General features: G+C 34.9%; 6 protein-coding genes and 1 pseudogene across 10 annotated transcripts; 3 read left to right on the top strand and 4 right to left on the bottom strand.

The window, feature by feature from the left end:
• Positions 1-6070: 6070 nt before the first annotated feature.
• LOC113689495 (uncharacterized) lies at positions 6071-11290 on the bottom strand. Its single transcript, XM_027207266.1, has 4 exons — positions 11207-11290; positions 10920-11097; positions 10664-10757; positions 6071-9227 (listed from the first exon to the last, which is right to left on the bottom strand). Exons 1-4 carry the CDS (start codon positions 11288-11290, stop codon positions 6071-6073), a joined length of 3513 nt encoding a protein of 1170 aa, XP_027063067.1.
• A 4067-nt stretch (positions 11291-15357) lies between these two features.
• LOC113688800 (F-box/kelch-repeat protein At3g23880-like) lies at positions 15358-18369 on the top strand. Of its 3 annotated transcripts, none has more exons than XM_072050953.1 (3): positions 15358-16719; positions 17226-17351; positions 18037-18369. In XM_072050953.1, the coding sequence occupies exons 1-3, from the start codon at positions 15443-15445 to the stop codon at positions 18086-18088; spliced, it is 1455 nt and encodes a 484-aa protein (XP_071907054.1). In that variant the 5' UTR covers positions 15358-15442; the 3' UTR covers positions 18089-18369. The 3 variants fall into 3 exon arrangements, 2 of the variants coding, with proteins under 2 accessions (XP_071907054.1, XP_027062398.2); XR_011815151.1 differs by having other exon boundaries at positions 15360-16719; positions 17245-17351; XM_027206597.2 differs by lacking the exon at positions 17226-17351 and having other exon boundaries at positions 15364-16719.
• Positions 18370-20708: 2339 nt separating this feature from the next.
• On the bottom strand, positions 20709-21484 carry LOC113688914 (uncharacterized; annotated as a pseudogene). The gene has a single exon (XR_003448144.2). The product of XR_003448144.2 is annotated as an uncharacterized protein (transcript).
• An 8120-nt stretch (positions 21485-29604) lies between these two features.
• On the bottom strand, positions 29605-41292 carry LOC113690556 (protein LAZ1). Of its 2 annotated transcripts, XM_027208519.2 has the most exons (8): positions 40889-41292; positions 40710-40766; positions 37614-37722; positions 37130-37314; positions 36948-37036; positions 35947-36208; positions 34517-34765; positions 29605-33580 (listed from the first exon to the last, which is right to left on the bottom strand). In XM_027208519.2, exons 1-8 carry the CDS (start codon positions 41045-41047, stop codon positions 33233-33235), a joined length of 1458 nt encoding a protein of 485 aa, XP_027064320.1. In that variant the 5' UTR covers positions 41048-41292; the 3' UTR covers positions 29605-33232. The 2 variants fall into 2 exon arrangements, with proteins under 2 accessions (XP_027064320.1, XP_071907052.1); XM_072050951.1 differs by lacking the exon at positions 29605-33580 and having other exon boundaries at positions 34607-34770.
• On the bottom strand, positions 29845-31215 carry LOC113690557 (F-box protein At3g07870-like). Its single transcript, XM_027208520.2, has one exon. It carries the CDS (start codon positions 31213-31215, stop codon positions 29845-29847), a length of 1371 nt encoding a protein of 456 aa, XP_027064321.1.
• A 6509-nt stretch (positions 41293-47801) lies between the features above and the next one.
• Positions 47802-49809, top strand: LOC113688852 (F-box/LRR-repeat protein 25). Its single transcript, XM_027206662.2, has 2 exons — positions 47802-49016; positions 49526-49809. Exons 1-2 carry the CDS (start codon positions 47961-47963, stop codon positions 49529-49531), a joined length of 1062 nt encoding a protein of 353 aa, XP_027062463.1. The 5' UTR covers positions 47802-47960; the 3' UTR covers positions 49532-49809.
• Positions 49810-69849: 20040 nt separating this feature from the next.
• LOC113689494 (berberine bridge enzyme-like 8) lies at positions 69850-71469 on the top strand. Its single transcript, XM_027207265.2, has one exon. The coding sequence runs from the start codon at positions 69850-69852 to the stop codon at positions 71467-71469; it is 1620 nt and encodes a 539-aa protein (XP_027063066.1).
• The last annotated feature ends 620 nt before the right edge of the window (positions 71470-72089 follow it).

Below are 72089 nucleotides of genomic sequence, written 5' to 3'. Positions count from 1 at the left end.
GTTTTTATCAATTTCTACTTGGATTTTGTGCATTTTTGACAGTTTTGACATATTTTCGTATTTTTGCTATAACTTGAGCTACAGTAATCGGATTGAGTTGATTCTTGAACCAATTTAAAGATAAGAGATAGATCTACAATTTTGGTGAAGACATGTGAATCTAGTTTGAAGGTTTTCCAAGTCAAAAAGCCGAATTACAGTGGCTACTTTTCTATAGTCAAAGCTGGAACAGGGCAATGGGCAGGCAAGGGTATTTCGGTTATTTCTCAGCCCACACAAATCCAAATGAGGTGATTCTTAATGCATTGGAAAGCTAACTCAAAGGGTTACAATTTTTATGTTTTGGTTAAGAGCTAAATCAGCTTTTATCATCAAGAAACGTTCAGTTGAAGTTGAGTCAAAATCAGAGCAGAGCTGGAAATTGAACAAGAAGTGACCAAATGGTCACTGTAGCAATCCGGCCGGAATTTGGCCGGATTTTTGGCCGGATTGTGGTCAGAGAAGGCTGTTCTTTATGCGAAAAGCTTATTTTCAACTCCACCAACTCACATGTGATGCTAGACATGTGAGAAACATTTTCAACTGTAAAAGGGAGTTGAAAATCTCATTTCTTGACCAACCTTTCATCATTAAATAGCCAAATTCATTGCAAAATTGGGGGAGATAGAGAGGGATAGAGAGAGATACGGGAGAAAGCTTGGTCTGCAAAAATGTAGCTCTGCCATTCTTCTTAGTGTAGGATAGTTTAGCTAGTAGTTCATCCATTCTTGTTTATTAGCTAGGCAAAGATGAAAATGGAGGATGAAGAAGGCAAGGAGATAAACTCATGTGACAAGGGTTACATTCCTTCCAAACTCTTTATCTTTTGTACTTGATTCCAAGTTTAGTTAATATACAAGTTCTGGATTTTGTGTTCAATATGTGTCTCTAAAGTTTATGTCTTGGGTTTGGTTGAACTTTCTATAATTGTTAGTGTTTATTATTTGGTTATTTGGTTGCTATGATTTGAGCAAGTTATTTAGCATTTGGCTCTTTAAATCATGATTAATCTGGTACAATTGATTGTGATTATCTAAGGTGTTGTTTCTGCAATGAAAATTGAGATTTAACACTAGTTCAAGAAGTATTAAACATAGGGAGTACACTCACGAAAGTAGAGGTGCACTTATGTGGTTTTTAGTGATTCATTTCATGTAATTTCACTGAATAAATGAACTTGTAACTAATTTCATAACCATGAAAATAGGTATGGATTAGTTATGAGTATAGTTGATTCACTACGAAAGTAGGTTTCACATGTTTAAGGAAATTACACCATAACTAGCCTAGATAGTAGTATTCAATGATCCAAAAATAGCAATTGCATGAGTAGTTAGGGATACCACAACCTAAGGAGTTTTTATTTGTCATTTTGTATAATTTCAGTAGGTTAAATTTGTTATAATTCATTGATAGTCTAAATAATAGAAAAGTTTTAGTAATACCGGTAATTGTTCACTCTTCCCTGTGAGATCGACCCGATATATACCCTAAACTATTAGTTGACCTGTATACTTGCAGTGAACGGGTGTAATTCAGTTTTTTTTTTAACTTGTACATATGTAAAATACCCGTCAAGGAAATTAATAATAATAATGAATAATTATAAATTATAAGTAAATATAGTAAGATAGTAGTCAAGATAATAAACATGATTATGAATAATTATTTTATTTTAAATTAAGAAACTTTACAAAAAGGAGAACTTTTCGAATTAAGAAACTTTTTAAAAATAGAAACTTTCCAATTTAGGAAACTTTTCAAAAATAAAAATCGTTCAATTTAGGAAAAGGCTGCTAGGGTTCATATAATGGTTTAGACATGAATCTTCGACTCGTTTAGAGTTTGTATATTTATGCATCTATAGGAAATAACAACTAATTAGGAAGTTTATGCATTTGATAGGTACGATACAAGGATCTAAGGTAGTTCCACTCGAGCAACCAAACAGAGGTAGGTGGTACTTACCCTTCTGAGATTTCAAATGTGCAAAGTGAAATTCTTGTTTTCAATCCTATTTTGTTGTGGTGACTCGAAAGGTGTTTGATTAAATGCTTTGCTTGGATATTTATGAAAGTTATATTTTACTATACAAAAATGGACCATATGACTTATTTGAAATGTTTTGATATGTTTCTTATATACAAAATGAGTTGAATCTTTTATGAAAGCAAAGAGTTATGTATACGGTATATGAGATGAATTTTGACAAGTAAAGGTCAGAGCAGTCATGGAATAGACGGTAGGGGCTACAGTCCTGTCTAATCGCCATGGTAGTCTGGTATAAAATCCGGCCGAATGGTGAGGTCATGGTAGCCTGGTATAAAACCCAGCCAATTGACCGATTGACAAAGTCATGGTAGTCTGGTATGAAGTCCAGCCGATTGACAAGGTCAGGGTAACCTGGTATAAAGTCTGGCCGATTGACCCATGTATGAAATGAGATCAATCGGTAGTCATGAAACCTATTGGTCGCCCACTAGAAGGGGTAAAATCTCTAGGCTGAATACTCAGTAGTCGGTCAATGCATGTACTTGTTATGAGTTGAACTGAAAGAAGGTTTATGAACGGTATGAAATGATTTATGAACTGTTTTAAAATGATCTATGAACGGATATGCGACATTTTATGGGATGATTCATGAATGGATATGAAGAGACTTGTGAATTGTTGCAAAGTGATTTATGACATTGCAATTTCTCATGTATGGTTGTCAATAAAGTGCTTTTAAATTCCTTGTCATTCTTTACTGCTGATTGTTTTATAAATGTCGTTACTTTCAAAATTATAGAGGTGATTTATGTGCAAAGGATTTGATATGTATCTATAAAGTTACGAATACATGGTCCAACAGAGGGGTAGATATTACCTATTGGGTGATTTGTCGTTCAACCCACTTTTTACCATTTTGCAGATTCTAAGGAGTATGAATTGGTTTACGTAGAAGACCCTGAGAATGACTTCTATTAGTTTAGAAGTTGGTAGGCTAGCTACTCTAGTTGTTAGCTTCATTTACTTTTGTTTCTATGGTTTCAATTAGAAAATAAATGTACGAACGTCTTGAGTATTCGTAGACTACCTTTTATATGATATGTCTACCCCACTTTGTTTAATTATATTATATTGTTTTAATACTTGTAAAAGTAGTTTAGTTAATGTAGTCTTGTATTCTTGAGTGGGACTTGGGAATACGGCGAATGTCACGTGATGGGCGCGTGTGGGCTCGGGACGTGACAAAAAATATAAATGCGATTGGAATATTACTAATTGTTGAAAAAATTGTGAAAATTCGTGGTGGTCATTTGTGCTAGCTCTTTTTTCATGACACGAAAACTCCAATATTACAAAAGAGTTTACTATTTAATCAGGCAGGTAAACATCTGAGCTTTCTTATTTGTATAGAAAATATCAATTATGCTGAAAAATGAAAGGGTCTAAAAAATGTCCCAAGAATTCTTAATTGAACTGTAAATGATGATTGCTAAATTCCTTCTTCCTAATTGATACTCAAAAAATCAAAATAATTTCAGTTCACAATAGCTTACCCAAACAAAGAAAAAGAAAAGTAAAAGTTTTTAGTTCACAACTATGACGTGCGATGTTCGTACGCTTCTTCTTGGGTGTCCTAAACAAGAGAATATTTTGCTTCTTGATTTTTATTTTGGATAATTACATCAAACAAATCAAGCGTATATAGCACCTTATAAAAAAGAACCAAAGATGTCATTCTATAAGACTGAGTCGCCAAAGTTGTCAAACTTTACCAAGTTTCATGATGGGTTACATAATTTGGTGCAACTTGAATTTTTTTTTATCATGTAGATCTTGGTTTCTCAGTGTTCTTGTGTGAAATTAATTTACTACCATGCTGAACCATTGAAATGCAATTTTTTTTCAAAAGAATTAGAATTTATTGTTTTGCAAACGTTGGTTCCTCAAATTTTCTTTAAATAAGATTAGTACCAAAACATGTTCCTAGCAAAATTTATCCTAATAAGATTATCGAGTTTCAATTTTTTTAATTTTAGTACAAGTCTGAAAGTTCTGAATAGGATAGAAACAATTACATATAAGTTAACAAAGAAAGTAGATTTAAAAGTTTAAGTAAACAGGAAAATAGTTCGCTGCTAAAAGCAGGATTGGCAAGGTACAGCACAAAAATCAGAATACTACAATTGAAAAACTGAAACAGAAAATAAAAAAGAATCAAATCCTACACCTTGATATACAGGATGTTAAAGGCAAAACAACCATCTTCGTGCATTAATAGGCAAAGGAAAATGGCAAGCATTAATCCTGCCAGATTCTGATCTATTTGAACAACATAACAACTGAAAATACATCAAATATTAGAAAAGAAGCAAATCCTACACCTTGATAAACAAAGGGTGCTAAAGATAACAAGGAAAAAACAACAAAACAAAACCAGTCGTGCATTAATGACGGAAAAAAAAGAGGAAAAAAAATGACAACCACTAATTAATAGCAGCCAAGGGATTTTGGTAACCTAGATCTAGAACCAGTTGAAACCACCATAGCCACTGCTGAATCCTTGAGAAGGTTGAGGAGGCATAGTTGCATTAGCAGGTTCTGAAAAATTTGGACTAAAAGAAACTGAAGTTTGGCCATTTTCCACAGCAAAAACCATTTTACATGCCACCGTTGATTGAACTGCCAGTATTTACTGGACCAGCCCCTGCGGTAAATGCCATGCTGCTTGATGGTTTAGATTGAAAAAGATCAAAAACACTAGGGCCGTTTTACCTAGCATTGATGCCAAATTGACTCATTCCATAAGGATTGAACCCATGGAGATTTGGATTTTGATTTCCATACTAGCTCACGTATTGTACTCTTCAATTGATCACTTTTAACATAATTTTAGCAGATTTCCCTATACTGGTTAAGGGTTTTCACTATTTTCTTTAGAGCCTCCAACTGATTTTCAAGGATTGTGAGTTCTTTGTTCAGATATTGAACATTAAGCTTGTGATGAACCTCCAAAAGAAGGCATAGGTGATCAATTGATATAGCTGTTTGGGGATCAATTGATATAGGAGTTTGGGATTCAAATCTCTGAATACCGCATCAACGCTGCCAAAACAATTAACTTTTTCTCTAGAAGAGAAAACCACTAAGGTGATTTTTTGAACTATTAAGGCTGCAGATATCTCTAGCCTTTTAGAAAAAGTCACTTGTGGGTTTTGCTCATTTTGCATCTGCAACATATCAACCTTTTGGCGGTCTCTAGATTTTCTTCTCCAGGACTGTTGGCTAGTTTCGACTTTGGATTCTAAGGATGGATAGGATTGAAACAAAGATGGGTAGACTGGCGCTTCCTAAGTCTAAGAATGGGGTGGAATTCCTTTATGATTGGTGTGGTTGTTTTTTGTCTTGACAAATGATAACTAATATGACTAAGAACAAATGGAGAGTCAAATTAAAGTAGAATAATTTTTGCTGTAAGAGTACTTGAATTTAATCACTAATTCAAGATTATATTTTAACTTTTTTAATCTCATGAGTTATGAGCTCAGTAGGATGAGAATGAAATTCCCAAGTGAAAGTAAATGAGCTAATATTTGTCATAGTAACTATGGAATTTATATCAACATATAAACAGAATGATAAAGAGTGAAGAAGCTGAAGATATATGCATTGTTAGACCTAAACTGCTGAGGATCAAACTACTCAATTGGTCGCACGATGTCCGCACTTTGAATGTTATCAAGAGAAGCAGTTTCTTTTTTCTTTTTTCTTTCATTGTATTAAAATTGCACTAGGGCAGCATGCCATAACAATAGAATAGGGAAAATTAAGGAAATAACTTTTGAATTATGTCATAGGCAAGTTAATTACAATGAAAGTTTATTGGCTGAGGGCAAGAAAGGAAAAGACTAGAATTTTTAAACCAATGTCAATCTTGTACATCAGTCTTTTTTTTTTTTTGTCGAAACGATAGGAAATTTCATTATCTAGAAACCATTGTACATGTACGAGCAACGGCTCGAAGTAACTGCACAAAAACTGTTCAGCGAACACTGAGGAAATATCTTTCCTCATCCACAATTATGCTTAAAGCATCTGCACTCAGTAGTCTACTGTCTAACATATTTTCCTCACTTTCCAAGCCAAAAGAGCACATACAAAACAGTCTCTTCAGACTTAGAATATCCTCCAGCAATGTAGCCATCTTACTATCTGTTGGCCGTTGCTGTGTTAGCTGTTTCCATAGTTCTTTGTTGCAGAAATTGAGACGTACCTCCCTCCACTGCTGTTGAACAGCTTTGCATAGAACCAATTTTACTGCCAGAGCTGCGTCTAATATGTTGTTCCCCAAACTTCTCTCTGTCAGCATCCAATCTGCAATTTTAGAGTTTGCCACATTCTTTACTGTGACTCCTATGCCAAAAACGTTTTGCCCTTGTTTCTTTACTGTTGCCACTCGTATGATTAAGGCCCCTTCATTTCCATTGCTCTGTCCTTGGAGATCATTGGTATGTACTGTTTCTTCTGCACTCTTTTTATCCCCCTGCTGATGTTCAGCCCCTTGTTCCATCCATTCTTTGTGCGCCCGTTCTACTAATCTCAATGGAGCTAATCTACTTGAGTTCTCATATTCCCTCTTGTTCCTATCTTTCCATACCTGCCATAATATGTTTGCTGTCAAGCCAATATGCTCCTTACCTTCCTGTCTAGTTCTTGCTTCTGTAACTCTCGTCCACCATCTCATGAAATCACCCCTCTGATCATTTGCTCCATTCCACTGTATGGGGGCTGATTTCCATACTTCCAGTGCATGTGGACAGTTGAGTAGCATATGTTCTATGGTTTCTGGAGCTTCACCGCAGGTTGAGCAGATAGGGTCCCCTATTCCTGTTCGCTTTCTCACTGCCTCCCTGACTGGTACTGCTCGTTTAATGCACTTCCAGATGAAATGCTTGATTTTATGCTTGATGTTGAGCTTCCATAAAGTATTCCACATCTGAACCATTTGCTGGCTTCCTTCTGAGATGCTTGTTCCAGCTCCCTCCTGATTGCACCTTCTTCTGCTCATGCTTTTTTCCATCAACAGCTTGTATCCTGAGTCGACTGTGTATTCCCCTCCAGCTTTTGGTTTCCAGTAGAAGCTATCTTCCTTCCCTGATAAGCTTAGGGGGATACGGAGAATCTGCTCAGCGTCTTCTTTGTTGAAGTATCTGAAGATAACATTTCTGTTCCATCTCTGCTGGCAAATTAACTCATCAACCATCTTTAACTCACAGTTACTTGTTCTGCATGTTGAAAGCTTCCCCGTAGGTGTCTCTGGTAACCATTTATGGTCCCAGATTTTCGTGTTTCTACCATTTCCAATCCTCCTAATCAGGCCTTCCTCTATTAAGCTTCTTGCTCCCAGCAATCCTTGCCAAATCCATGATGCATTTTTAGGGAGGGTGCATTGTAGTATGGATTCCTGAGGGAAATACTTGGATTTTAAAACCTTGCTGACCAGGAGATTTGGGCTGGTTAATATTCTCCATAACTGCTTACCCAAAAGTGCTTTGTTGAAAGCTTCCAGATCCTTGAACCCAAGGCCGCCTATGTTCTTGTGTACTACCATTTTGTCCCAAGAGATCCAGTGCATGTTGTTCCTTCCCTCAGATCCACCCCACCAGAAATTGGACATCATGGTGCTAATTTCTTTGTAGAGTGATCTGGGCAGCTTAAAGCAAGACATAACGTACGTAGGCATGGCCATTGCAACTGCCTTCAGCATGACCTCTTTTCCAGCTAAGCTCAAAAATTTATTTTTCCAATTCTGAAGCTTGCACTTGATGTTTTCTCTAATAAAACCAAAAATCTGATTCTTTGTTCTGGAAATCACCATAGGAAGACCCAAGTACTTACCTTGCTTAGCTTCCACCATCCCTCCCAAGGCTTGGCAGATCATTCCTCTTTGTACCTCTTCCAGATTTTTACTAAAGAAAACTGCAGATTTGTCGAAGTTGATCAGCTGTCCTGAGGCTCCTTCATAGACTTTTAAGACTTTCATCAATTCAGCTGCCTCTTCCTTATTTGCTTTGCAAAAGATAAGCGAATCATCAGCAAAGAAAAGATGGGTAAGTTGAGGACCTTGCCTGCTGATTTTCAAGCCTGTGATCCTCTTGCTTTCTTCAGCTTGCCTTAACAGATTGGAGAATCCCTCAGAACATATTAAAAACAGGTATGGTGACAATGGATCTCCTTGACGAATACCTCTCCCTGGTGAAACATAACCTTTCACTTCTCCATTACAATTGAAGGAATAACTGACTGTTGTTAGGCAGCCAGTTATCCATTCAATCCATTTAGTACAGAAGCCCATTTTGCTCATCATAGCCAGCAAAAATTGCCACTCCACCCTATCATAAGCCTTTGCCATGTCAAGCTTAACGGCCATGTATCCATTTTTCCCCTGTCTTTTGTTTTTCAAGTAATGCATGTATTCATGAGCAACCATTACATTATCTAAGATTTGTCTACCTGGGATAAAAGCTGATTGAGTCTTGCTAATGCACTTGTGCAGGACAACCTTTAGTCTATTAGCCAAGATTTTTGAAATGATTTTATAAAGCACACTACAAAGACTGATAGGCCTGAAATGCTTTAAGCTGATAGGATTCTGGATTTTGGGTATCAGAGATATGACTGTATGGTTGATAGATTTGAGCATGAAGCCTGAAGTGAAGAAAGCTTGGATCGCTGGGATAATGTCTTTTTTGATGATGCTCCAAAATCTCTGGAAAAATAGAGGGGTCATCCCATCTTGTCCTGGAGATTTTTCGGAATTCATGGAAAAGAGAGCATCATGAATTTCTTTTTCCTCAACTACCTTAGTCAGATTATTATTCATATCCTGAGTAATGGAGTTAGGAATACCATCTAGAATATCAGACATGTCACCTCTCCCACCACTACTAAAAAGATCCTTAAAGTAATCAGAAATTTCCTTCACGACCTCATCCTCACTGCTAGTCCAAGAGCTATCATTACGCTGCAAGTTTCTGATTCTATTGTGCACTCTTCTACCCTTGACATAGGTGTGAAAAAACTTGGTATTTTTATCCCCCTCCCTAAGCCAACTAATTCTCGACTTTTGTCTCCAAAAATGCTCTTCCTCCTTATAAGCTGTGCTCAGCTTATCTTTAATGTCATTCATATTTTGCCACCTGTTATCACCAATCTTGTACATCAGTCAACTTGTAGAATTTTTCCATTGTTTTTCATTACTTTTTTCTATCCTAAGTTTTTGATAAATGTCAATGTTGATTAGAGTAATAAAATCGATGGATAAAAATGGAGATCCTTAAGTTGATAGTGAGAGATATATAAGCCTCTAGGGTGTAATATTTTTCACATTTCTCCATTTTTTAGTATCAGTGCAAATATATTACTATTTAATTTCAGGCAGCTCCTAAATTCCATGATTTTAGGTGGTTATTACGAGAACTACCCTTACTTTGAATTACTTAATTTTTTCCATTTATTCTAATTTCTTATTACTTTTATCTCTAAAATATGGTATCTGAAACTAAATTGAAAATAATGAAATTTGAAAAAATTTAAATCCTACTATAAACTAGTTAGTGTCATATACAATAAAAACATTTAGTTATAGAATATTAAAAGATATTGGATAACAACACAAAATTCTTAACGAGACCAGTTGAAGATATATCCATGCCTGGGTCTAATGTCCTTGAGATTGCAAGTTAAATAGAGGAATGCATGGAGTTTGTGTAGCAAAGGGCAAAGGGTGGGGCAATTGTCAAATACAAGTATCCAAATAATGTATGATCACTATTTGGCAAAATATTGTAAAATTTGATATGTACAAATGATTGTGAAAACTAATTAAAAACTAGAATTTTGTTCCTGCCTTAGCACGGTCTTTTTTTTATTTATTGTGAATTTATACAAATATGAATAATTTAAATATGAAAATTAACAACAATCCTACATGTTCATTTATATTAACTTTAAAAAATTAATGTATTCTAAATGTTTAATTATTTACTAATTTTTAAAAATTTGTTTACATGCTTTCACTATAATATGATAGTATACATCAAATAATGTATCAAATATCAAAATTTTGATAAATATTCTTTTAGATAATTTAAATTTTTATAATGACCACAAACCTAGAACTATATATTCACATTTAATTAAGTAGAAAAGAACCAGCAATCTGCTTTTTTTCATCAATAAATATTTATTTTCCAACAATATTGGTAATTCTGTTGGTGTAACAATTAATTTCCTTTTTTACACTAAGTTAATTCAAAATTAAGTAAAGAGATGATGAATAATTTAAATAATAATCAACGATATGGTGATGAAAGTAAGTAATTTATGGAATATGTAAGATTTTAATAATTGTAAGGGTTAAAAACAAAAAACCTCCTATGGTATAACCATCATACAGAAAAGCCCCTTGTGATTTCATATCATACGCGTCGATACTCCATGGTTTGAATTATTCTGAAAAGTCGACGGAAATCGTCAAATTTACGGCGTTTGTCTTAAACGCACTGGAAAGGCGCGTGTTTCTTGCGGAAAATAGATTTCTACCACAAACTTTCACTTGATATGCCTACTTTACCCTTCACCATTTAATGAAAAGAGAACTTGTTCTGGTCTTCGGCTTCGGCCAAAATTGAAGGACACAGAGCAGTTCTCAAGCCAGCATTCGAAGCCTGTGAAAAATTGTAAGTAATCAATCAACAAGAGGTTGCAAGCCAGCAAAGGAAACGGAAAGTGCAGCAACCAGCGGGGGAAAATATATCTGCTTATATTTTGTTTGTAAATATTGAAGGGAAAGTGCAGAAAGTGGTCGAGGATGTCTTTCTCAAGCTCACTTGGGATCAGATCAAAGTTCTTTCTGTTTGGGATTTGCCCACTGCTTCTGATTGATCCTCTGTCCAATGCAGCCTTGGTTTGTAATACCATGGCTGCAAAGAACCCTGATAGGATCCAGTGTTTGTCAGGAAAGTTTGATAACCCTCTTATCCACTTGACAACTAACAGTGTAGCAACCTACAATAAACCAAAAATGTTGAACATGTTGAAACTAGTAATCAAGTCCAGCACTGGGAAGGCAGCTCAGTGAGTTGAATTTGAGCTGAAATAAAGCAGACTTAAAGACCCTGCCTAAGCCTCCTTGTTCAGTTGGATGGACAAATAGCCCAGGATGGGAGCCATGTGAAGCCACCAAGCAAAGCTCTGCCATTCCTCAGAAACACCCACAGTATTCGGGAACCCTTCTTCTTCTCTTTCCAATAGCTTTTGATATCAAAGTCTCTGCCTTTTTGCTTTGGATTGCTCTGTCCCTCCCTATCTTGGACTCATCCTCCCTCGCACCTCAAAATTACTTTTGCAATTTTCGCTTATATCAAAAGGGTATTTTTATCTTTTCACTCTGCTCCGTCTGTTTTAACGATTTCCGTTGACTTTTTAGAATAATTCAAATCATAGAGTACCGATGCGTATGATATGAAATCACAGAGGGCTTTTATATATGATAGTTATACCACAGGGGATTTTTATGTTGTTAACCCTAATTGTAATTACGATATGTCGTGGCTTTACTATAGTTCTATGTAATAGTTTGATAGAAAACAGATATCATTAAGATAAGATTAGTTTTTTTAAAAAGTCATTTTAGATATCACTAAGATAAGATTAGTTATTTTTTAAATTTATTTTAAAATTAGGGATAATTTTTAAACATATAATATAATATTCAATATGGATAAAATCCAAATGACCTATAATTCATTAATTGTCTTCAATTAGGCATGCCACATAGGAATGAGAAACTTTCTAATTAAAATAGTTACTTTCATATATATATATATATATATATATATATATATATATATATATGTATAACATTTCTGTTATAAAAATATATAAATTAGTTTGCTGTGAAACCATCTAGAAACTATTGTATCGATAGTTTCAACATTCAACAACCGTTTCTGCCTTTCCTATAAGCAGTAATATGATTGGCAATTGACGATGCATTGGGCTGCAAATGGGCATTTAAAAAAAGTGTTTTGTTTCGACATATTTAACCATCTCAAAATACAGAAAATCATTGACGTTTAACATAAAGTTCTTGCAAATACTCTTGAATTGATAAATCAACCTCAAAAATGACATTGTAATGAAAAAATTGAATTACTTTGAGAATAATTAAATTTAATCAATATTGTATAGAAATTCTTGTACCAATCTGAAAATTAAGCTCAATGGTTGTATTAGATTAAATTCATCACAAACAACAGAGTACAAAAACAGTACACCCATGCCCTGGCAAACAAGATACACACGTGAATTAAGCAAATTACAAAAAAGTAGACTTCCACACATACTAAGATGAAAAATACAAATGAGTACATTAGAACAAAGACACAAACTAAAAACAAGTTAGAAACACACTAAAATGGAAAAGAAAACAAAGACACATGCTGAGAACAAAGACATAAACAAGTACATTAGGCCACTCTTGTTTTTTAAAAGCCAGGTTAGCTTGTCAATATTACTCTAAACATATGTTATTCACTTAATTAGCACGAATTAGCTATTTTTGCCTTCTAATCATTGGACTCAACAAGCACATCATCATGAGAGTCATTAATTATCATTTCCAACATCAACATTATATTGAGAGAGGGCGATCATTGCTTGCATTAGGGTGAAGCCCTACATTTCTACACTTACTAGCATGATGTTGTGGGAAAGGGTGACCATTGGTGAAGTGGAGTGATCCAACTATGTGCCCATCGTAACTCCTTTCCTCATTGATTTTTCAGAGAGGAAGGAGCTGAGAGGATGTGATGTACGAGATGCTCTATGCCATTTCTTTTCAACTTCTTTGCTACTTGATTTCTTTGCCAACTCTCATCCGCTACAAAAAAAAAAAAAAAAAATCCCTATGGGTTATCAGTTTTGATATTTTAAGCTATAATACGTATTTACGTATTTTATTGATATACTATCGTAGATTACTTGTCATCATGTAGTTTACAGAACAAAATTATTTACAAAAAAAAATTGGTTTGCCAAGATTTCATGTTCAAATACATGGAACTCTCAAAAGATATGTAAAATGACATGTTTAAACTATTTAATATTGTTCTACAAAATCTTAGAAGTGGTGTTGCAACAATTGCTAGAATAAGAAGGCTCCATTGAACTGGTATCAAGTGCGACATGCGTGTACATGTTTCTATAGCTCAAATTGAACCAGGTAGTGCTCATTGGTTAGAGTTATCGAATATATAGTGACAAATTTGACCAATTTTTTTTAGGTAGTTAAGTGTTACTCTCTTTTTCTCTTTGCTTAAAAGTGATTTTCAATTAATATTTTGTCTCCCTACTTAATATACATATTTAATTTCTTCACTAATTTTTTCTATCCTCTTCATATCTCAACAAATTGCACAAACATTTATTTATGTCTCCATTTATGTCTTTGTAATGTGATTTTTCTCATTTATCAGGACAATTTTTTCCTTTGTCCTTATATTCTTGCTACACATTAATAAACTTTACTTGTATGATATTTTCATCTTAATAAAGTTAAGATGTGTTCAAAATTAATTTACATGAGCCTATCATTTTATTGACACAAAGTTACTTATTTGATTGGAACAAAAGATCTACAAGTACTCCAGTTTAGGTAAATTAAGTAATATATAAGATATTCATGACATCATGGGCCAATTATAATTAATCATCGTCAATCCAACTATTGAATCAGTAATTCTTGACCCAATCAATCTTCTAAGCCAACAAAATGAACGATTTGAATTTCAAAACTTTGATTATAATTAATCAGGGTCAATCCAACTATTGATTTTCGTGCTTCCAGCAAACTAGCATGTAAGCCCTCACTTAATCATTTAGGGGTCTTACAAACTCATATTTAAGGTGGGCATTGTATTGTGATAATGATCTTACATTCAATATTTACTCAGATAATGTTACTCTAATTTATTCTTACCTTTATTTGTCTTAAAGAAAATTGCACCTCAGTATAAGAGAGGTCTTATCATTGTCCAATCCACAATTTCAATCTTTAATTTTGTAGCATTTGCATATTCATCAATAAGGCCAAAACTTCTGCAGTTATTCCTGCTTAGTGCATCATCAATGTGTAGAGCAACTTCAATTTGTTAGAGAGGAAAACATAGAATTCCTATTTAAGAATAGATAATAATCATGTTATAGAATTACTACCTAAGAATAGATAATAATCATGTTACCCTTTTCCAAGCTTTTCTTTCTCATCTTTTTAGCTATTACTTCATCTATTAGAGACCCTACAATTAGTTTGGTTTCATCTCTGGCTCATTGAACAAGCAAATGAAGCGAGCTTTCTCTATCTTTAGATTAGCATATATGGGGGATTATAGTGCTCTATTCGTGCTTCATCTTGGTAGCTCTATGAAGGATATTAATTTCTTTATGGCTAATAGCAGCCACCTTCAACCTTTATAGTTGCATCAATGAACCAAAAATTTCTCAAAAATATGATACGTCAGTGAAGGTTATGCTATGGTTTACCAATGCAAGTGTGCCACCAAAACTTGAGCATACTCGTTTGGATTTCATTTTCGTGTGCGAAAATAAAATTTCTAAAGATTGTACAGAGTACACTCTCAATAATGTCACATTGACACCATTCTTGTTGTTTCTATGTGAAAAAATTGCATCTCACAATTTCAAGTGATTTTCATATTTCTTTGACCACTAAATAATATTTGTAAGAGTAATTAATTTTACTAATTTACCTCATTCTCACATTTTGAATTCGTGTATTCAGTAGCCTAAACATAAGAAACTGGAAATTTTGGTTCCTAGTTAGATATATTATTGATATTCATGAGTTACATTGGATGAGAACAAACCAAATAATCATTTGAAATAGATCAATGTTCAATTGGAGACTGAAAATCATACCGTTGATACAAAATATTTATAAATTTTATTTTTCGATATTTGATGTGTGTAACTACTATTAATTAACCTAGGAGTTACAAGTAGCCCGAACAAAGAAGGAAAAAAACTAGTCTAACAAGATTTGTTTAATTAACTTGGGTAATCCTTGTCAACTCTTCCACCCATTTTTTTCCTCCAATGGAAAAAAAAAGGGCTCTTTTATAAGGAAATAAAACTTTTCAAATGAAAAAATGGGGAAAAAATCCAAGAAACTTTCGTTGGGCGCATTTAACATTTATGCATAGTTGAGACCTCTTCTAAGTAGTTTTCCTCCCATATTAAATGTGCCCGCCTTTCTCAAATCTCCCAATATTCTAGGGCTTCTGCCCATTTCAACGTCCTTCTCAAATCAAATCCGAAATTGAAACCACCAATGTCAGATAATTTGCCTGAAGAGCTATTGATCGAAATTCTCACAAGGGTTCCTGTCAAATCCCTCATTTGTTTCACCTTAGTATGCAAATCATGGTATGGTCTCATCACAAGCCCAAATTTCATCACCACTCATCTCACCAAAATCCACACAGAAAAAATCCCAAATAATCCTTCCCTTCTGCTCATCAGACGCTATACGAAGGACGACAAGAAGGAGCACTACACAATCAACGTAGATGATGAAGAAGATGGCCATGAAAATGGAGGAGGAAATGGCCAATTTGCCAAGAAATCAGTTGAGCTTGACTTCCCTTTCAAATCCTTAATTGGGTATTTCAGAATTGTGGGAACTTGCAATGGGTTGATTTGTTTGTCTGATGATTTGTTCGGTACCACAAAACCCATTATTTTGTGGAACCCTTCGGTTCGAAAATCAGTAACCTCCCCAGCTCCAACTATTAATCCTCCATTGCCGTATATGTTTGTTTTGGGATTTGGGGCTGATTCGAGCCAGGATTATAAAGTGGTCAGGATTGTTTATCACAGAGATGGGCAATTTGATTTTCTGCTCCCGCCTGAGGTTGAAGTTTATAGCCTTAGTATGGGATTTTGGAGGAGATTAATAAATGTTGGGATTAAGGTTTGCATTGCTGATTTCTTATGGTCACAAGCTTTTGTGAATGGTGCTGTGCACTGGATTGCTTATCATCCACGTGGAAGTGATAATGATAGTGGTTCATTTGGTAGTTTGATTTTGGGATTTGATATGGATAATGAAGTGTTCAATGAGATCATGCTGCCAGACGACTTGGCTCATGAGCTTGCTACGAATCTGTGTATAACTGTGTATAAGGGTTCTCTTGCTGTGATTAAGTATCCAAGGTGGGAGGATAATGGATCCTGTTCCGTTTGGGTTATGGAGGACTATGGAGTTTGGGAGTCATGGACTCAGTTGTATGCCATTGATTTAGTGCAAGGGATGGAAAAAGTTGTTGGATTTAGGAAGAATGGTGATGTTTTTGTGGCCAAGGAGAGCAAGGGGCTGGTTTTGTACAATCCTAAGACTGGTTTCACTGAGGATCTTGGAATATGGGGGAGCACTAGGTCGTTTTACATTTACAATTTTGAAGAGACACTCATTTTGTTTGAAAGACAAAATGCAGTTGTTGAGGAGGAAGAGGAATTTGGTGATGCTCGTGCTTTTCAAGAAAATGGTGGAATTGACCTTGATGAAGAGCCTAGCAGAAATGAAGATTACTTTGATGCACAGGAAACGTAAGACATTTGTGTTTTGCTTTTCACATGCCAAACATATTTGTCATCTCCACAACCCTCATGTGTAGATGGTATTCTAGAACTTGATTTGCAGAATATAAACGTATTGTGTTTATCCTTTAAAGCTTTTCAATCTAAATGTCAGTTTACATTCCTTTATGTTCTCTATTTTTTGAGGTGATGCTTTTTTCCAATTTCAACACAGTTGTGCCAGAAGTGATTGAAATTTTACATGAAGCCCTTATCTTAACAGAGTTTTTCTTTCTCTTAATGCATCCTAGATGAAACTTGGGAAAATATGTTAGAATCGGAATGCAGATATGATTAATGGGCACAACCATATTTCCTAGAGCGGCATTCTTTAATTGTAACTCACTGCCTATGATATGTTTTGCATGAGCTGATAGGTAACACAGCTGCTGATTGTTACCTATCAGCTAATTTATATTCCATCTGATCATGAAGGGTCATTATTGTACTTTTATCTTAAACTTACTGTTGCACAGACTCATTGGCAATAAACAGGTCAGGACATTAGCGTTTCCTGCTGTTGTTGGCATAGTTATCTTAAAGGTTCTCCAGCATCTGCTTTTGGATGTTTCTTCTTTCTATTGGGAAGTTCTTCAACTGTGGTAATCAGACCTCTTATCGTTGGATTTATTCCAAAGGAATTAGTGGTTGTTTTGCAAAATTTTGTTTCTTAGAGAAAACTAGTACCTTGCGTTAATCTATTCTCCTTTTTTTTTGCCTGTAAGCTTCTCCTTCCATATTTAAAATAAAAGCTGCACATGTTCAAGAGGTCAAGACTGTGCTTTTGGGGTGAAAAGGGGATAGAGTAGTGGAAGTTTAAGTGGCTGTACGACTTGAAAATATGCAATATTCTTCTGGCAGTTACCATTTCAATTCCAATTTGTTGTATAACTCCTAGGTCTAGTTTTCCATTTGCAGTTTCAGTTGGGAAAAACTTGGATAAACTGTTATTCAAGCCTGTAAGATAGAGAGTAGCAAAGTAATACCTAAGGCAATTCATGGTAAAGTACCTCATATCTGCATGATGTGCCTGACTAATGCAATACTACTGTAAATCACTTTGACATTATGTTTCTGTTTCCTTTCATTACTAATGCACATATTTTGTGTAGCTTAAGTGGCGTTTTACTGTCTGTCAGGGTTAGTTTTGCCTGCAGATTAGAAGTCCAATAATTCTTATCTTTTTTCTCCCCCAATACCTTGTGCACTGTTGTTCTAGTTTCCCTAGTTTATGTTTTATCGGTAAACATTCATATTTATATCTGATGACTAGTGGTCTTATTTCAGGATTACGGACGGATTGGCAAACTTTTATGTCTCTGGGCAAGGGAGGTACTAAGAAGATTGACAAGTGCAAATGTCTTTTCTGTGCTAATGTTGTCAATGTGGATAAACAACAATGAGTTTTGGCATAATTCTGACTTGAATGTAGGTGGTGGGCTAGATTTGTTTCTCGATGATCGCAGAAATGTAGTGAAGCATAGACTTTTCTGTTTGGTTATTTTTATTGTACCATAATTTTTCACTTGTTGCATCTCTCCTCTTTTTGTTTCAAACAGCAAGATTATCTAGTTTGAATGGCTGGATAGTCCAGTCTTATGTGGGTGTTTTTGCCAGAAATTTTCAAGCTTTCTGTTGCCTTGTGATGACTGATTGCCCCTCTCTTAGATATATTGTTAATAGATGGAACTTTTTGATCTTCACGTAAAGATGATTTTTGACGTTTGACATCAAATTTGTATTCTTTACTGGGACATAGCCCAAGTGAAATAGCCCCAAACCGAAAAAAAAAGTTTTTTTTTTTTTTTTTTTTTTTGTAACAGACGCATAAAACTTCTAATAACCCGTTCTTAAATCCAGTATAATCATTCACATTATAATAAGCAGTTCTGAAATCCATTGTAGTCATTTGTAATTACTGCTCAAATATGCTCATATTGACTCCAAGAAAATGCCATAATCAAAGTTCCGGATGAGACCAAATTGATCGAAGATTACATCTTAAAGTTTAAAATATACACGAACCTAAAGGGCAGATATGCAAATTCGGCGCTTATAAAACTTCCAACATTTGATCACACATGCAATGGAAGGACGATTTGCTCTTGCGGGGAAAGGAATCAATAATCTACTTTCAAAACTAGAAGTAGATTCTAAACCGGAGAGAATTGGAAAAAACATTATTCATTTTTAGAATTGTAGAAGCGTACCAGCCGGGAATTGGAGAAGTCCAAATCAACATACTCGATCATAAACCAAACATCAAACTGAACTAAGAAAACCAAACCCATAAAATAAATATGCATTCCTAATGGGCTCGTGGCCATCAATGAAATATGCTCTTTTCGTTCCCTATCAGCATCATTCACCTTATGCACGCCCTCTTTGACCCCAAAAACAACAAAACCAAGCTCTAGATCATGCATTCCAGTTCATTACCCATAGCAAATTCAGAACTTCCCGTAGTATAAACCAAAAATACACTGTTGTCTCAGTAATTTTACAAGCTTCTCTTCCAGTGCATATTGTTTCTCTTCCAACTATTCAAACCATGCATATATGAAATGCGGCTTAATTGTAACGAAAACCTTTGCAACAAAAACTCGTCATTGCATCAACAGCCTTCTCTATCTGATTATCTTTGTAGTATAAGGTAGCCAGTTCATCCCATGTGCATGCAGGAACCTTCATTCCACTGTGCACAACTTTGTTCACAATTTCTTTGGCCTTTCCCAACAACCCCATGTCAACATAAGCATTAAATAACTTGCTAAAGCTATCCAAGTATTCACAATTACAACTTAACTAAATTCTGAGCGAATATGCGTGCAAATGAAAAACTAAGTTGTCTAAATGCTTTGCAGTTCAGACTCACTGAAGCCTTTCCTTCAGCCTGTCAGCTATTTACAATATCCCAGACATTTAATCCTTCTACAGATATGCCACGAACACAAAACATCTTCTTCAAAATGTCTTACGGTATAAACTATGGACAGACAAGCAATGAATCCATTAATCCCTGGAAAACGTCCAGCTTAAGACCAAACTTCAGCCTTCCTCATGTCATATAAGACAAATCATCATTCAATTCAAGGCAAGAACGGTATAGTTTCAACAGTGAAATAACAAAAGCAGATCCCAATCTGAGCTAAATAATATTCTCGTGTCATACTTTACTAACAGTTCAGGCATTTGAAGTCTTGACCACATTGATAACTGCTGTTAACAAATTCAAACACCAAACGCTTCATTTTACATATGGCACTTGGAAGTATCCAAGGGTAACAGTACACTCTCTATTCACTAAACCTACGAATGGCCACAAATCAGTAACTGGATTACTAGTTTAGCACCAAATCAGTCTTGACAAAACATACACATCAAAACCATATAATACATAGCCCAAAGTTAAACAGTGAAATGAAACCCTTCTTCCGGCTGAAGATAATGAATTTCCAAACCATAGTTTGAATAGTGAGTCCATGATTTTCAGCATACAACAATTAAACCTTCAAATACTACAAAACTTTGAAGCTTGATCACCTAATTGATTCATAGTAACTTAACCAAACAATCCATGCAAGAGCTGTTCCCTAAGCACTAATCAAACCACCATGTACCTCATTCATATCAAATTAAACACATGAAACACAACTCATAAAAAGCTTAAGATGTCACACATAAAGCTCATTATAACCTGTTCAAAAAACCACCACGCTTCATAAGCTAGCATCACATTTAACATTTTAGTAACAATATTGACAGGAAAAATGACATTGATAACCAGCGTTACAACTTAAAGCTGCAATTCAAATTCCTCCAAAACATTCAAATACAATAAGTCATTATCAATACCCGTTCAAGAATCCATCATATCTCATAACAACCATCAATCTAAACACTATAGGAAAGAAAGTGACCAGAAAATGATACCGATCACCAGCATTAGAACTTTAAGATGCAATTAAAATTCCTCCATAACTTCATATATAATAAGTCAATTCATTACAATGAGATAAATCCCATTCAAAAGGTCCCCAAAAAAACACAATAAAGTTAAAAACTCGAGCTTTTCTCAAAATCCTTAACATCCTGATGAACAGCGCTCAGCGGAGATAAGCCGGGATCTTAATACGAATGAACAATATACTCATAACATAAGCAATCACAACAAAAGCAACCCCAGCTGAAGCAAACGAAACCTTGACGCTTTTAGCCCGATTTTTGTCCAGAGCCAAGTCCAAAAGCACAATCCCAGTTCCGCCAAGAACAAACATGAACCCGGAGGAGAGCCCTTCGATAATATACTGCCCATTGACCCGACCCGGGAGGAAAACAACAGGTCTAACTGATCCGGTGCGAGGATCCTGAGTAGATCCGATGCCCGGAGGTTCAACGATGACATCGTAGACGAGCCCTGACACGACGAGGAAGTAGGTGAGGAGGATCAAGGCGTAGACGGTCATGGCGGATGGAAGAGTGAAGGATGGGAGCTTTAGACGTAGACGAGGAGGGCGGAGGAAGGAGTAGGGAAGGATTTTGAGGACGTGGAAGAATGGGTCGATGGAGGAGTCGGAAGATTCCATGGCGGAGGAGGAGAGGTTTTGGGGCTCGGATTTTGGAGGCATTGATATTTGATGAAATGCCCGAATGGGATTATTACTGTGCTAGCGTGACTGTGCTGTGGAGTGGTGGGGTTTTGGCGTAGGACCCGAGTGGGGAAGAAGATGGAGTTTAGGAGGCTTTTGAGTTTTGACGTGCTTTTACTTAGGCACGTGCGCCGCACATGTATGATACTATATGGATAAATCTTGGATAAAATATACGAACCCCCTTATGATTTTGCGAAAAAATACCTTACCCCCCTATCATTTAGAAACCTCTACATAAATACCCTAAATTTTATAACTAAAGTGGAAATTGACCTATAACCGGCTGAGAGACCTAGTGATAATGGGTAAGCGAGGTTTTTTTGAAAAAATTTTGAGTTTCATTCCCAAGATACCCTTCAGTTGCTATATTGAAGAGACATATTATGGCAGAAGAGATTTGAAACTATCAAAGAGTGAAAGGAAAAAGGGAGAAGATCTAAGGTATATCGAAATCGCCATGTCCACTTCTGCAAATTTTGGAGGAGGTTTGATAGATCTAAGGTATAAATGGTTTCGGTGCATCTGCAAGAAAAGAGCAAAAATCAAGATCGTGGAATCGAACAAATTCTTAAAAGGCAGGTTGTGTTACATTTGTGAAGATCAATCTTGCTCCTTTTGGACATGGTGCAATCCTTTAAGAAGGGATGGAATGGACAATGAATGTACTAGTCAAAGTCCAGAAACAAGATTAGACGAAAGTTATGGGTTTTCTCCAAGAGTGAACAGTAATAAAGGTATGCTGGCTGTGAACAATGGTGACATTTTGTTCAGGCTACATGCAGAGTTGAACACTGTTGAAGGAACTATGGGGATGTTGAAAGTGATAAGGATTTTGTCCTTTATTGTTTGTTGTTTATCTCTAGTTATTGCTGCTTCTAGAAAATAGTAATTTGGTTAGTGGCAGCATATGACGTACTAAATAATGTAATGATTTTAGTTTATGAAAAAATTCAAATTTTGTCATGGTTTGTATTCCTTAATGAAAGAAAGATAATAATTATACAACTTGTTTACTCATGAACCCTTAGTAATTTGGATAGTCATAATATGATAACCACAATCCAATATATGGTATTACAAAAAAGAGTAATAATGCCAATAATGTCATTACAAAAAAGAGTATCACTTACAAAACATGTTAATCCATTATATAATGTCTGCTCTAAAGATAGCATATATTCCATGACAACTTGTTTACATTGACATAAGTCCTAAAAATAATATCCATAAATTCCTGATTCTTATTTTTCTTAGATCTTTTGGATCAAGAATTGAGGTTGTTATCACTAACTGCAGTAGTGCTGCTTTGCTGAGATACTTGATGCACTGGTGCTTCTCTGGTTGGGGCTAAAGTGGAAGCTATTGTTGCCCTTCGCTGGTTATTGCTTGCTCGAGCATGCAACCAAATAGAAAATTTACTGCTAGAATAATTATCAAGAGTACATAGTGCTGAAAAATTCATGTACTTAAATGTACCTTGTACAACTTGGATTTGGGATGAGGAGGTTCCTTACAAGTTCTCCTATTATGGCCAGCTTTTAAATGTCTTTTACAGTATACTGTCAATCCCTTCTTGGAAGCTCTTTATGGATCTCTCGGTTCATCAGGACCTCTTCTCCTAAGTTTTTTAGGTCTCCCAAGTTGTTTCTTCACAAATAGTCGATTTAACAGCTATATTTCACTATCAATCTAGTGTTCTTTGGATGAAACAGCTCCAATGCTATAAGCATATGCCCTCAAATATGCCTCTTTACTATAGCACTCATCGACATAGTTTTCAACTTTCATCTGCATGTTTTGAATGGCAGAAATAGCATGCACACATGGAATTCCAGTCAACTAGAATGTACCACATGAACAGCTTCTACGTTGCAAGTTCAGAATAGAGGTTCTGTTGAACCTCAAATGATTTAACACCATTAAATATAGCAATACAATGTCTGCTCTTCTCTACCTTTTTGGATAGCTTTTCAACAATGTTTGGACACAATCTGCCTCCCTCCATGCCTTGTCTCTTCAATATCAATCGTTGCATTAACTTTCTTCTGAAAAATTCAAGAAGAGTCACAATTGGCTCGTCTCTTGCTTTTAAAATATAGTTGTTGAAACTCCCATTCAGGTTGTTGACTGAAATATCAGTCTTAGCAGCTATTCCATAATGTGCTCTAGACCCCAAGTGATATGGCAACCTTTTTAACCAAGCTGCAGCAATAGGGTTCTCTCCATTTTGTGGCTAAGCTATCTCCAAAACATTCAATGCTCTCTTGAAATCATCAACATTAGTTGCTGATGTAGTAGCCTAAAACAATTCCCTCAGTTCACTGTCTTTGAACTTTGCATTAAAATTCTCAAATAGATGTTTAAGGCAAAATCTATGTTCTGCACCAGGAAATAGCTCCTCTATAGTATGTACTAGGTCTTTTTGCCTGTTAGAAATGAAAGTATAAGACACTACATGGCCCCTTCGAATATGAGTAATCAGCTCTTTCAAAAACCAAATCCAACTATTATAATTTTCTGTTTCAACAATGACAATGGCTATGGAAAATATATTGCCATTCATATCCCTTCCAAGTGCTACTAACAGCTGACCTCCAAAGAGACCCTTCAAAAAGCAACCATCTATGCCAATAATTGGTCTACAACCTGCAAGAAAACCCTTTTTAAGAGCACCCAACCCATAGAACAGCCTTTGAAATGTTGCCCTTTGCTCAATAGACCTCCTGACTATTTGTATAGCTATATGACTGTTTGGATTTGACTGTTTAACCGTGGCAGCATAATCCCACAGCCGTTCATATTGTTCCATATCACAACCTTTGATTGCCTCCCTGGCCTTCCTTTTAGTCTTGTATGCTTTTTTGCTACTTATATTAATCATGAATCTTCTTTTGGCATCATTAATAATGCCATCCAGGCTACAATTAGGGTCATCTCGGACTTTCTCTTGAAACTTTCTGTTCAGATAAGTTGAGGTTGCATGTTTGTTAGTGTACTCTCTGTTGCAATGGTACTCTCCCTTTGGTATTTTGATCTGAAAAATGTCAGTCCTATTAATTCTGCTTGCATGAATCCTCCAAGAATGTCCTTTTGTACATTTGGTAGTTATCCTCCAATTGTCATTGTTGACATATAAAACTTCATATCCCTCTCTAATGCTCCATTCCACAAGTGCTTCTCTAAATTTTGTAAAATGAATGAATTTCTTCCCAACCTTTAATTCAAATTTTGGCTTGTTAAACTCCACTGTAGCATTGAAATATGAGTATTCAGTCCCATTTTCATCACCAGAATATAAGAAGTCTTCATCTACAGTCACAAGTTCATTCCATTCCTCAGCGTCTCCTCCATGCTGATGTTGTGGTGTGGACTCCTTATCTTCTGGTTCCTGATGTTGTTGCTGCTGCTCATTCAAGTCATCAGTTTGCTGATTTGATTGGTCTCCTCCATGCTGATGTTGTGCTATGGATAAATCATCTTCTGGTTCCTGATGTTGTTGCTGTTGCTCATTCAAGTCATTAGTTTGCTGATTTATTTGAGGTACAGTTGAACCAGCAGTTGCAAAGATGTCCTCATCTTCTGCAAATTCTAGGCCCTCTCTCAATCAATTCAGATTAAGTTCTTTATTTCCATCACTGTGGTGATGTTCTCTGTTTCCATCCGGATCAATTTGCTATTCTCTGTTGACTTGATTTGGTTCTATGTCAGAATTACCCTGCTGCTCTTCTCTATTGACTGTCTGCTTCTTTGTGAAAGTTACCTTAATTTTCCATTCTTCTGCACTTTGGTTCACTGAAGAAACTTCTTGCTGGCTGTCGACAGCATCTATTCTAGTATTCTGCTGAAATAATTTTCTTACAGATTTTCTAGCTACTCTCTTCACACATTGCACCACAATTTGTCTCTTCCTCACTGGAGTTTTATTACCCTTTCTTCTGTTTTTCTTAGTTGTTTCGAAGGGATTTTGTGTGCCATCATTAGTTTCTACATCTGCTGTGCCATCTAAGTCATTTTCTTGCTGTCTTGCATCACCAACATATGGTTCAAAACCAGTCAGATCAATAGGATTTTGTGAAGTTCCAGCAAGATTTCTAATTAGATCTGAATTGATTTCTGAAAAACTTTCATTATACGGTAAAACAAGTGAACCATCATTCGTCACTCTTTCGAATAAAAGCTTGCCATCTGGTGAAACAATTTTGATAGATGTCTGACCTGCCTCTACATATATATGCATATAAGAAAGCCCTTCATAAATGGCAGTCAACAATTCTATGTCCATGTCATCATTTATTGGGTTAACACCTACATCCACATCATGGTCTGGAATGGAATACCAAAATTTTGCACATGCTACTTGTTTTTCAATTTTGGAGTACATGTTCAACAATGAAAATGCTGATAATTCATCAAGGTCGCATTTGTGAAATACTCTCACTAAATCACTTGTATACCTAATCTTGGGATGATGTATAAATCGCCCACCATAGTGCATGTGGATATTCACTGTCCTAAAAAGATCTGACATGGTCCCCAACCTAAATTATTTAATCAACATTTTCAAGAATTCAAATATAGATTAATAAACTATATTAAGTTACATCACACTTTCAGATTATAACAACAATTAGTTATAACAATAATCAAATTATATAGCGAAATCTGATTTAGTAGTCAAATCCAGACCCAACACATATTATTTCCTCCTGACATCAACCACATACTCCAAAAAAGACCCACTTACTCCAAAAAAGCTAAAAAAAGTTAAGAACTTTACATTTTTTAACCCCATTTTTTCTGATAAATCACCTACATATGGACCACCAACTATAAAAATGACAGAAACCTCATAAATTAAGCCCCAATATATAGTGGAAAAGGAATAAACAAATTAGAAAAAGAATACAAATCCTAAACATCAAATGGACTGAATATTGAACAAAAAGCTCTGATTCTTACTTAGAAATGTCGAGCAAGTTTCACGATCAGATACAACCACCAATCTGACCTTCCCTTCTTCGTGACCGAATGCAGCCACGTCGATTCACGATATTTCAGCAACAATTTAGTATACAAATCCCTTGTTTTAGGGTTTTTTTCTTACACTGGATGAACGAGAGAGAGTCTGTTCTTAATTCTCTCTTCCTCTCTATTATAAATGAGGGTATTTTGGGTATTCGACCTGCAGCCGGTAACTCAGCTGATTAAAAAGTCAATTTCCACTTTAGTTATGAAGTTTAAGGTGTTTATGTGGAGGTTTCTAAACGATAAGGGGGTAAGGTGTCTTTTCGCGAAATCATAAGAGTGTTCTTTGTATTTTACCCATAAATCTTTGTTCTAGTAGAATTGAGTAGAGTATATAAGGTTAAAATTTGAATGGAAATTAAAATGTTTGAAATTGAATATAACTTGGTTGAGATTGGATTAGACTAATATTTAATAATTGATAATTTCCATTATGATGATCTCTCAAGGAATGATTTCAACAACTATTAGAGCAAAACCAAAAATGTTGGTGGAATGATGTTAAGAGCTATATTTATCATTTCGATTACAAATTTTTTTCCAAGGCTCTAGTTGAATAGAGGGAAAGCAATATGAAAAGTATACATGACAGAGAAAATGAGATAAAAGAAAAAGGAAATTATTATTATTATTATTATTATTATTATTATTATTATTATTAGGGTTAAATGCAAAAAATCCCCATGAACTATATACCTCATTGCAATTTACCTTCCAAATTAATTTTATAGGCGCTTTGCCCCCTTTCACTATGTAGTTGGACAAATCTATCCATTTTATCTTAAGCATTGTTATTTTTCTTTATTCCCTATCTTTTTCTTTTTGGATTCTTCCTCTTTATTTTCTTTAAGCATTGTTTAAATTAATATACTAGATTAATCAAAACTTATTTTTTCTTAATTTCTCATGTCAACATTTTATAAAAGAATTCTATGGTATAGAAGATTTTTTTTTTTAAATGTTGAAGCCAATATCATGTAAGAAATTGAACTATTCAAATATATAAGAACAAAATAGAGATATTGATTAATCAATTATTAATAGTATTAATAACAAATAAAAAATAAATTACTATTGTTGTTTATTCTTACCTTTTTATTTCACTGCAAAAAATAATTGTTAACTTTTCTTTCTTACGTGATATATAATAATTTACTTTTGTTATAAATAATTGAGTAATTGTAAACTCTAATTGGTTTATAGGTATTTAAATTGTTGAATTACTGGATTAGTACACTTTTACAATATAAGCTACATATATTTTGTGATAACAAAGAGTTTATGATGAATTATTAAGAATGAATTTAGCAAATAAACGAATAAAAAAAGTAGTTCAAAAAATATTAAAAATTTTGATGTAAGTCTTTTAGCACTGAAGGGAAACATTGGCTAGTTCCATGAGAGGAGGGGAAAAAAGAAAATAAAAGGAAAAAGAAATGGGAGAAAAGGAGAAAAATGAAAAAAAAAAAAGAATAGAGAAAAAAGAAAAAAATGGGTGTGTTGTCCAAACATATAATTCAATGGAGTAAAATGCCTATTAGGGGGTGAACTACGATTAGATATATAGTTTGTGGGGGGTTTTTTTACATTTAACCCGTATTATTATTATTATTCACGTGCATGTTTGACAAGCAAAAATTGTGAGGAACAAGTAGTTAACGGTAATTATTGAAATTATTTTGTACTTAAATAGATCGCCCCATAAAAGTTTACAATTTTTGTGAGACAAAGAATGCAGAAAAATCATGGGAAAATGCATGAGCTGATTCCTTAAGTTCGTCATTTTTTACGTTCTTATAAAACTTCCAACATACAGTAAGCAGAAAGTTATGCTACACTACTCATTTCCTGGCGGTGCCTTTGTTGGATTGCTTCCAGAGGATCTGACCTTATGTTACCCATGGTCCCAAAATAACCACATGCCTTTTACTAAATTTGTTTGTTTCAGAGTGAAAACTGGATTATATACGTCCAACTTTTGTTCCTCTAATTTTGAAGTTTTATCAGTCCCAATTGCAGTAACTTGTCTGTTGACCAAACTCCTAGATATCTTGGCCTCTTATTGAACACAGCAGAGTGTCCCTTTTGCACCTAATTCCAGTTAGTCTATGCTTGATCATGACCCACTGCAGCAGGTTCTGAATTCCACCCTTGCTATCAAGTGTAGCATTAGGATCCAGAACCCAGTAATATCTGAGATTAATGGGCAATAGATTTGCGTCTGTACCTTTTTTTTTTTTGGGTTTGCCAAGAGATAATATGAATGCTTGACTCTTGTTTTGAGAATTAGGCATTATTTCTACCCTTCTGAGAAGGACCCTACATTAGTCCTTGGTTTCTAATGAGGTGCCTCGAGATAAAACTAGGACTTGTGAGTATTTGGAGACTAGGAGAATCTGACTAGGGATTTGACTGGGATTGTTTCATTCATAAAGATTTCAGTCAATATTTCTTCGGGAATGTTGTCCTAGGTAGTTTCCAATTCCATTTTTCAGGTTTGAGAGATGGGGCAGCTGCTCAGAATTAGAAAGACCCCCAAGAAAGAGTGGAGCATTGGTAGAGTTTCTTGAAAAATTTAGTGACAGAAAAAGCTACATATGCCCGGCTCAAAATCTCGCCCTTGATATAAATTTTCCCTGTAATTATTTGCTTTATGTTTTCACCTGGCAAAATAAATAGAAAGAAAAGGAATTCAATTGGAGAAAGATGGACAATAACAAAAGTTCTCTATTTGAAATGGCACGGTCTAGGGCTGCAAACAAGCCAAGTCGAGTTAAAAGCTGAAGGCCAGTCATATGTACAACAAAGAATATAATAGACATTCTTGAGCTGAAGGCAAGTCCGTAAGCTAAAAGTGAAGTTCCAGTCTGAAGGGCAGGCACATAGTTCTTTAGAAAGCTATCTTGACATGGATCAAGAATAATTTGGTATCCCTCTGTTATTGAACCTCACACAACAACAAAAGAAGATGAAGATGACTAGCGGCCTTCATCATCGAATGGGCACGTTGCACACAGCAAAAGATCATTTCAAAGGGTTAGAGCACTAGCAGCAACAAAACAACGAATCACCACCAAACAACAGAGAAGTAACACCAAGTTATAATTATAAATACAGCTTATAGCATTATGTTCGTTTTAAAATTAACAGGCTAGCGGAACATAAACGAGCGAGTCTATGATGAGAATCATGGTAATAGCATTCCATTTAAAGACTACCAAAGTTGGATAATAGAAACACAGCACAAACAAAAATTACAATAAAAACTCACTCCAAAACGGATATAATTTCATCAAATCTTCCTAGCCTGTTCAGTCATTTGCTCCACTTTTTCCACTACTATTGTTGTTTACAGCCACTCTTCATTTCACACACCTCTCTTTTCCTTGCAAGTAGAAGCATCAATCTGCAATTCACTTTATCCTTCAAGCAAGACCAGGCTCTCCACAAAATTCTCAACATAAATCGAACCAAGCTTCCCAAAAATTTCAAGATCCTTAATTTTTCTGCTCTCAAGGTCAAATGAAACCAGCACTCCACTTCCAGGATCACTAACAAACATCTCATCCACAAACATTGTCACGAAAAGATGACCGTTTTTACTGAATCCAATCACATTCTCCATCCCTTCCAGTAATCCAATATCATACAGCCTCTTCCACGACTCCACATTCCCATATTCCTTCATCACCCAAAGGCTATAATTGTTCTCATATCCGTTGTACTTCATCACAGCAAGACAACCACCATGTTTCATAAGAAACAAATTTGCAGCACGCTCATCCACCAAAGCTTCCGGTAAGAAGATCTCTATGAAAATTTCATCCTTCATATCAAACCCCATTATTGAATTCCCCAAACTTCCTTTCCTACGATGTGCAAGCCAATGCATAACCCCGTTGACAAATGCCTGCGAGAGATTTTTGTCGGTGATGTAATACCTAGGACAAGTTTGAGGACCATGAGCCAAAACTTTCCAACTTTTTGTGCTAAGTGAATAAACCTCAACCCCAACAGACAAGCCATAAAGTCGATCATACACAATCCTCACAACTTTATAGTCAAATCCCTGAAAATCACAACCAAAACCAAGCAAAAATATTCTTGAACGATCCCAATAGGGCTGAATACTGGGTAAAGGCAGCTCAACCGACTTCTGTACTGAAGGGTTCCATAAAATTATGGGTTTCAGGCGAAACGTACCAAACATATCATCACACAGACAAACCAACCCATTGCAGCAGCCTACAATTCGATAACAACCCACCTTGGACTTGAGTGGAAATCTGATTTTGGAAGATTTTTGGACAAAATCGTCGTTATCAGGGTGCAAGGAGTAATGCTCTGTTTGGTCATTTCGACTATAGTGCCTGCAGAGCAGAAGAGAATGATTTTTGTTGGGCTGACTCTGGATCTTTTTGAGGTGTGTGAAGATGAAATTGGGACTTGTGATGAGGCATTGCCAGGTTTTGGAGACTAAGATGAATCTGATTAGAGATTTGACTGGAAGCCTAATAAGGATCTCGATCAAGATTTCTTGAGGAATGTTTTCCATCTTGAGAGATCCGCTGGCTAGCCTGGCTTCGGAGACTAGGGAACGATATTTACAGAGCTGTGGCTGGCATCCCTTTGACTCTGGATCCGTTGACCGCGGCAGTTTGTACGTTTTTAGCGTGCACTGTACTTGGAAGTCAATTATAGATTTACAGGATGAGAAGAAACGACGTTGTTTTGTGAAATGGATTTTCAGGAAAATCAACTTCTGGGCTCTGACTAAACAAAACCGCATCTTTGATCACCGTTTTACCTTTTTTTTTTATTTTTGGTTTACAAGGAGTTACCATTTCAAATTTAACACTTGCTTTTAATTTTATTATTTAAAAAAATAACTTTTTCAAATTATGATGCCAATTTAATGAAGGAATGTTTTGAATTTAAATGATACTTGTATAAATTCATCATCTCAAGGAGACATAACAATTATATTTTCGTTAAAAAAAAAAGTTAAATTTCCAAAATAACGACCCTAATATTGGAGATAGAGAGAGGATCAATCTTATCTATACCCTTTAAAATTGGTATTCCAAATAGTCAACTTAATTGATCCTAAATTTATCTAGCAAAACAATTGATGTAGCATATTATTGTGACACACAGGTCCTTCTAGTTCCAAGTCCCTTGACTTTTATCCTGCCCTTTTCTCATATGTTGAGCAAAAAGCCTTTGAGAAATCTTAGTCATAGATGCATTTTCCTCTTTTAATAACCATCTAGAATCCCTCCTCCTCCCATTGACTTTCATCTTTCCTAGGATTCCATGAGAGTTTGTTGGTTTTTTGAGGCATAAATTAAGAAACAACACCATAGTGTTGCAAAAATGATTTATAAAAGACTTGTATGAAACTGAAAAATGAGATTATGTTATTCATTCATCAACTCACTATTTATAGTGATTACATGAAATAAACTAACCAAATATCCAACTAAGAATTATCCTAAAAATCTCAATAAAATATAATCTTCTTCTACTAGCAAACCTTAGCTAAAATATTTGTTAACAAACCAATAAGATTTTTGGTTAATAAATATCCTAATTGTAAGACTTATTCTTTTACTAACTAAATTATTTTGGTATCAAACTCAATATGATAGAATCTATAGGAAAAGTTAGCATATCTCAACAAAGTTATGTTTCTCACATTAAACCTTATAAAACACAAAGCTTTGTAGTTCATTCCCATACCTCAAGTAGTTCACAAATTTGGGCATTGAGCTTGCAAAATTTATGATTATTTGAAGTGGGAGAGGAGGCTGGTACCATTTTACTTTGCACTACTTTATAATGAGTCTGGTGGTTGAAGTGGTGATGGAAGTTCAATAGTTTGTCATCAAAGAACACACAATTAAGCTGTCATTCTTCTCATTAACAATGCTGTGCGAGCAAGGTTAACTTAAAAAAGGAAAAATCATGATGATGTGCTACTTGATTATTATGTTTAAAAATACAGAAAGACTTGACTCACCAAACATAACTTTTTAGGTACCTATTTGACATTACATAAAATGAGAACATGCTCGATAGGAAAAGTGATAGCCCTTTTGAGAGGTGATAAAATCATCTTACACAAGGAGGGTCGTCCCACATGACATTTATTTAGCAGTAGTAACGAAAGAAGCTATGCCTTTTTTGAAATCCAGATCGATCACAATCAACTAGAAGTAAAAAATTACAAATCTTGCCTGCATCGTTGGACTGCACCATTCATTCTCAGCCCTGAGAAGATGCAATATTTGAAGTCGTGGAGGAGAATCCTCTTGTCAGAACTGCAACTATGGAAAAGAATCATGAGATGGAAAGTTGCGCACACAGCTTTAGATTGTCTTGATCCATCCCTGCCCATGAAAAACTCAGCAACTGATCAAAATTAAACGAGTCTGTGGTACAACAACCTAAGGAAGACATCGATTTGCATTTAAGGAGAGGTGTTCGAAAAACTGGTTGAGCAAATTCATCCTAATACGGTTTGGAAACTTCGCAACCAATTTAGAGAGAGCTCTATGGTACAATCTTTTCGCCTATTAAGTTTGATGTAATGCATACGGCAAAGTGTCTCCATACACCCTTTCAGGATGCCACTTCAATCGGATGATACGAGTAAAACCCAAGCATTGATGTAATTCCAAAATGAAAACTTTGAACTTCATTGCAGCAGAAACATGCTTTGAAGAGAGCAGTCCTCGCGTTGAAGGAGAAAAAAGATCACGCCGAGGGATCTCCTGTACACAATTGTCTGTTCATGTGCAACATTAGTCTTTGGTAACCCACCTCCTGCCTCGGATCTGATAGTCACCATATCTAAGATCACTGCTGCTCTCACCACCGCTTTCTGCACTGGTGTATCCAGATTTTCGACGGTGCCTCTTCTTCCTAACACTCCCAGTATCACTCATACTACCATTTAAGAGGGGATCATCTATTCCACGAATTACTCTGCGAGATGGAGAATCAATACAGCTGTCGTCCTTAGTCCTCCTCTCTTTTTCATGCCTCTTCATGTTCTGAGAGATCTTATGCAGTTTCTTATTTATATGGGAAATTCCCTTCTCCATGGGCTCTACAGCTTGTGTCACAGTAAACTTCACATCATTCACAATCTAGATCACAGCTTAAAATTCCAGAATTAGAACTGATGAAAGATGTTTACATGAACAAAGAAAGATGCTAGTCCAACATGCATAAAGGGACAATAAGGTCAAAGGTGTCCAAACAAGTGAAAAATAATAAATAAAAAAAAAAACAAAATAAAAGGCAGAGATGCTGCAAGGAAACAATGACATACACAAAAAAAGAAAAGTTCAGGAAAAAAAATTAACCAAGCATCAATGAGAGAATAGCATGTAGCACAATCTTTTTGTAAAAGAGTCTTTCTTCGAAAGCTTAAATCCACATTTACAGATAAGAGTTTGCATGGTTGCCAATTACTAAAATGAACATAGAGCCACCCGCACCACAGCACAATGACCAATACACATGTTCTCCCATCTGAGAAATGGGTTCAATGAGACCACAAAAAGTAATTCCTTAAGGTTCAAAGGGCTGGTGAGGCAACAACTAATTCAGGGTCCTACATACTAACACTAATGAAATTCTATGTTATCTGATATTCCATTCAATGCAGTAACATTTTCAAGTACATTATGGTCCTCAAGATCTACAAAACTCCATGAGCGAAAATCCTCCATTAACATGTGATCAAATCCCACAATCTTCCAGACAACCCCAAATCCAGAAAATGAAACACAACGAAGGGATATCTTACCCTACCCCAACCTAAAAATATATAAAGAGTAGATGAAGCAAATTAATAAAAGCAAGAATAGCCAGACACTGACTGAGATGACTAAAGTAAATAAAGAGTTTTCAGGCTATTCTTCTGTTAAACCCAGCTTTACTGAAAGAGATTACTACCATGATGATGATTATCCTTAAACAGAGCTTATGAACATCACTTATCAGTGTCTTGGTAACACCAAGGTAGCCCTAACTACCCAAAATAGCTTATCTCTGTTCCATGGAGAAGAAAAACTTACAAATTCACCAGCACCAACAAAAACGTCCTTAACGCTTTCTTTGATGGTCATTCCACTTCTAACATTAACTTCAGGTTGGGGAAGGCGCAATTTTGTAGGACGCTCACTGTCTCTAACCTCTTCAGGATCAACTGGATATTCACCAATATAGTCTCCAAGAACTGAAACACTTCCAGGGAAATAGTCTTCCATCAGCTCATACGGCTTTGCAGGGAACACATACAGATGAACCACAGAAGCGATGCCCATCTGTGCTGGATAAATACGAAGGCCTGTTAAACTTTCATATTTACTTGAAAATTTCAGCATTGCGTAGTCATGCACAACACAGTATGGGTAAGGGTGAACATGAAGCGAAAAATCACATTTTAAATCTGAATCCAAAAAAATCATCAGATCAGAATTATAGTTCCAGACATTTCGAGAAACTGAAACCAAGTGACCCAAAAAGTAAAGTGGAACTTCTAAACATGTGTTTGTCATAACTGCTATTATGCTAACAAAACACCCAATGGACAGCAATTCTATGATCGAGGACTTGACAAAGGAAAAGGCTCATGTTCCTATGAATTCAAGAGCTTGTCTGACATGAATTTAGGAGGCCATTTGTCTTTGACACATATGTCAATTATTTAGCTCCAAAGATTTTCTATCATTCATTTTAAAGGAAGAAAGAGAGAATGAAAGGAGAAAAATCTCCTTGATCACAGCCTATTTCCATCAGCTGACCACACTGAACTGCAAACTCTGATTCCTATAGCCAAGAGGTACAAGTCAGTTTGCAATTCTATAAAGTACATTTCTATCAATAATCACATGGATAAAACACAAAAATGATTAGCTTGGAAATGCTAAATTGCAACAGTATCTATCTGGTAGACCCCCATGGCTTAAAGGAGGAATTCATGCAACTGGCATCATCTCCATGAGTTAGACATGACATGCTCCACCAACGAAGAAGCCACCAGGGGCCAAAAGAAAAAAAGTCCCAAGCCCAGAAATAATCTTCTCTTCTTCCCTCAGAGACATAAAAACAAGAAATGAACAAGCCATCCATTATGATTTCGTGTGTTATTTCCAAGTTATGCTACATTAGGAGTTGACTTCATCCCCTCTTTCCCAGTTTTACAATGCACAATACTTACGCCTGCTAAAAATTTTTAGACCATGGAAAAAGTGAGCAACGACAAGCAATTACCCTATCAACAATCTATAACTCTGGCCATCAATTTCGGCTAGATAAGGATGGTAATCATGAGAACTTTAAGCCCAAAATACCAAATAAGTATTTAAAACAAATTACATGCATGTGTTACCCAAGTACTTTTCGTCAATCATGTCAATGAGTATGAGTATTATGTTCAAACTTTAAAATGAGAATAAAGTTGGGCAAATTGATATAAGAAGAAACTAATTAGATGGAATATTACCTCAATGCATATTATAAAATCTTGAACACTTGACTGGAACTGCAAAGCTTGAGCTATAGGGCTTCTTAGCAGGCCAAGATCATAGAAAAGGGCAATAAAGATACCTTGCCACCAAGTCAAGAACACAATTGACTTAAATGTCAGAAACTTGGCTAATGGCTTAATGTGTGCTAATTCAACCTTTGTGATGCTGTAAAATTGCACTAAGCAATACAAAGCCCACGATTGACTGAAATTTAAAACCACGGCCATGTAGGGATACCTACAAGAATTATGAGGCAAACAAAATCAGAGCCATCATGAGTAATCACACAATGACTTTAAGAAGAATCAACTTCAAGACTTGAGAATGATTCTACCAGGATATAAAGGGAGAAAATTGAAAAAAGTGAATTACATTTCCCCAATACTGATTATCTTTAACGTTTCAATGAAGCCACAACAATCTCCTCAAAATCAACAATTGAATAACTTTTAGCCACTTATGATAAGCTAACATCCAATGACTGAAGAACTTATGGAAACTGAAACCATACCAAAAGCACTCAAAGAGTAAAGGAAATCATTTTCTACTTGAAAATGTGGTTATCCACACAACTAAATCTCACTCTATCCAAAATTTCTTCCCTGCTGCTGTCGGCACTTACTCTGCAGCCCTAAGGCCCAAAACTAGAACAGAGGCAAAGTGTAAAATTCAAATCCCAAATTAAGCCCCCTTAAATTTATGAAACCCCAAATTCAGACGCAACCAGAATTTTTCAAAACCAAAATCACTAGAAATTAAGCATTTCAAAATTGTCAAAAGAAGCTATCAGACTTGGCATTGAGTATGTTGGCATTCGTGTGCTAATTCAAAAATCTATCTCCATAGGTGTATCTCTGCCTGGGTTAGTTTGATTTTATTTAGCTGTAGCATACAATTGGTTATCACTTTAATCACATGTTGTGTTAGGTCATACTTAAGGACAAAACCAATGCAGTTCAAGATATTGACTTCTTACCCACAGTTCCATCTAAACTCTCCCTCACAATAAACACCAAAAGCTTCCAGAATTACTGCCAGAATAGCAGTAAATGCTTTTATAAGCATCTGCAAGAGGGGCAAAAAAAACCACTAAGAAAGGAACATCATAATTTTTATGACAACAAACATCAAAGATCCAATTCTGAGAAGCAAACTTACATATTGGACAATTCCAAACTTGATAACTTGATAAACCCATTGACTCAATTTCCATGGCTTCATGAAAAGATTAAAAGGAAAGTGATGCTGTATTATTCCCCTTTCTGAGCCATGATCCAGTAAGGGTGTTTTGGAAGTTGCACGTCCCTCCCTCTCCATGAACTCTATAGTCCTGTCCTCCCCACCTTCATCGGAAAATATTAAGAAAATGGAATAAGCCACTTTCAAAAACAGAGATTAGATTAATTTTTGCTTAATTAATATTGTCAATCAGTCCTTTACTATAAATAAAGAAAGAAACTCAACTTTTTTCGGGGACAGTTACGCATGCCAGCTATTCATATTAGTGGGGATAATAAACATTTTGATATAAACAAAATAAGATAAAGGATAACAAGAAAAATATAGCTATTATGATGAAACTTAAAGTAGGATGATCTGCATGATAACAGCACCAACACAAGTATAAATATCAAATTCATACCTAAACAGGCAACGAGATATCTCCCAAAGCAATACATTGCAAAGGACTCATAGCCATCACGAAGGATCTCAACATCAACACTGATTGATGGATTCAACAATGACACAAACTGTAAATGGTGTACACATAACAGATGTAAGAAGAAGTCTAAAGCAGAACTTAAGCACAAATAATGACAAACAGTCAAAACAGCTGAGGAGGTACCTCGGCTTGAGATGGTAAAAAGGCCTGAAAGTACTTAAGTTTGAATAACTAGCCATAAATATAATAATTTTCTTTTAGAAAAATTCTAGCTGTCTAAGATTTGCTCCCACTCATTCTGAGGGAGATGAAAAGCTCATGATACTCAGGGAATAAAAGAACACTATTTATGACCCTAATTATATTTAAACATGCACATGCAAATAAGTACCTACACTCTTTCAGAAGCACACTAACTAAGCAATAACATTTGTTCTCATATAGCTAAGAAGTAACTTTTCAATGCTATCTTATGCTATGATGTAAATGCTTATGAAGTATAGATAAATAGTCTCATAATAATCAGTTATAAGCAGTTAATCTGAGAAATCTTAATAGGGGTGCGCAGGACCCAGATGCTTGTCGGCAGCTCATTAGAAAGTTGCCCAAATACTTAATGATACAGATAAAAGTGGAAACATTGGATTGTATTATAGGAAAACAAGAAAGTTGGTTGCAAAATTTTCAAACTGAAGCTTATCTAGATTTTATATGTAGGTTTATCTTGCTGCTTAAAATAGGTTCTAGGGTCAGGGTGATTTATTAATTGTGCAAATGCTTTGATGCACCAAATGCTGCTAGGATATTGTTATCCTTTGTGCTCTAAAGGCAGCACTGTGCTAATATTTCCTCATCCTGGAAACCATGTTTTCCTTGAAAAACGAGTAGTTTTACCCCCCCCCCCCACAAAACAAAACAACAAAAAAAAAACCCTCACTCGTGGTTTTAATTATTTTGTAAGCTCAGCTAGCAATGAAATTGCACTTAGGGGCAGCCACATGCTGTCAGAACCTTGCCTCCAACTTTTTCTTGAAGGACCAAACTCTGCCCCAAAAATACCTATATATTAACTCTCCTGTGGCAGAGTTATGACATCAAGAATGTTGCTTCCTCTTTTCTTCTTCTTCTTCTTAAAGTTCATCCCCATCACACATATTAGTCACCTAGATCGGCCTAAATTCCTCTCCACTAAAAAAAAAAATTTCAAAAAGAATTCAGCTCATTATGGTTCATAAAATAAGCTCAGCAACAGTGGAATTTTCTTATTCTTTAAAGCTCCAGAGCTGCTTCAAATTAATAGAAATAAAAAAATGACTTTATGGAGTAGTCCCTCCTTCATTTAGTTCAATTCTTATCAAGGATCCCACATCACTTGGTTGAATCGATTTTCTTCAAGCTTCATATTGAGCTGAGCTGGCGCTAATAGCAAGTCAACTAGAGCTTAAGCTTAAAACTTCCAATTTGAAATTTGACAGGTGGTGAGCCTATCCTTGCCCTTACCATTATATTACTAATTCTTGAATTTACATATTGATAATTACTACTCATTCATTTAAGTAGCAATACCTCCCCATTCCCAGTGACACACACAAACTCTCTCTCTCTCTCTCTCTCTGACAGACACTTTCACACTGTCATACACACACCTTATAGCTTCCAAGATCTCCACTACCTAAACCTCCTCTATCTCTCTCCCTTTCTCTCCATCTTTTATGCATGTAAAGGAAAATAAGCAGTCTCTCTCTCTCTCTCTCTCTCTCTCTCTCTCACACATACAAGATTAGCCAAAAAAAATACTACCCTTTTTCAATTCAATATCCAAAGTCGATAAAACGTAAGAGCAGTGAATATCATTTTCTGGACATATCAGCAAATAGTCAAGATAAAACTTTGGGATCATAAATAATTTCATTAATTCGTACTTCCAAGATGAAAATACGTTTATTGTGAAAAGAAACAGACAGATCCCATATGAATCTATACATAAAATTAGCTCGCTTAACTAGAAAAGATAGCATCAATAGCATAATAAACATGAAAAAACACATGAGAGAAATATACTAAAAGGAGAGCCAAATCACTTTGTTCTGGGTTTGTTTGAAAGTAAAAGAACTGAGAGAAAGCCAGAGTTAGTAGTAATTAATGAAATTGTTGCAGATAACTAACTCTTGTCCAGAAAACTTTGTAGGACAAAAAATGCATGAGAGTGCAGGCAAAAAAAAATTGTTGCTCCCCGTCAAACTTGATAAACACAAAGTAAAAAGTAACTATTTGGCATGACTTTTAATTGCAACTTAGCATCATCCAACGTGGATAGAGACAAACTAGTAGAGCAACTGCTATTGCAATACTTATGGTTCACTAATAGCTAGGAAGATTAACCATTTATACAGATTCCAGAATCTCGTCATAGCTGGAAATGAAAATTTGAAAGAAACAAGCCAAAGAGAAGCATATGTACCTGCTACATTCACTCTACAATTCAGACAACTGAGGTCCTCTACAAAAGACACCATTATAACTGATCACCAGTAATATACAATCCCAATAACCTCTGTAGCAATCTCTTGCACTTAAATCATGCTCAGATCTATTGTTATCCCTCTCTTAATTTATCATCTCCTTTAGTCAACAAAGGTTTTAGATTTTGATCTCTCCCACGACAAACCTTTAGACACAGCAAGATAGATGTATGCACATAGACATGTTCTCTACACGGCTAAATCAATTAAAAGCTCCATCTCACTCGTATCACTTAATAGTTCAGAGCAAACGTGAGAACCACCACGCAGACCAAACATCTCCATAACAAATTTGAGTCTTTAACCAAGATCCATCGAATGAAGCAATAACAAACAAGCTTTGCAGCGTCAACAAACGAAACCACAACATAGAACAACTGAATTGTACACAATAACCACACCATAAAGCAAAACCCAACTGAAACCGACACTATCACAGCATAATGCAGCTGATAATACAGCTCAACCCACATCCCAAATCTCCTAAAAAATCATAGAACATTTCAACTTGACAGACTAAATAACTAAACCCGGGAAAAGAAAATCAACTTACAGATTCAACAGCATAGCAGGGCACCATCAATATGACTCCGATCAAAAACTTTTGCTCCTATTAACAAAATCAATTCCACCAAAAAAAGAAAACTAAATTCAGCAAAACCCCTCTCTCCAACTAACAAAAATAACCATAAACAAAATTTATTAAAGGGAAAAAAAAAAGAAGAAAATGACCTCCGGATGTTTGTAAGCGGAGAGGTGTTCGAACAGTAGGTAAATGGAGAGAATAAGTGTGACGATGACAAAAACGCCGCCTATAGCAGTGGCCCATGTGGGCGGGGAATATGAGGATTTCAGCCAATTGAAGCAGCAAGATTGTATTATATTCTGCATCCAGCTGCTTTGAATTACTATCTACGATTTTCTTAGGTTTCTCGTTTTCTTCCTTTATCTGTTTCCTCAATTTTCTCGCGATTGAAGTTTATCTGTACGGCAATTTCATTGGGACTTTTGTGTGGAATTTGAATTTGACCATGGAAAGAATGATGAAGATGAAGATGATGATGGTGATGATGATGTCAGATTGATTTTGGACAAAAGAGTTGAATTTGTATGAAGGGGGAACGAAGGATAAAGGAAAGAAATGAGGAGACGGCTAAAAATAACAAAAAGGTTAATTCAGAAATGCACCCTCAGAAAGTGAATTAATCTCATTTTGCCCACTTATTGTTCAATTGGACCAGTCTGCCCCCCTGGACTTTTCAATTTTTGTCAATAATGTTACAATCAAATTGGAAAAACTTATATTGAATCCAACATTGTTATTTTAGCTGCACAACATGCACCGAAATGAACGTGGATGCAATTTTTGGGTGATCTCATGCATACAAAAATTAAAAAGACAATTATACCCTCCAAAAATTATATGCAAGTAGATAAAAATTTTAATTCGGAGAAAAAGATACTTTTCAGTGTAAAATGTTAAAGTAAATCAGAAGTCCTTTTAATTTTCTTATTTTATATTTTTTAAAAACATTGATATTTATTCCTTTTTTCCTTGGAGCATTTAACTTGCTTCCTGTCCGTTTAAAAAAAGTTAAAATATATACATATATATATACACATATATATAGATACATATATACATAGACACACATGTATACTGCCTTCTCACCCCAGAAAAAAAAAAAGATGAAGAAGAAGAAGAAGAAGAAGACTGGTTACACTGCCTCAAATTGCTATTCATAATCATAGTGTCCCCTTATAACCGTCTAGAGTATAAAAGGTAGACTTGATTTCTTGTTCCGTCAAATTAAAATCAAACTTTGAGCATTAGCTCAATTTGGGAAAGAATGAAGTTTTTAAACTCTTTAAAGCATGAGCAAAAGTTTGTAATTGGTCAAGAAGGCAACTTGCTGAACAAAAAATGCACAGTTATTTACTATATCTTTCAATTTTGGCACAAATTCCACAATAGTCACACGCATGGGCAAAGCTTGTTTCCTATGTGGTGAGAACAACAAAATGACAGGCCTAAATTAATTGGATCTACTTTTTGTGTTCTTTTATGGCACTTATCGTTCACAAATTTAAATCCAAAAAATTTTAGAGTAAATCTTATGCACATTAATTAACTGATAGTGTATATATTATCACCGTTAAATCAATGATACATGTGTAAAAATTAGATTTTAAATTCAATTTTTGTATAATTATCATTCATTCAAAACCGACGGTGTATACACTTCTGTAGACACCAGAATTTTATCATTTTTATTTTTCTTTATTTTATTGTTATTTTTGTTCATTTTTAGTTAAATTTTAGTTATTTTAATTTATTTTTGTTTTATTTCTATTTCTTGAGAAAAATCATTTTAATTCATTTTTTTAAAAATTAGAAAAGAGAGAAAAGGAAAGAAAAGGCAGAAAAGAAAAAGAAAGTTTTTGATTAAAACCAGATTTTTCTTAAAAAAAAAAAGCCCACAAGCGCGTGCGCTGGTTTCTTCTTCTTCGTACGAAGAAGCCATGGAGTATCAGTACAAATTTCTCCATGGAGTATCAGTACAAATTTTGCAGCTGGCATTTGGAACCCATTCCACTCTTTTTTTTTTTTGTTCCCCAATCCTTTGTCACCTCACTCCCTTGATCTCTATCAGAAAAATCTAGAAGTATAGCCAATCTAATGGCTCAAAAATGCCATGAAAATGCAATTCAATCCACACCATTACTTTTAGGGTGGAAGGGAGGTTTGTGTTCCTATAAAAGGGATAAAACGCAGCCCTAAAGAGAGAAAACAGAAAAATAAAATTAAAAAAAAAAAAAGAAGGAAAAGAGCAGGAAATTTGCTTTTATTTGCTTATTCTTTCTTTCCTACTTTGGCTGTTTTCCCCTTCCTCTTCGCAGCTTCCCCCTCCCCTAGTCTAGATTTCCCCTTTCATGTGTGTTAATCTTGCATTTGGATGATGGTTTTTTGCTAATCTAATGAGTAGTTGGGACTGGAGTTTCGTTTAGATTGCCGCATGCTTTCTGGGTTGCTAAAGTTTCAGACCCAAATAGTTGCAGAAGGAAGACAGCTCCTTCGAATCAATCTGCATGGAAGTCTGGAATTTTGCGTTTTGACCCCTCAATTTTTGTAATTTCATTATGGCCCACAAATTTCTGCAAATGAGCCATTTTGACCCCTTTTAAATTTTAATCATCTTTCGAATATTTTAAATGTGTTTTCTTTTTTTATCAGACTTTTAAAGTTAGTTAATTAAACCTAATCCCAGATTTAATCTCAAAAGCCGACAACTCTTGGAGCAAACCTGAGAACCTAACTACCCAAACCCTTTAGAATCGATGTAGGACTACGGGAAAGTTTTTAAATGTGTTTTCCAGCAACCTATTTTCAGATTTTAAGCCATGAATAAAGCTTAATATTTTTTAGTGGTTTTAATGGTTTATTGGGTGAAGGCATATTCTAATTGGGTTGTTGTTTTATTTTTCCTTTGGGCTTGGCATTGGGTCAAGAGGTTAAATTTCAACCTTATGCTTGGGTCTTGTTGGGTAAAACTGGAAGGCCAGCCCACCCTTTTCCTTAGGGCTTTTGTTGGGCTAAATATTTTTTGGCCCAAGGAGAAACAAAATGGCCCAATGGCCTTTTTATCAAGCAATCTGGTGATGAAATTGTATTTCAGTCCCTGTACTTTTAAATAATTTTATCATGGCCCTAAAATACTTGGTTTTCTTTCCATTAGGTCCCTAATTTAATTGTAATTTGATCTCTGATCTTTATTTTCATGTTATTTTGACCCCTAATTTTTGTAATAATTATAATTTTATTCTAAAAACTTTCTTATTTTTGCAATTAGATCCCTCATAGTTTTGATTTCTTAAATACAACTTGCTTTTCTTCTTTAATTATTAACTGTATTTCATTTAAATGTTTAATTGATAGATTTCATGGTTATTTCTATTTTTAGAAAATATTTGTTAATTAAATTGGTGTCTTGACCATTTTGTTGATTTTAGAGCATAAATAGGGCAAATTTCACCCCATTTAACCACAACTTCAAGGGAAGTAACCTCTTTTATTATTTCAAATTCTTTTATGTGCTCCAATGTATTTTTATGTGTAATTGCATGTTTTGAGTGCTTTTTCTTTTAATTATTCATTTTTATTCATTTTAAGTTTCATTTAATTTAATTTATTTTTAATGATTATTTGAGAGGCATTAAAATGCTAAATTGTAATAGATAGGTGTTCAAGACATGTATTTAGCTAGCCTATGTAATAGATAGGTTTTAATTTTTGTTAAAATTGTATTTAATTAGATAAATGTAATAGGTAGGTTATTATTTTTAAAATTCCCCCCCTTAGATTGTAATTAGGGACCGAATGTAATAGCTAGATTTTTATTTGCATTTATTTGCTTGTGTGTTTACGTGTTTATTCGCTTTCATTAGGGTTTTGCATCTAGAAATTATGCTTATGTGTTATGTGTTCTATGCGCATTGTGTGTTTATTTGCTTTAATTATGTTTTATATAATTTATTTGTTTTATAATAAATGTATGACATCACCACACTAGTCCAACGTTAGTTGTGGTCTTTCTCCCCGATTTTTCATTAGTCCAATGCTAATGAAGACTTGTAGAAATTGGTTAGTCCAATACTAGATCCTTTAAGCCGTCTCGCGATAGAATCACATTTTTTGCGTGACGGTCATCGCATTTCATACATGTTTTCATTTTTAGGGTCTTTTCTCATCTTGCATAATATTCCCTCTATATATTATCTTTCTTACCCCTGTGTATGCGAAACATGACACTTAGACTTGTATTCTATTTAGGAAATTAAAAGTAAGTTAGTTCATTTGCTTGATTGGGTTAGGGAAGTCACCCTTCAAATATGGGAAAATGGACGAGTATGGCTTCTTAACCTTAGCACGCTCGTATCGCCCCTATAAAAAGGAAAATTGAGTCACAAATCTTAATCCCTATACCCATTATGTTGCATTCCTCTCTTTTAGATCACGTATATTTATATATTATAATTATTCTTTTCTTTGAGTCTCATTTTTGTATATTCATAACCTTTTCTAAAAATCATTTTTGAGTATCACAATTAATGTGATTCGCACCAATTAAACTTTGAAAAAGATATTTCAACTCTCTCGATATTTATTAGGTTTAGATTTGTATCCATGTAGAAACATCTAAATGCGATAAGTTTTATAGGTTAGATTAGGAAAATTTTAGACTAAATCTTGCAACTAACCTTGGTTAGGTTGAAATGGTGCCTTAAGTTTGATTCTATCAAATCTTTGTCTTCTCTTTTTTCAGCCGTGACTCTCGAACTCTTTTATCTTGTTTTCAAAGATTTAGAGTCATCTAAAAAGGGTTTTTTTTTATTTAAAAACATATTTTGGATGACTTGGTACATTTTAATTCAATACCAAGTGGCAACTCTTATTTTTTCTTTAAAATCCTTTTTAGACTATTATTTTGGGCCAAAATCGTCGCACTTTTTAAGTCCGGTTTTAGGCCTTTTTTCTTTATTTATCCTCTAAGATCAAAAACTTATTTTTTTCAATACCCTCATCTTTTAATAAATTCACTTTTTCCATATACATATATTATTATTTTTCAAAAAAATGGGGCACAACATTGTCAATATAGAAAAGATTAATCCAAAGTTTTATAACAATGACAACGAATTATGTATCATGATCAGCACATGAAGATTTTGGATCCTTTCTATTCTTTGTGGGATATAATGATTATTGATGTTATGTTGATTGTCTCAACATTATTGCAATCTTTGAATTTGGGACCTTTTCTATTCTTTGTGGGGATATAATGTTTATTAATATTATGTTGTTTGTCTCAACATTATTGCAATCTTTGAATTGTATACCTTAATGTATGTCAAAAGCTCAATTATAATGGATCCCATGATTCTGGAAAAGGTTTATCTCTCTTGGAATTTATAAAACGATAAAAGCACATTCAATTACAGCCATCAATTCGAACTGGTTCCCACTTTTAGCTTCCCTTGGATCGGACTACCCATTTTCCATTTTTCCCTCACCAGGTATACAAAATAAGGTGCTACTTCTAATTTTTCCCAGTTTTATTTCTTCTTTGTTTAGATTCCAGAAACTCATAAATTTCAGCATTCTCCTTCTACTGTTTGACAATTATGAATTAATTAAAAAATCGACAGAGCCTACTTTAAGGTGTACTAGTTAGAATGTAAATACACCTTCCATCATTTTTAGTGCAAAGAAAAATAAAAATAAATAACTGGATATATCTGTGTGTGTGTGTGTTATTAGTTGTTCCCAGAAACATCCGTTTGGATTAGCTATTTTTGGAGGTATTTTTGAAAAATTTTGCTGTAACAGAGTTTTTAGATTATATTTTAGGATATTTTCAGAAAATATTTTAGGATATTTAAGAGTAGAAGAGTTTCTAAAATATATTTTGAGATATTTTTTAAAATTTTAAAAAAAATTAAACTAATTTTTAGTTTACCTTTTAAAGTACTTTTAAAAAATTTTTATTATATTTGAAAAACTAGTTTTTGAAAAACACTCCTATGCAAACAAACAGAGATAATTTACCATAAATTAAAGAGGCCACCTCTTCCTTATTTCCTTACAGAGGGATTCACCAGAAAAAAAGGTGTGAGAAACGAAAACAAGATGGTATTAGATATTAGTGATCTAATTCCCATTGACAGCAGAATTTTATTAAATCTCTTAATCAAGAAAAAAAATTTGAAGTGAAAGTTTCTTAGATTTGAAAAGAATAAAGAGCAAAAATAGTTACTGAACTATTTAACATTTATTTTTTTGTCATTAAACTTTTTTATTCAGTCAAAATAACCATTCAACTAGTAAGTAATATATTTTTTTTTATCACTCAACTAATAAAAGCTTTCATTTTGTGGTCATTGAACTAATGAAACATATACTTTTCGATTATAAAATATATATTTACAATTAATTGAATGACAGTTTTGGCTAAATAAATTATTTACAAGCCAATATAGCGAATTCTAAGTAGTTTAATCACAATTTGTGATATTTATTCTTTGGGAAAATGTCTTGGCCCACTCAATAGAAAAAAAAAACTAAGAAAAGTCAACCTCCTTAATTACCAAAGTGGAAATCAGTTCGTAACTAAGAAGAGAGAACGATCCAATAAAAATGCATCATTAAAGAAAGCATTGACAATTCCTGTATATGCATGCTATTATTAACAATTAAAAATGTACAACTCAGTAAACACGTTTTTATTAACAAATTGAACTTTCTTATGTATCATTTAACTATTGTGATTTTGCCGCTTAATTCATCTATTAGTCAGGTCGGGGTACCAATGCTGGGACAAATTTGACCAAGAAAACAAAAAGGAAAAAGAAAGCCATCTCATCCAGCCAATCGAATTCCTTTGTGATGATTTTTCGATTATCTTTAGGCAATTTGTAGTGAATGGCGGTCCATGCTTGGCAAAATTTATCGGAGGGCAGAAACGTATATGCAAATTGAGTCTTGTTCTGTCTTTTTCCGACAGAGACAGGATATCTTTCCTCTCCGATGTTGATAGGATCTTGAGCTGGCAATAGCGTCCAAATGGACTTATAGCCTTTAGTCTCGTGGCCTTGGCAGCCGCCCCAAATCAGTTCCTCCGACTTGGTTAAAAATGTTTGCAAATGTCCAAACACTCCAATTTTGTTTCTTAAAATCGATGTCTTACTCTTAACCGTTGGGTACTTTTTCAAGTCACTCCTGATCGTCGTGTTTGTGTGATATTCTATGTACGTTTCTTGCAATTCGATCCCTTCTGCCTGTTTTAATTTCAGCTTCTTCCAAGCTGCTAAAATGGACTTCAAGAATGATGATGAAGATGAGGGTACTGCAACTTGTAGTAGATTTGAGAAGCTGAAGAAATCAGAAGATCAGCAAGATTTGTTCAGTGGCTTGCCTGATGAGATTTTGCTGCATATACTTTCCTTTCTACCGTTAGAGGATGCTGTAAAGACGGTCCTGATTCGAAGATTTGGAAACCTGTGGCGCAGTATTCGAATTCTTGATTTTGATCAGTGCCTGAACCATTCCTGCTACAACGGTCCTTATTGCAATCAAAAGCTCATGAACTTGATCCATCAAGGAGTGAAATTCAATGAGAGCAGAACCCTGGAGAAACTGCGTCTAAAGTTCGCTTTCCACAAGGGTTATGACAGTATTCTTGAAGATCAATGGCTGAAAAGTACTGCTAATGAAATCGATTCGCTGGTTCGTTTTGCAGTAAGCAAGAAAGTGAAAGTTCTTGATCTTGATTTACTGGGGTGTGGTTTCATTGAGCTCGTTGAAGATTACTCTGTCCCTGATGTTGTTTTCAGAAATGATCACTTGATGGAACTAAGGTTGGCCGCTTGCAATATCGAATTGCAGGGGGAGATTAGTTTGAAATCGGTCAAGATCTTGTCCTTGAAGGATATTGAGTTGAATGATAACATGATGGAGAAGATCTTACTGGGCTGTCCATCACTTGAAGATTTAACTCTGATAGGTTGCTATGGTTTGACAAATTTGAATTGCAGCAACAATCCGAATCTAAAGAAGCTGAATCTTGTTCTGCACTTGGGGAAGACCTTGACAATCTCTTGGAATGCTGCATTATCAGTGGAGAATCCTAAATGCTTAGAGGGTGGTGCCAAGCAATTGAATCTACCATCAGCTATTGATGCCTCACTCTTCATTGGCTCAAGATTCAGGTGGGAGAGAAAGAAGCATAATGAGGTTAAAAGGCAACTCCAGAAGACCAGTTTTTGCAGTACTTGCACACCATCTTCCTCTTCTTGCATTTTGGTAAGCTTTTGATCTCTCTCCTCTTCTTGCCTTGACCATTCATTCCTTTAGGTTCATTTCAATTTGCCTCCTTTAAAATGTGGACTTTAATCACTTTACTACACAGAGCAATTATGCAGAGCCAATTTGGCCTATTAAGTATTTGGACTAATTAGATCTTAAATGCTTCTTCTTGCCTTGATTTCAAGGTTCCAGAATCCTTCAGGTTCAGCTGCTTGAATCCAAATCCTTTGAAGATTTTTGTCTATGTTCTGAATGCGTTGAATAATCTACTACTTACCTCAACTTTTGAAAAATAGCACAACCCTTGGAATTTTTTTTTTTTTTTGTTGTAGACAAAATTCAAATAAATAATTATCTTGGCTTGGATATAACATCAAGAATCTAGACTTTTTGACATCTTAGATTCTTGTTTGTTATGTTACTCAAATTTATTGTGATAGTCTATGTTTGAGGTTTTTTTTTTTTAGGTTTATAACATATATATCCCCTTGGGTACTTTATGATAGGCATGAAGGAAAATGACTTGACAAGGAAAGCGAGTGGAAGCAACGTGCAAGTTACTTTTCAGCACCTCAAGACTATATTCCTACGGCAGTGTTATGTCAAATCAAATGGTGAATTTTCTGCAGCTGTTTTTGGATCAAATGGAGTTTTTTTGCCTTCGAGGAGACCTCGCAAGCAACTTATCAAAATTATAGTGAAATAATTGACTATCAAATGTAGATCTGCAAGAATTCTCCTGGAAGTTAATATATTTCCTACATGAGCTTAGCCCTTGTAGTTATTCTAATTTATTCAGATATACCAAAACCAATCTGCAGTCTTCATCAGCATATTTATTAGTCATAAGTAAGAGAACATAATCGTATTATTATATATATATTTTTAGAGTAAATCTTATATATATTGACAGTACACATATTATTAAAAATTAATTTTCTTCTTCTTGTTAGTGATCGGTATGGTTTTAATGATGCCGTATTGTCACAACAAAATGATCTAGAGATTGATGCAAGGGAAGCGACAACAGGAGATGCTAATTTTGGGGTATTAACAAAGTGGATTTTTAATTTTGGGGGTATTAACGATTTTACTTATACTATGTGTTGTTACTAATTAATTTGAATCTTTCAAGCTCTACCTGCAGCCAAATTCTAACCCCAAAAAAAACAATTGGGCAAAAATTTACCATTTGTATGATGAAAGAAAAAATAAAAGACAAAAAACATGAGAAGGGATACTTTTCAAAAATAGAATTAAGACAAGTAATCATTACTTACTTGCCGTCCGGTTCCGGCCATTATGCTAGAAGTGACCAAGGAACAAAGACTATGAGAATTTATGGTCTAAGCCGGCCCGATAGTCATGGTAAATTAATCAATTTCCAGTGCTAAAAGCATTAATTTCCACCCTCTCTTGGAGCCTCCGTCGACTGTCTAATCCTAGTCTACTCTTAACATTTTCATAGTAAAGCTTTCAATGTCACAAATCAAGCCTATTATTTTTCTGCCATGGTACATCAGTTGTTGTTTGTTGAATGTAAGACAAAGTCAATGGGATGTGCATTAAGTCATTTCTTGTGAGCGTGTGATAAGTCCTGGTAATTATGCATTGAAAATGAACAGGAAAATTGCTGATATTTGTGGGCGTCTTTTTCTTTTGACGTGTGTTTGGATTAGGAAGATTTGAAATAAAAAAATAATTTACTTCATAAATTTCAATCACCTTTTTATCTTCCTAATCATCTTTTTATCTCACGTACATCACATCACAAAAAGTGTTACAGTAATTATCTCAAATAAAGCTACAGTAATTATCTCAAATAAATCATCCAAATAAACTCATATCCAAACAATTATCTTCCCAATTTCTTTTCACGTATTTTATTTGGTATTTGCTTCATTTATTCCGTAGAATGTCGGGTCCACTTGTATACTTTTAGTTTTGTTAGTGATACAAATATTATGCTTGAACTTTGACCGTTTAATAAAAGCTAGGATTGTACATTTAGCTACCCGCTCTATGCATTGTGAAATTTGACGTTGACAAATGCTTAAAATCTCCACAAATGGGAAACGAAAAACAGTAAGACATTTGCATGTGAGTTTGACAAGTAATGGCCCAAATGTTTGAAATTTGTAGGTTCGAAATAAAATCCTAACATCCAACCATATTCGTTCCAATCAATTGTGTTATTGATGTTCGATAAATGGATCAATCAAAGGAAAATTTTTCTCTGGCCAACTGGAAATCTGACTAAAGGACACAGGCTTACTTCAGTCATTTGATGAAGCACAAAATTGCAGCAGATTTCATATAGAATTTGCGGAATATCCAGTACAATCTTACAATAAGATTTTACAGTAAAAGGTACAAAACTAACTTCTTTTCTTCTTCCTTTTTTCCAATAGTCTAATCACAACTTATAACTACGGTAAACATTAGCTTAAAAGAGTATAATTTTCTTCTTTCTATAGAAGTACAAAAAAAAAAAAAGATTTACAAGCAACATATATATATATATATATATATATATATATATATATATATATATATATATATATAACACATACTTAATGATTTAATGGTGGTGGAGGAATATTAGCTGCGATTCAAATCCCGCCGGGGAACCCTTCTACAATAGTCACTCATGACAAATCAGTAATAAGCATGACTAAAGTTTGACTCCTATTTGATGAGAACATTGAAACATGAAAATAGATACTCCAATGATTTAACTTGGATCTAGTTTTGTGATTTTTTATTCCATAAAAATGAGTTTAGTTCGCAATTTAAAATCCATAAAAGGTTTATGACAATGGCAGCAAATTATGGGCTTGTTTGAAAGCCAAGTGTTTTACCTACTAGTTTTTTAACATCTTTTGCTACAGGCACCCCAAAAAACTTCAAAAAACTCACGGTTCCCTTGTCACACTTTAATCCTACGACGTCGTTTCTGACTTTTCCTTTCAGTACCAAACCCACTCTATATGTCATGGTCAGCAAGATGTTAAGATATTTTTCTATTCTTGGTGTGCGTGCTTAATCGAATTGAAGAATATTCTTTTGTTTTGATGTAATTCCACCCTTAACCAACTTCGGGCTTTTCTCCTATAAATGTAGCCTACGAGGGTTTTCTCTTAAAGGCCTCGGAAAAAGCCTTAGAGTCAGGGGCCTATGCTTTAGAAAATGTTACAATATTTTTCTATTCTTTAACCTAGACTTCAGGTTCGGATGGCTAATGGTTCGGCTACACGTATCTAGAAAGAGGCGGGGTTTTATCCCTAGGACACCTCCAACACTTAAGTCAGTAAAGCTAAATGCAGAATAAAAGCAGATAGCCCAAAAAAGTAATGAACAATGTGTATTCTTTGGGAAGTATGAGGGATATTTATAGTAATTTGTAAGAGAGAGACAGAGAAGACCAAACCTGATATCACAATTGGAGAATAATCAACGCTGTCAAAGCTAATACGGACTGTTATGTCAGGCACCTAAGAAATATTAGACTTGTCATTTTGGGAAGGCTTGCATTGCGTTTTGGGAGGAATAAGCAAAACGGTGTAGTTAGAATAATTGCAAAGGGCAAAACGATGTAGTTAGACTTATTTAGACAGTTAGTGTTTGTTGTGCAAGTTAGTTAGTGGAGTAACAGAATTTCTATAAATGATCCCTGCCCTCTTGTAACGAATTCAGCATGAAATACATCAGATTCATTTTCTCTCTCTTCTCAGTTACTCTCTCTCTTTCTCCCCTTCTCGTGCTCTTTGCTTCCCCTTTCTTCTTCCCCAATCCTGCTCTGCTAAACTTTTCCCAGAATCTCCTATAGAAATCTTAGCCTGACATTTGGTATCAGAGCAACCGATCCTTGGCTACTTGAGACACCACAGATGGCTGAAAACACTAGGTATCGATCATTGGAGGATCAACTCAAGAAACAAGAAACTAGGCTACAAGAAGTAATGGAGACAGTAGCCGCAGCTCAGACCTCTTGCCAAAACACGTTGTAGTAGAAGTTTCACGGTGAAATGGAGCAGAATAATGCGAGGATAGAGGCTATGGTGGGAAACTTGGACCAGAAGTTCAGTAAGATGGAGTTGAAACTCAATGCGCTGCTGAAGGTGATGATGACAGAAAAAAGCATGCTGGAAGTAGAAACAGGGGCATCTGAACCAATCCTACCTACTCCTCCACCGCATTTGAAGCTTATGACCCCCGCGGAGATGCATGGAGGTCAACTTGAGGGTCGAGGTAAGACTTTTACCCCCAACCTACCAAGACTTGAAATGCCTATGTTTTCTTCTGGTAATGCTAGGGAGTGGTTAAGAAAATGTCAAAAATATTTCCTGAATTATCAAATACCTGAGAATCAAAGGGTAGATATGGTAGAGATGTTCTTGGAGGGAAGAGCTGACAATTGGTTCCAGGGGGTGAGGTTGGAAAGACCTAGGTTAACGTGGTCACAATTTTGTGAATTATTATGTGAAAGATTTGCGGGGAAGTGGTCACGTGATGTGGTTGAGGAATTCAACAAATTACAATAAAAAGGGACTGTAGAGGAGTATGATGAGAAATTTGAAGAATTAAAAACTCTCATGTTGATCGGAAACCCCAAACTGGATGAAGGATACTTTATATCCAGTTTCATCAGTGGATTTAAGGAAGATATTAAACCAATGGTCAAAATGTTTAAGCCACATACCCTATCCAAAGCTTTTGAGGTTACTGAGTTGCAAGAGTGCTCACTAGAAACTTTGTCTAAGTAGCATAAGCCCTCAGGAAGGACAGTTGTGGAACCTAAGTATGAAATGTACAGGAACCACAACCACAGTTAGAACAGTCCAAACTCTTACAAGCTACCAGCTATTGATCCAAATCTCAAGAAGGTTGACACTAGATTCAGAGAGTTTAACAAGATCTTAGCTGAGGAAATGCAGTACAGGCGTAAGCACAATTTGTGTTACAGACATGGGGATAAATTTGGAGTAGGTCATCAGTGCAAATCTGGGGGATTGAACTGTCTTGATATGGAGGAAGGAGAGGAAACTGAATTTGATGATGCAGAAGGAGAACATGATGAGCTCACATGAAGAGTAGGAGAAATGGCTGAGGTGTCAATGAATGCTCTAGCAGCAGCTATCCAAAGGAAATCTATTATGCTATTAGGTAACTTAGGAGGAGTACCTGTCAAAATCCTGGTAGATACTGGTAGTTCTGACAGCTTCATACACTATGGATTAGCTACGACTCTTCAGTTTCCTTATCAAACAGTCAAATCTTTTACAGTCACCCCAGCAAATGGTACTGACATAACTAGTGGAACTATCTGTCCAAGTGTTAGGTGGCTGATACAAAACTATCAGTTTCAGTTTGATTTGAAGATTATAGAGTTGGGAGGCTGGGACATCATCCTAGGAGTTGACTGGATGTGCCAATTCAGTCCTATCACCTTTGATTTCCATGCACACAGTATTGCTCTTAGCAGTAGGGGTGATTTATTACACCTCTAAGGCTTCATTAACCAGCCTGTGATGGAGTTGGTGAGAGGGAAGGATCTCAGGACTTTTATACAAGAAAAACAAAGGTGTTGTGCCTCTCTACAGATGGAGTCCAGGAGTGATTAGAAGAAGCACATTCCCGAACAGATGGCCTCAGTTTTGCAGCAGTACTCAAAGTGTTCGCAACTCCATATGAACTACCTTCTGAGAGGGAATTAGATCACCAAATTCCTTTGAAACCAGGAGCAGAGCCATTCAAACTTAAACCTTACAGGTATCCTCATGCACACAAGTCTGAGATTGAGAAATAGGTTGCTGAAATGCTCACCAATGGGATTGTTAAGCACAGTTGTAGTCCATTTTCCTCTCCTGTGTTGTTGGTTAAGAAGAAAGACAATACTTGGAGGTTATGTGTGGACTATAGGAAGTTAAATGAGCTTACTGTCAAGGATAGGTTTTCTATCCCAAACATAGACGAACTGCTGAATGAACTACAAGGGATAAAATACATGTCTAAACTGGACCTCAGAGCAGGATATCATTAGTTGAGAGTCAAGATAGCTGACATACATAAGACTACTTTCCAGACACATCGTGGCCATTTCGAGTTCTTAGTAATGCCATTTGGCCTTACTAATGCTCCAGCTACCTTTCAATCTCTGATGAACAGAATATTTCAACCTTACCTGAGGAAGTTTGTGTTGATCTTCTTTGATGACATTCTCATTTACAGTCCTACATTGGAAGCACATGCACAGCACTTGAAGATTGTGTTGCGAGTCTTGGCTGACAATTAGCTTTACTGTAAAAGGTCTAAATGCTCTTTTGCTCAGACCTCAGTAGAGTATCTGAGACATATTATCTCTGAGAAAGGAATGAATATGGACTTAAGCAAGATGGAATATATCCAATCATGGCCTACTCCTGGCACAGTTAAGGAGTTGAGAGGATTTTTGAGTTTGACTGGATACTATAGAAGGTTTATCAAGGGATGTGGGGTTATCTGCAAACCATTGACTTAATTGTTAAAGAAAGAAGGCTTTGTATGGAGTCATAATGCTCAAATAGCATTTGAAGACCTCAAAAGGGTCATGACCACTGCACCAGTCCTTAAAATGCCAAATTTTGATCTTCCTTTTGTAATAGAAACTGATGCATGTGGGGTTGGAATTGGGGCAGTCCTGATGTAGAAAGGACGTCCCATAACTTTTCTTAGCAGGGCTCTATTTTCTCAGAATTTGGGTATGTTTGTCTATGAGAAGGAACTGATGGCTTTAGTGTTAGCTGTAACCAAATGGAAGCACTACCTGGTAGGACACCACTTTGTCATCAAAACTGATCATTAGGCCCTCAAATATTTACTGGAACAAAGGCTTGCTTATCCCTTGCAGCATAAATGGCTCACCAAATTACTGGGGTTGGACTATGAGATTCAGTACAAAAAGAGGGCTGACAATGGGGTTGCTGATGTCTTATCTAGGAGAAGGATGGAAGGAGAATATGAAGAGCATGGAGTAGTGAATCATCTGTGTGTCCTCTCAGCAATGCAGCCAGTATGGATGAGAGAACTAGCTCAGAGTTATGAAGGGGATGGGGTAGCCTAGAGCATCATATCCCAACAACTATTAGATCCTAATGCTTGCTCAGGGTATCAGCTGGAGAAAGAACTTCTCAAATTCAGAGGGAAACTGTATGTAGGAGGAGTTAATGGAGTTAAGCTCAATTTAGTCAAGGCCTTGCATAACTCAGTTGTGAGGGGGTATTCTGGACAAATGGTGTGCCTGCAGAGGGTACAATCTCTATTTTATTGGCCTGGTATCAAAAAGGATGTTATACAATTCGTGCAAGCTTGTGACACTTGTCAAAGGAACAAACATGAGAATGTTCCTTATCCTGGGTTGCTGCAACCACTTCCAACCCCTCAACAGGCTTGGACACATCTAATCATGGACTTCATTGAGCAACTTCCTCTCTCCAAAGGGTATGACACTATTCTGGTTGTGGTGGATCGTTTCACCAAGTTTAGCCACTTTATAAAGTTGTCTCATCCTTATATTGCACAGCAAGTAGCTCAGTTGTTTCTTGACTATGTGTATAAGTTGTATGGCTTGCCTAAGTCTATCACTTCTGACAGGGATAAGGTATTCATTAGTAAATTCGGACAGGAACTCTTTCGTACATCAAGAGTTGGTTTGCATTATAGTTCACCCTATCACCCTTAAACAGATGGACAAAGTGAGAGGGTCAATCAGTGTCTAGAGAGTTACCTCAGGTGCATGTGTAGTGAACATCTATCTCACTGGAGTGACTAGTTACCTTCAGTTGAGTTATGGTATAATACAAATTTTCATACAAGCCTGCAACTTACACCTTTCAAAGCCTTATATGGGTATAAGCCAGTGCATCTACCTCTAGGTCCTTTTCATGACAGTGTCATTCCTGCAGCAACTGATATGGTACAGGAGAGACTTCAAGTTCTAGCAAACATCAAGGACAACCTCGCCAAGGCTCAGAATCGTATGAAACATTTTGTTGACTAGAACAGGACAGAAAGGACCTTCCAAGTAGGTGATTGGGTTTATTGAAGCTTCAGCCTTATAGGCAGCAGACTGTGGCTATTAGGAAAAGTCTAAAACTATCTGCTAAGTACTATGGACCCTTCCAGATCATTGGGAAAGTTGGGGCAGCAGCTTACAAGCTACAACTACCAGAAGAAGCCAGAGTCCATCCAGTGTTCCACGTCTCATTGTTAAAAAGAAAGGTGGGAGCTGTTCAGGACATAGAGCCCACTCTTCCTGAGCCTAATGCTTCTGATTAGTGCATATTGCATCCTGAGAAGGTGTTACGAAGGAGGGCTATTATGCGCATGTCTCAACCTGTCATTCAATACTTGGTGAAATGGAATCATCTGCCAGAGTCTAAATCTTCGTGGGAGGACAAAAGCTACATTGATAAAAAGTTTCCTAACTTTTTAGCTTGAGGACAAGCTTGATGTTAACAGGGAGGGAATGTCAGGCACCTAAGGAATATTAGACTTGTCGTTTTGGGAAGGCTTGCATTGCGTTTTGGGAGGAATAAGCAAAACGGCGTAGTTAGAATAATTGCAAAGGGCAAAACAACGTAGTTAGACTTATTCAGACAGTTCGTGTTTGTTAGTGGAGTAACAGAATTTCTATAAATGATTCCCTACCCTCTTGTAACGAATTCAGCATGAAATACATCAGATTCGTTTTCTCTCTCTTTTCAGTTACTCTCTCTCTCTCTCTCTCCCTCTCCCTCTCGTGCTCTTTGCTACCTCTTTCTTCTTCCCCAATCCTGCTCTGCTAAACCTTTCCCAGAATCTCTTATAGAAATCTTAGCCTGACATGTTAGTGAATGAAAAGCAATGCCTAATAGCCATATCATAGTCTTTCGGGATGATGTACATGAGGTCGGTTTGAGTGCTCCACAACCTCGGATGGGTAAATGGGTCGGCAAGAAAGCAGTCGATTCGTGTGATGCTAAGTCACATATGAAGGGCTTGTCGGGCTTTTGAGATGGGAGTCCCGCTAGGGTACCCACACTTGGTGTTAGGGGTGCGCATCAAATTCAAAATCGGTAATTCAAAAATCTGAATTTAGAAAATTCGATAAATTGAACCTAATAAATTTCAACCTATTTTGATTTTGAATTCAAAACTTTCGAATTCAATTTTGCTCTGAATTCACAGAATTTATAAAAAAAAACTGGTTTGGAATTTATTTTTAAAAGAATAACCTAGTTTAGTCAGTTAGAGAAATTATACTACTACTACTACTACTACTACTACTACTATTATTATTATTATTATTATTATTATTATTATATAATATAATGACTTACATTTATTATAACGATCTAGATTAGTTAGTATTAGGTATTATACTATTATTATTATCATTATATAATATAATGACTTACATATATTATATATATGAAATTGAAATTGAATTAGATAACCAAATTCTAATTTTGATTTGTGAATTCAAAATAGGAATTTCTGTTTTTAAGAATCGTAGCCCCAAATTTGAACCCATTTCGCCACTTTTGAACACGAAAACTCCGAATTCCTTTCCTTTTTTTGAATTTTCGTTTTCAAATTTTCAAATTCAAATCGAATTCATTCAAAAAATCAGAATTTTTTTTATTTGCATACCCCTACTTGGGGTATAATGTTTACTAGTACTAAGTTGTTTTCCACAACCCTATGACCATTTTTTAGATATTATACTTTAATGGATGTTAAAAGCTCAATCTTAATGGTTTCTGTGGTTTTAAAAAAGCTAAATCCTTTATTGCTTTATATTTCACTTGGAATTGATAAAACAATAAAAGGATAAGCAATTATAGCCTGTCACCAATTTTGCTTTGTTATTGATTGCACTCCATAAAATTGTTCTATATATTTGTTATTCCCACTGTATTCTTATACGATTGGTATGTTTTGCATTTTTATATGATAGGGATAGAATTAGTTGTATGATAATGATAGATGTACTCCTACTGTATTCTTAGGATATAATTAGTTTGTTTTGTATTCCTATACAATAGACATAGAATTAGTTGTACGATAAGGATAGAATTAACATAGTATTATATACGTTAGGCTACAAATATGCTAATATCGTACCGTAAACGTTAGCATAGTATTTTTAGTTTGTTTTGTATTCATGTACAATATGGATAGAATTAGTTCTATAATAGGGATAAAATTAGTATAGTATTCCAATGCGTAGGCTAGTAATCTGTTATTTATCTTTGTATATATTCTCAATTTAATTATTATCTTTATTAGGATAGAATTAGTTTGTTTTGTATTTGTGTACGATAGGGATAGAAGTAGTTGTATAATAAGGATAGATTTCACATAGTATTTCAGTACATTAGGTTAGTAGTCTGCTATTTATCTTTAAAGGATGAGCAAAAGTTTGTAATTGGACACGAAGGCAATTTGTTGAACAAAGAAGGCACGGCAATTTGTTATATTTTTCATTTTTGGCACAAATTGCACAATAGTCACACATGAAGAGCAAACAAAATGTTTACAAGTATATCGTACATTTTATTTTTGGGAATCAAATTAGGTCAGACATTCACTAATTTAGACACCAAAAATCAACTCAAAAATTGAAGATTCCACTAAAATTAACCCAAGTAGAAGAAAAAGCCAAGAGGATCAAAACCCTAATATCCCAAATCAAGAACTTCAAAATTTCTGCATATACATTTTAAAGAAACTAGAAAATCGTAAGAAGCCTAACAATAAGTTAAAAAGATATATACCCCTTGATAGCAGAATCAATATCGACGCCTGCACTTTCTAGCAACTGCTCGGATGACTACTTGCTGTACTGTTGCTGTGATTGCTAGTTGCCAGAGTCCTCATAGCTTGATGGACTGAACGAAAATAGAATAGAAAATGCCTAAGAATCATGCCCCAGACACGTTTCATTATTGCCATTAGATGCTGCTGACGCCGATGGTAATGAAGACGGACAGTCTTTGATCTGAGACCTAGGTCAACTACTCTGTAGTACGTGCAACTCCTCCTCAGTTAGAATCGCAACTCCTCTGTAGGCCATGTCTAGTATAGAAAACAAGAGTTCCTCTAAAGTTCAGAATCGCAAGATCTTGGATTGCGTCGAATTCAGATGTGGAAACAATGAGCAGTTGCCAAGAGGGAAGGAGATTGTTAAGTTCTTGATGCAAGTAGCACTTGGAGTCCTCAACCACGATCTCCAACCTCCTTTTTTCATCTTGCAGAGAAGGGAGAGAGTGAATGGATTTCCACACAGCACTGTCAGCCACCTTCTTCTTCAAGTTATCAAGAAGAAAGGAAGAGAGGAAATGATGGTGCAGAGGCCAGTAGAAAGCTGACTTCTACTATTAATAGAGAGAGTATAAGGCTTTTACAGATTATAATAGAAATTTATCGGACGAAAAGAGGAATAATTAGGGAAGAAAAGCTCAGATAGGAAGAAGAATGAAAGAATAGTGAAGAAGAAAATGAGGGAAAAGAAGGACGAGACAAGAAATAAAATGAATTTCAATTTCCTCTCTACTCTTAACCGTCTAACAAAACTAGGCCCTGTTTGACAACTTAATTCAACAGTTAAACTTAATGAATTTAGATTTTAACATGTTTAGGCATGTTTGATAACAAAAAATTGAACATCTGAATTAATTAGATGGCACTGAATCTCCTAGCCAAACTTGCTCCAAAAAATAAGTGATAAGCTATTCATTTATCATTGAATGTGATATAGATTTAAATGTATTAGATTTAATATTTAACAATTCAATAAGTTAATAGATTCAAATTTTAAATTTTATTTTTTAGACTTTAGTTTATCAAATGCACCCTTAGTAGTAGGATGGCACCGTTTCATACATTTGCCTATCTCATTGGAACTAAAGTCCTAAACGGCATAGTATTCATGCATGGATACGCATGGTTGAGACTTGGTCCAAGGCGGTTTGATAGCAAGTTAGACAAGGAAAACTACCGACGGCTTTCCAAAATAAAATACGGAGCAACAATACATTTAAAAATGGTCTAATTTTGAAATATTATTACATCAAATGTGTAAATATACACATAAAATAATGTCTGGTATATATTTGTGCACACTATATGTCGATTGGGAGATAATAAATCCATGTCAAAGAGATAGCTTTTGTAAAAAAATTTGAGGTGTCATTAAGTAATATTACGAGTTAAATAAAATTAGTTGAGGAGTGGGACTAATAATCTGCTTGGAAGTGGTTGGTGGAGAAGCTATCAATGACCAGGGTTAGAATGCAACTAGAGTCGGGATAACTAAGCATGACATTATGTATAAAAATTTTACTAATTAATTTAATACTCTGAGACATTAATCTAGATAGATTAAATTTTACCAATGTATGAGTAACTAAAATTAACTTTATAGGACTTTATCTCATAAAAGCTAATATTCAAACATTATTTGAATATCTTTTTTCATCATTGTCCCAATTGCGTCATGTCCCAACTTGAAGTACATTTTACACTCTCACATCCCTTGTTGTGCTTTAAGAAAATTATACTCATCAAAACTTACTATCTCAACTTTGATGTAATGTAGCATTCTATTACCTATTTTTCACGTAATTAACTAAATTCTTTCGGCTAATTTTGGTGATTGCAATTACCATAAACAACATCAATCTCATGGTTACATACTAATTACAAGTGAGGTTGCTTCAAGGGAGATGAAGTAAATCGTATTGGTGCATTAATTTAATCGTGTCAGCTTAGTGTTATCATTCCACTCTTAAGAAGAAATTAGTTAAGAAACTGTAAAATAATTATATCTTTTATCTGCTAAATTCAAGTTTGATATGCAACATCATACATTTATATTTTTTGACAAGATAATTAACTATATAATGGTGGCTAATTTTGTTAAGTACAATATGCAATAAACAACATCAATCTCACAACTATTGACAATTCCACATGCGTCAATTTATATCTATATATATTCTTTATGGTTGTTTGACCTAAACCAACTATAAAGCTTCTAATTGACCATTCCACACTAAATATCTAAATTTTTGTAACTTTAAATCATTTTATTCCACAATAAATACCATTTTGAACGAATTCCGTCCTAAATACCACTTTATGCTACTTTTTTTTTTTTTTTTTTGCATGCATCTTTTGTTTTCAATAATTTGAAGCAGTGGTTTAAAAAGTTAAAGCATTGTAAGACAAGATACAGATTAAGCTTTTATCAAATTTTGAATTTTAGTAGTTAAAAAGTAATAGAATACAAAAATTTCATGAGAATTATGAAAAGTATTATCAATTAATGAAAATAAAATTATGAAAAATTAAGAAACAATTATAGAAGGGTATATTTTTGTGATATTTGGGTTTACTATACGATAAGAAACAATAAATGTAGCATTCCTTTATAAAATGATGAAATTAAAAGAAATTAAGTTTTGGAGTTAAGATGCAATTTGTTGAGTACGTTCTGGGTCAAAAAAGAAAAAAAACTTGACCAAAAAGTGGGATTTTGAGAAATGGTCATCTTCCCCGTCGCTGCAATGGCAGATACCAGTCACCCAATTTCTTTCAAATTTCAATGACCACTTGCCACCGCCTATCAGACCCAGGAACTTCTTTGTTTTTTCCCCACTTTTCGCTCTATTCATGTATATGGCGTCCTTTTTCTTCAATTTAAACCCTCTTGACAATAAAAGGAAGGTCAGAATTGATGCCTTGAAAAGCCAAAAGATTGAAATATTTTTGAGCAATTGCCTCGTGCATATCCCAACAAATTCATCACCGAAAACCCACTCCGCCCCAGGCGCGCAAGTAATTCGTCAAAATAATAATGTTGAAGGCATCCATATCAAAGCTTAATAATCATAGAAATAGCAACTACAACTCCCAAAAAAACAATCAGTTTAGATTTCACCATCAAGATTAACACGTCCAATTTCCGAAGCCTTCCTCTAGATTTTGAACCAGAAGTGACAAAAAATTACACAAAAACGATCCAATCAACAAATACCCAAGCACTGAATTGATGTTATACTTTATTTGTGCAGATAACTATAGTTTGTCGTGTTTCACTTGTATGTATATGGCTAGAGGGAGGAACTCAGAGGGGTAGGGGTTGGGTGGAACTTGTTTGTTTGGATTAAGAAGGTCTTGTATGGATTGTGGTTTTTTACGGAAAAATTTTTACGTTTTTTGTAAACACATTTTTCAATTATCTTTTTCTCGTATATTTTTTTTATAAAAATTTTTAAAAATAACAATCCAAATAGGACCTAAGGTTCTAAACTTGCAATTCCCGTACGTTGGAAATCCAGCAAATCAATTAATTAAGTTGTGGAAGTTCTACAATTACAATGCCGGGGGTATCTATTACAATTCTTCTTCTTCTTCTTCTTCTTCTTCTTCTTCTTCTTCTTCTTCTTCTTCTTCTTCTTCTGCTGCTGCTGCTGCTGATAGAAACAAATGGCGGCGGATGGCGTGTTGGCTAACAAAAACGGTGGTACAAATACTGGCACATTATTGAGCGCAGCGTCATTAGAGGTTTTAGCAGCCATTTTCATTGAAAGCGCTCTGGTATATTGATCCCCGACCTTTAACTTCACAAGTTCAAAACTGATTAAAAAAAAGGGTTAAATGCAGAAAACCCCCACAAACTATATATTTAGTTGCAGTTTACCCCATAAACTATAATAATAGGCATTTTGCCCCTTGAATGATATGTTTGGACAAATCTGTCCCTTTTATTTTTAAGCATTGTTATTTTTCTTTTTTCCCTATCATTTTCTTTTTAAATTCTTCCTTTTTTTCTTTAAACATTGTTTAAATAAGTAGACTAGATTAGTCAAAATTTGTTTATTTCTTAATTTCGTATGTCAATATTTTATTAAAAAAAATCTATGGAATACAAGATTTTTTTTCCAAATGTTAAAGTCAATGTCATTTAAGAAATTGAACTTTTCAAATATATATAACAAAATAGAAAATTGATTAATCAATTATTAGTATTATCAATAACAAAAAAAAAATGAACAACTATTGTTGTTTAGTCTTATTTTTTATTTCACTACAAATAACAATTGCTAACTTTTCTTTTTATGTGATATATAATATGTTACTTTTATTATAAGTAGTTGAGTAACTGTGAACTCTTAATTAGTTTATAGGTATTTAAATTGTTGAATTACTAGATTAATACACTTTACAATATAAGCTACATATATTTTGTAATAACAAAGAGTTTATGACAAATTATTAAGAATGAATTTAACAAATAAACAAATTTAAAAAGCAGTTTAAAAAATTAAAATTTTTTATGTAAATCTTTTCACATCGGAGAGAGACGTTGGCTAGTTCCACGAGAGAAGGAGAACAAAAAGAAAATAAAAAGAAAAAAAAATGAAAAAAGCTAATAGAGAAAAAAAAAAGAAAGGATTTAAGATAGTAGGGGTAGTATTGTCCAAACATATCATTCAAGGGGACAAAATGCCTATTATTATAGTTTAGGGGGTAAACTGCAACTGGATATATAGTTTGTGGGGGGTTTTTTGCATTTAACCCTAAAAAAAATTAAAGTCTAAAAGTTGAACGAGCAATTTAGGAACTGCGATGCTTTAAGTTGAATAGAAATGTCAAGTGTGCGATGCTAGTGAGTTCGGATGTCAAACCCGTGCTCGGCTAGGTAGAATGTTGCGGAATCTACTGGAGTTTGGTTAGGTGCGAAATAATTAGATTCTATTTATAGTTAATTAAATGATTCGAGTCGCATTCATTTTTATCCCTAAAAAATAAGATTTAATCCGAATCATATTCATTTTTCCTTCTAAGAAAGTAGAATCGAATTTAATCCATATTCATAATTGCCACCAAAAAGTAGAATATGACCTTTTTTTACATAAAAAAAAATAACTGCATATGGGTAAGTTTACACGAACAAGTTTTCTTGGTTATTTTTATATCAGCTTCGAGCAAGTTTACACAAACTACAGACAAAACCAGAAGCAGTGATCAAACAAACATTTGATGCCAAAAAAAAAAAATTTATAACAAATGATCAAGTTTGGGAGTGACTCAATGCTTAAAAACGCAATGATAAAGTTTGAGGGAGAATCAGGGCTTTAAAGCACAGTCATGAGTTTGAATAAATCCTCACGTTGGTATTTATTCTTGAAAAAAAGTTATTCAAAACATCTCTTACATTTCATCGAATCAATTTTTTCGTCATTCACTTTTAAAATGTTAACTTTATGTCCATAACAAATTCAACTTAGCAAAATTCAGATCTGAATATAAGTTTCTGAGTACTTTGTAACTTGAAATCATTACATAGCCCATATGCAGTTATTTTTTATGTAAAAAAAAAAAGGTCCTATTTCACTTTTTGGTGCCAAATATGAATATGGATTAGATTTGATTCTACTTTCTTAGAAGGAAAAATGAATATGATTAATATTAAATCTTATTTTTTAGGGATAAAAATGAATACGGATTGGATCATTTATTTAACTACAAATAAAATCTAATTTTTTTGCTCCTAAAAAAAATGATTATATGTGACTCACGTAATAGATTCAAGGTAATAAGTGGTCGAAAGCCTAACTTGGAATCAAATTTTACTGTTTTCATTTTGTAAAGGGTGTAAAGGAATGATATGAAAGATATGAATTTTTTTTATAATGGGAGAAACAATATGAAATTGCAAAAATATATGACAATTAAACACAATTTTCTAAACAATTTCATAGTTCTTTTTTTGTCTTTTGGGGTTGATGAGTGCTGCCACTACCAACCTTCCATTTGTGGAGATGTTTTTCCTTGCTTTCATAAAATCCTTAATTATATACTCTTACATCACAAAATCCTAATGGACCCATCTATAACTTAATGGAGTTTTTAATTTTTCAACCCATTGCGATCCCTTCCAAATATACTTTTATCCTTTCATCTTGATTTACATATTTGTTCTGACAAAAGAAATTGTCAAATTTTTATGTTAGATCAATCTCTCACATTTTGGAATAGAAAAGAACCAAAAGGAGGGGCATTGTCAGGCCAAAAGCCAAGGAGAAACATTTCACAAAATTGACCTCAAATGAACAATTATTTGAACAAGTTAGATACTGACCCATGGAGGGTGTTCGTCTAATCCCTTCACTTTACACACTTCTTCTACTGTGTCCTCAAATTCCCTAAAATTGGGGGAAAATATCATTTATCATATCTTCCTGTTCAAATGATCAAGATCAAGAAGTCCCACCAAAAAGCTCACGACCACCAATAATCTCATCTAACTCAGAGGTATACCTCTTAATTGGCTGTTCTTGAATCATGCTATAATCTTTGCTTAATTTCTTTTTTTTTCCCCCAAAACATCAGGAGTTATTATAGCAAATAGCAAGGGTGCATGTTCTTGGACCAATTGATACTATTGATCATGTTTGACCATGCAAAATTTGACTGTGGGTCATGATTATTCTTCCCCTTTTGTTTTTGTTGGTTGGACAACATAAAAAAAAATGATTATCTAATATTAAATCTATAATCAGTTAAAATAATAAAACGAGAACAACCCAAATGCATTAATACAGCTTGTGAAAACCTGCTGCCTGCTTGTTTGATCATTGACGCTGGGGACCAACGTGATTAGCTTAACAATCAGTTTCAAGTTAACTTAAAGGCATTAACCATGGATTAAATACTACAAAGCTTATCTCTCACTTGACCTAGCAAGTTAGGGATGTGCAGTGACAAGTCATGAGTGGCGAGGACCTATTGAGCATTTAATTACATGCCATTTTTTCTCCTACACCTCTAATTTAAAGTTTGTATTTGAATCCCATATATTGAATTGAACATGACTACTATTGGCCTATTGTATTTTCTCATTATAATTACTGCTTACCCCTTCAGTGGTTTTATGTTTTATCACACCGTCCTCGATTAATATTCAGTATTGTCCACTTAAACTCCTATGATTTTCTATAAACATAAAAAAAAAAACCCTCTAATTATATCGTTAGCACTTTAGTGTCAAATAGAACGAGGGGCTAACTAGTGTACATATAACATAAGAGAATTATATGGTACAATTAATGTGAAATTACAAAGAGCTGCGATATTATTTAATGAATTAGAGTGAAAGACGTTGAGCTGCAAAGAGTCCTGATATTGTTTAATAAAATTTGCATGAAAAACGTTGAGCAGCTTTTTGTATTGTTAGATGGGATGCAAGGATCAGCCATCTTTGACTCGTCGAAATTATCTATCAAATCGATATCAGCCGCTAATTTGAGCTGCTAATGTATTAATTAGCCAACTACCGGCATATATATATATATATATATATATTACTATATAATTTGATCTATTATACTTGTGCATAGGGGTGTATTCGAGCCGAGTCGAGCTCGAGCTCGATCAAGTCAGAGAATCACAGCTCGAGTTCGAGCTCGATCGAGCCCTTAAAAAGCTTGAGCTCGACTCGATAAGGGTACTCACCGGTAATTTTTCAAAATTTATTTACCTATATTAGTAATTTTATATATAATTTTTTTTTAAAATTTTTTATGTGATACTCGATAGAGCTCTCGAGTATCAAATTTCTGAGCTCGAACTCGACTCGATAGCTCTAACGAGCAGCTCAAGATCGAGCTCGAGCTCGATGAAGCAGCTCGAGATCGAGCTCGAGCTCGATGAAGCGAGTTCGAGCTCGAGCTTCTGATCGAGTACATATCGAGCTCGAGTCGAGTAGCTTGAATCAGCTCCACCCCTACTTGTGCATTAGCCAACTAGCTAGTAGCACTTCGTATGCACGCAAAAATGCCTACAGCTGTCTCAGTCATCGTGCTTAAGAATTCTCTTTGCTTATTTTGAGAACTCCAATTTTAAATTTGTGCTAAAAAGTGTTTTTGAGACCAAAAAGCACTCTACCTTCAGCTTTACAATATGATGAAAGCACCGCATCGCCAAATAGACGCAAAATAAATAGTACTTCATCTGTCCCATAAAATTTGTTATGTTTGCCACTTTTTCTTGTCTTAAATTAATTGTTATCTTAGAAAAATCAATTCAACTTTTTCAATGAAATTTTATCTTTACTTATCAGCTGACTCACTACTTATTCCCCACAATTATCAATACATCAAATAAAAGATGGTCTGCCACTAAGAATATAATAGAAAAAGAAAAGTTCTCTTTCTTGCTAATATCACTGTCCATAAATTGCACGTTCTTCCAAAAATGACAAATTTTATGGGATGGAGGGAGTATTAATTAACGGTTGTGGATTTTCCACTTCCATTGCTACTCTAGACTTTTGCTCTTAGTCCTTGAACATCATACTATTCGGTGAAAATTTTCTTAATGTGTCATGTGCTCTGTACAGGTCTGTTTGATTTTCTATATTAGTGTGTGCTGTTTGATTTTCTCTATTAGTGTGTGTTAGGATCTGATCTCAGGTAATTAGCAAAAGTTAATTTAAAAAAATAATGAAAGCTAAACTAAAATATAGAGAAAAAAAGAATAAAAGACAAAAAAAAAAAAGATTTGTATGGTATGGTCAATTAGACCTACGTTCGTGGACAGACGAGAATAAATTTTACTATTATGAAGAATATTACGAAGCCAAGGAAAAGGTTTCTAAAGCCCCAAAACAAATAGAGACAAACAAAAGATAAACTCAAGATTATACAGAAGGCAAGCTTTCCTGACTTGAACTCTCAATTTTCAAGTTGGCCTCTTGTGGTGCATTGTCATGGTGGCCTTTCCTTCTGCCTCTATTTATAGGCAATTCCAGCAGCGTGAGAAGAAGAAACCAGCAAAATATGGCATTTAATGCCAAGAGTTTGGTCACACAGAAAAGAAAGAGAAATCACGAAATTGCCTTGTGGAAGGGTGGAAAATGTACTGAAATTCTAAAATTCTCAAAATTTTGATTCATATTGCCAATTGTATTTCTTGAGCATTCATAGCCCCTTCCCAACTGTACTCATCAATTAGTGCTTTAAAGAAGTGTGATACTACAACCAACTTTCAATTCTATTACATAAAGAGATAATAAAATTAAAAATTTTTACAAACTATAGTTTGGGATTTTTTATTACCCACTTCCCAATTTACTATTCTTGTTTATTCTGTGACAAGAAAATAATCAAGTTTCAACCATAAATGTTGACATTTAATTGTCTTAAAATTTTCTGCCAATGTACACAGGAGAGGAGCCATCAAGTTAGGAGTGAATCGACTTTTCATTCTTGCTTTTTTTATTTGGTTAAATTTTATTTTTAATACAACGCAATAATTGAAGTGAAATCATTCAAGAGCGCAACGGATCTTCTGTCCCACATCCTGTGCCACTCTCTGTCCCACTTTTTATTATATTGCTATTTCTCCTTCACAAACATCATGTTTTAATTCTTTTTTATTTCCTTATGATCCAATAACTATTAATTGAGTAAAAAATAAATACAACAGCTTCAAAAAACTAATATATAATAGAAAATTAAAAAATACAGCAGAAAATTCATAAAAAATCTCATTTTTTATGCATTTTGATTTTTTGAGTTTGTTAAATTTTGTGTATTACTCAATTAATAGTTATTGGATCTTAAGAAAATAAAAAAGAATTAAAACATGATGTTTGTGAAAGAGAAATAGCAATATAATAAAAAGTGGGACAGAGAGTGGCACAGAGTGTGGAACAGAAGATCCGTTGCAATTCAAGAGACCCTATAAATAAGCTACTGATCATGATTGTTTCAAAATTGCATATTACCCAAAAAGGATGAAAATATCCTATTCAACACTGCTTCAATTTGCTTTCCTCCTCCTCATTGCCATCTGGTGGGATTCTGCATCTCATCCTCACCACGAAGAATTTGTTCAATGCCTTCTAAATTATACTGATAGCCCCTCTGATTTCTCAAAAGCAATTTACACCCAAAACAACTCTTCTTTCATGTCGGTTTTGGACTCCTACATCCAAAACTTACGCTTCCTTTCACCAGAAATTCCTAAGCCCCAAGTCATTATCACAGCTTTGACTGAAAATCAGATTCAAGCAGCAATATTTTGCTCTAAGAAGCACCGCTTACAGATGAGAATTCGAAGCGGTGGCCATGACCTTGAGGGCAGATCCTTCATTTCTGACGTCCCATTTTTTGTCCTAGACATGTCCAACTTCCGTTCAATCTCGGTAGACGCTAAAAGTCTAACCGCCTGGGTTGGAGCTGGAGCAACCCTTGGTGAACTATACTACAGCATTCACGAGGCAAATAGCTCTCTGGGGTTTCCGGCTGGTACATGTCCAACTGTCGGCATTGGTGGGCACGTCAGTGGCGGAGGCTACGGTCCATTGACAAGGCAATTTGGCCTTGCTGCGGACAATGTCATCGATGCTCGGATCATCGATGCAAACGGAAAAGTTCTCGATAGAAAGAGCATGGGTGAGGATCTCTTTTGGGCTATAAGAGGTGGAGGCGGTGCAAACTTTGCAGTCATTCTTGGATACAAGTTGAAATTGGTCGAAATTCCAGAGAAAGTTACTGCGTTTTCCATCACCAGAACCTTGGAACAAAATGCAACCTTGGAACAAAATGCAAGCCAACTTGTATACAAGTGGCAGTATATTGCCTCAAAGTTACCACTGGACCTTACTATCACACTCCAATTTGTCAATATCAATTCCGATCAAACAGGTAAGAGAACTGTGCTAGTTAGATTTGTGTCTGTTTTCCTTGGTAAAGTTGATGAATTATTTTCAATCATGAACCAACAATTTCCCGAGTTGGGGTTGAAGAAAGAGGACTGCAGTGAAATGCTTTGGATCCAATATATAGCCTTTCACAATGGTCAACCAATTGGTGACGTTAAAGAGTTCTTGACCAGGAGAGGCTCTCGAGCTAAACTTTATTCCAAAGATAAATCTGATTTCGCCAAAGAGCCTATCCCTGAAAAAGGGCTTGAAGAGATATTAGAAAAGCTTAATGAATTACCTCCTTCTATGGCAATAATGGAATGGAGTTATTTTGGAGGAGGTGTAATGGATACAACACCGGAATCAGCAACTCCATTCCCACATAGAGGAAATTTGTACCTCATATTTGTAGAGGTTTTGTGGAACGCAACAAATCAAGAAGTGGTGTCTAAACAGCGTATAGATTGGATCAAAAAGCTTTACAAGGTTATTGGAAAATATGTTCCCAACAATCCAAGAGCTGCCTATGCTAACAATCGCGACCTTGATTTGGGGGTGAATAATAAAGGTAAAACTTGTGTTGAAAAAGCAAGGATCTGGGGTGCTCCATATTTCAAGAACAATTTTGATAGACTGGTAGAAGTGAAAACCAAGGTTGATCCTTATAATTTCTTCAAGAATGAGCAGAGTATCCCACCTTTGCACTGATCATGGTCGAAGAAGAAATGCCCTGTAATTTTTGGGAATCGAGGAGATTCTGAATTTTGAAAGGTTTATTTCAATTTGTTTCCAGGCTGGACAAGTCTTGTTAGCACAATCAAAGGCAAAACACTCACAAGTTTCATTAAACAATCAAAAACATTACTTGTTAAGGTTGGCCTAATCTTTTTCTTGTGCCATGAGTCTTCAATCCGAAATCTAACTTTGTCCAAGAATTTTAGTATCAATTTAACATCAAAAATTGGAGAAGGTGACAGAATTAGGCATATTGGGGTATAATGAGTCAGAAATGCTAGTTGACAGTGTGAAGTCTAGATCTATGAATACATTCAGCATCTAGGCCTAGTGGGCAAATCGTGCATGAATTAACCGAATCCCCCAACAAGTTGGTATACTTTTTTGTATTTTTGTTCTCCGTCAAAGAAAAGAAAATATGAATAAATTCCGTAAATGCATCGACCAGAAAGGTCTGCCAGTAAAGGAGTACGTGAGAAATCAGGACGACGTTTCCAGATATAATTACTTTAAACTTTTCTTTTGTATTTTTCATCCGGAATAGGTGGGGACAGAAACACGAGAGAAAAAAAAACACCAAAATATGCAAGAGA

The sequence above is a fragment of the Coffea arabica genome, chromosome 5c (assembly GCF_036785885.1).
Source record: "Coffea arabica cultivar ET-39 chromosome 5c, Coffea Arabica ET-39 HiFi, whole genome shotgun sequence".
Classification (NCBI taxonomy): domain Eukaryota; kingdom Viridiplantae; phylum Streptophyta; class Magnoliopsida; order Gentianales; family Rubiaceae; genus Coffea; species Coffea arabica.
This window is presented reverse-complemented; position numbering and strand designations above follow the sequence as displayed.

Bases quoted from the DNA above. Each gene is read 5' to 3' on its own strand.
- LOC113690557 (XM_027208520.2), bottom strand. From the start codon at position 31,215: ATGCGGTTTTGTTTAGTCAGAGCCCAGAAGTTGATTTTCCTGAAAATC.
- LOC113690556 (XM_027208519.2), bottom strand. From the start codon at position 41,047: ATGCAGAATATAATACAATCTTGCTGCTTCAATTGGCTGAAATCCTCA. The intron at 37,315-37,613 runs GTATGAATTTGA...TTTCCGATGAAG, and splicing joins ATATCTCGTTGCCTGTTTAG to GTGGGGAGGACAGGACTATA. The intron at 33,581-34,516 runs GTAAGTTTTTCT...GCTGTGATCTAG, and splicing joins TTGTTGGTGCTGGTGAATTT to ATTGTGAATGATGTGAAGTT.
- LOC113689494 (XM_027207265.2), top strand. From the start codon at position 69,850: ATGAAAATATCCTATTCAACACTGCTTCAATTTGCTTTCCTCCTCCTC.
- LOC113689495 (XM_027207266.1), bottom strand. From the start codon at position 11,290: ATGGCAGAGCTTTGCTTGGTGGCTTCACATGGCTCCCATCCTGGGCTA. The intron at 10,758-10,919 runs GTGAGCTTGAGA...AATTTTTCACAG, and splicing joins GAACTTTGATCTGATCCCAA to GCTTCGAATGCTGGCTTGAG. The intron at 9,228-10,663 runs GTAAAGTAGGCA...TGGTGATAACAG, and splicing joins TTTTCATTAAATGGTGAAGG to GTGGCAAAATATGAATGACA.
- LOC113688800 (XM_072050953.1), top strand. From the start codon at position 15,443: ATGTCAGATAATTTGCCTGAAGAGCTATTGATCGAAATTCTCACAAGG. The intron at 16,720-17,225 runs GTAAGACATTTG...ACTGTTGCACAG, and splicing joins TACTTTGATGCACAGGAAAC to ACTCATTGGCAATAAACAGG. The intron at 17,352-18,036 runs GTAATCAGACCT...GTCTTATTTCAG, and splicing joins TGGGAAGTTCTTCAACTGTG to GATTACGGACGGATTGGCAA.
- LOC113688852 (XM_027206662.2), top strand. From the start codon at position 47,961: ATGTACGTTTCTTGCAATTCGATCCCTTCTGCCTGTTTTAATTTCAGC.